Here is a 72,089-nt window from a genome sequence, read left to right as displayed (position 1 = left end):
TACTAAAGAAATGTCGCTCACCTCTCTCACAAAAATCGAGTGGGCGACTCATACTCTCACCCAAAATATACCAAGATAGAATATCAGAAAAAGCTCTCATACGAAGTCTCTCTAACACATGAACTCAATGAAGCAAACTAGCACATCCATACATGTGCTCAATGGAAAACCGTAGAATGAACAATGCATTTTTTTTTTGCGCATACTTTGATCAATAATGAATGAACTCCCATGAAAATACATGCCCAAATGATCAAACCCTCTCCACATATGGATGTAACATGAATCCTCACTAATAAGACAACCTCTCAAACTGAAATCTCTGAGCCACTGCCCATGGGGTGAATGGGGGGAAAGAATGTGACAATCCTCCATGCAGTGACGTGTGAAAAACCACCACTCAAGGTGAAACAAGGATAATGTCGAGTAAGCAATGATGAGAGAAAAGACAAAGAACGAATATCACAAATGGTGATATGTGATGCCGGAAAAAGTGATGAGATGATGTCAAAGAGGAAAATATCACAATGAAGAGTGAGGAATGAAGCCTAAATATGTATGTCAGGTCTAGAACTCATGACGTATCTAATCATAGCATGCAAACACTATAGGGTCCCCAACCCGGTGTAATAGGTAAATGAGGTGATGAAAGAAAATGTTATGTGCTCGTGTGAGGCTCAATGGGCTAGTAACAGGTAACTCTATACATAAGGGTGATAAGGTTAATGGGCTCATGAAATGATGGCCACCCATCCTTTAACCACAACCTCGAACATTGTGCTTTCAAGATCTCACATGGCCAATACTAAAGACTGGCATCCATCCAACATAGTCGTATCAATTCCTCTGAAATAGTGTGAAAACTCCTACTCCGGATGCTCTGTGATAATTATCAATGTCCTCTAACAATCGCCTCACTCTATCATCACATGCCACTCACCATCGTCTCATAAAATCACTATCTCTAGTCATCCTGACTCTCTGAATTCATTTGCAATGGCTCAGATCTGGATGCTCCACGATAACCCCTCTACCTCAGCAATATCGTCAAGCAGTCAAACCACTCTCTCATCATGATCCATCTATCATCATGCAAAGCTCACCTCAAGTCTAACCATCTTGGACTGTACTTGGTCAGATCAAGAAAATGATGGAAAAAATAGGCAATGGTACTGTAGTATACAAAGGCGAATAGGGATGGTAAGGTCGTATAATGGTACCAATGAGTGATGTCATGTCAGGCTCAAAATGGGTAGGTCATCAAGCCCACAAAGTCAAGATATATATATAGATATGGTACTGCTCTGATCAGAAGGTGAAATGGGTCACAATCTTGAACTTCCTAGGTCGAGCTCCTAATCCTAGGTCAATAGGCTCAATATCCTCCATGATAGGTTAGACCAGAGTGATCATGATGTGCAAATGAATAGATGTCCCAAGTCAAAAGTACAACACATCATTTGATATATGGTCCTGTGATGGCAATCTAAAATTGAAATATGACAGAAACTCTAAGGTCATAAAGGTGTCCACTGTGAGATGGCTACAAATGTGACTAAAGAATTTCTGTCAACGATCCAGAAAAATGAATGAGGTGTGAAAAACAACACTGTCATGAGATCGATACTCCATCTATAACAAAATATCTTTGATTCACCTTCAACCCAAGCTCAATAAAGATAAATGATTAGGTGATAAAGGCGAACATCTCAAAAATGGTGTGAATGTGAAAACCTACCTTTCACCTTTCTGTAATGAAAATATCTGATTGAAAATAGAATCAAGCGAGTCAACCAAAGAATGAAGTATCAAGCCCATGATAGGTGAAGAATATAAAAATGTGAGCATAATCAACGAGCATATCCTAAAACGTCAAGTAGAAAGTGACAACAAATTGAAAGAATGTGTCAACCTAAGAAAATAAGACTATCTAAAGTCCTAGGGAGAAAGTGTGCTAGACTCAATGAGCGACAAGAAGAAACCAAAACCATACAACAAAGGGTGGTCCAACTGATACTCAAACTTGTATTGATATCTAAGCACTCTCAACTGGAGACCAAAATAGGGAGTACTAGATCTGAACTGTAACTAAAGAGGCTCTAAAGGCCCTCAGATGCACCCACATGTGGGGAAGAAAATCCTGATCAAAGGATCTAAGGCTCAACCTACAAGGTCAAGGCGGCTCTAAAAGGAAAAAAAGTGGACTTTAAAGGATCCTTAGCAGAAGCAATCGTACCCTCTGACAGTACGCAACCTTCTACATGCCTCTAAAGAGACGGGGCGCTTCTATGCAAGGTGGTCATCACCTCCACACATGCACTACCTCCCATCCTAAGGGGTTTCCTATGGTTAAAGCTCTCATAACTCTCAGCACTCAGTGGTAATCTAAGGTACACAGTGAACGGTGTGGGTGCATCCGAAAATCCTATGAAACTAAAATAAAACACACTGGCCACACAAATATCCTGAAATCTAGCTCTAGGCTATACAAGTCTTCAAAGTTCGGACTCCAATTAGCATCAATATGTTGACCACCTCCAGAATGCTCTTAACTTTACTCCTAATCACTAGCTCGGTCAAAGAACAAACAAAGCAACAAGTCTCATATCAAATACGAGATCAAGGAAAACAAGGTCGACCGAGACTAGGGACTTGGAAATAAAGGGATAAGTGTGTGTCCCACATAGACAAGCAACTCATGTAATCACACGGAATGAGGGAAGTCATGCAACAGACAGACATGCAATACAGGTATATATCATCCAAATCTACACACAAGCTAATCGAGAAGAATATCTGGCAATGATAGCATGCTCCATGATAATCAAGATAATATACAACCAAAATCAAACATGTCAAGATGAACGAGATAAGCAACAAGAAGAATGTACATGTCAAGGTGAGCAAAGTGATCGTACAACTAGGAAAGTCGACATGTGAGGAAAAGCGAAATGATCAATCAATATAATCAACATGTCAATGCCTCAAACAAAATACAATAACCAAGCATGCATCAAGGGTAATGATATCAAGAGCTCTCAATGTGTAATCAATAGTCAAATAAACACACGCACAAAAAGAGGCGGGTACCCACTGATCGACCAATCAAATGCCACATTTGCCTCAATTTATGTTCAAGCTTGACCCTTTTATGTATCCCTAGTGGAGTCGCCATTTTGTGGACCCCGCATTTTGCTCGATGTGTTCCCACTCAATGGTGAAACTCACTATTTGTTTTATTTGGTGAAATTTTGATTTTTATAAAAAGACTTGGAGTTGCCACTTATTTTAGTTTTATTTTTGAAGGAAAAATCAAAATAAGAAAGAAAAACCCTAAGTGCGACTCCTTATTTGGAAAAGACAGGTCTGTGAAAAATCGAGTCTGTGTCCGGGGGTCAGGTTACCTATTGGGAAACTACGGTGGTGAGCCGTAGCACCCCTCTAAGCTCGTAAACATACGGTCTCTACTAAACAAATTGAAGGAATTGTGGCAATTAACTAATTAATCATGGATACCAAAATTAATGACATGAATTAATAAACACAAAAGTGATAACAAAATAAAACTACAAGAATGTACAAAATAAATAATAAGAGAATTATGTAACATGATTTATTGAACTAAATAATAATAAAAAAATATTAAAAAAAATAGTTTTCAAGAAATTTCAAAGGATTTTATCAAAAATGATTTTGAATTAATGATTTCAATTTATTTATTTACAAAAAAGAATCAATTTATTTTCTCAATTTCATTTGTATTCAATTTTCAAAAAAGTTATTTACATTTATTATATCAAAAGAATTTATTACAAAATTTCAATTTTGGTACAAAAATTATTTTTACTTGCTTTTACTAGAAAATAATGATTTTTTTACAATTTTATTTACAAAAGTATTTCAATTTGTTTTTATTTAAGAAAAGTAATTTGTACAAATTATTATTAAAAAAATAACTTTATTTGCAAAAGAATTTTTAATTAAAAAGAAAAAAAATCAATATCTTATTTCTAAAAATTACTTTTAATCATATTTTAATTAAGAAAAAAGAATTTATTTAAAAACACATTTTTTGGACAATTTTATTAAAAATTATTTTTTGGGACAACTTTATTTACAAAACAATTTTTGGACAATTTTATTAAAAACAAAATTTCAAATTCTATTAAAAACAAATCATTTGGATTTTTCTAAATGCATTTTTTTTGAATTTTTATAAATAAAAACAAATTCTTTTATTAAACATAATATTTTAAAATTTTTAGTTTATTGCAACATATTTACTGAATTCTTTTCCTCATTTAAACAAAATTTCTGATTTGCTCGATATTCAATTCTGTACATAACAACCAAATATACACAAATAAATATTTACAGAAATAAAAACTGAATAAGAGTGAGAAATAAAATATGTACCCAAATAGACTTACAACAAGCTCAATGTCCTTTTACAGCTTTTTCAATCTCACTTTCTTTTATAAAATTCTATGCTCTACGTGTCATAAATTTGTGCTCAGCCAACAGATTCGCATAATGAGCCCATGCAAAAACAAAAATAGTCCAAAGAATAACCAATAAGCAATAAACCCAAGTCTAAATAAGATAATTAAATAATATGCAATTGACATAATCTAAATATTCCAAATTAATCACCAAATGCAATATATCCACAAACCCAAATTTTATATTGATTAAAAAATATACACTACACATAAATAATAAATAAAGAAATGAAAAATTAACCAATTCTAAAGAAGAAAAGAGACTAGCAGTGGAGGTGTGGAAGAGGGTCACCGGAATTGCTTGTCGATGACGGTTGGATGGCGGCGTGGAGTTGAAGGGAGAAAGAAAGAAAAAAGAAAAAAAGGAAAAAAAAAAGGAAAAGAAAAAACAAAATAAAATAAAAATGAATAATTAAAAGGAAAATGGGTGAGGCAAGAAAGTGAGAGATAGGAAGGGGGTCACTGGCCGACAGTGGTCTGCCGGCGGTGACTGGTTGGTAGTCTCATCGACGGCGGTGAGGGGTTGAGTTTTTGAAAATAATAATAATAATGATAATAAAGAAAATATGAAAAAAAAAATGGAGAATGAAAGGAAGAAGATGGGAAGAAAATGAAGGGGTGTTCGGTCGGTAGTGTGTAAGGTGCCGTGGAGGAAGAAGAAGAGAAATGGTAATAGAAAAAATTGGCCGGTCCTCTGTGAGTCTCTAGAGAGTAGCAGAAAAAAAAGAAAACGAAGAGGGGAATGGGGGTGGCCGGCCATTCTTGCCTTGGGAATGGGGGGGATGCTAATAAAAAATGGAAAAAAATGATGAAGTGTAGAAATTGGGGGGCTTGGACGTGGGGTGATGGGGGGTAGGTGAGGGTAGGTAGGGGAGAGAGATGAGAGAGGAGAGAGAAATGAGGGAAATAAAAGGAAAAAGAAAAATAAATAAAAATAAAATATATTATAATAATAAAAAATAATAATAATAGTAAAAATAATAATAAAAATAAAATAAAATAAAAAATGATAATAGCTAATAATTAAATAGTGAGTGGGTAAAAAACATCACATGTAATTGAGATTTAAAATCTAAGGGCAAAATTGAACTCAAAATTAATGTAAAAATAAAATTGAGACAAATTTTAGGGTCTACAAAGAGCTTTTCCTTAAAAGAAAGATTTTATTCTTAGAGATCTCAAAGATTTGAGAAGATTTTAAATGAAATTAAAATCTCTAAGCATTAATTTTAAAAAAGGTAGGAAAACTCTTAATCATTTTTGCAACTTATCTTTTCTTTAAAATAAAATTTTCTAACCATGCACATTTGAATTTAAATAAGTTTTCCAATTTTGAAAGAAATATGAAAATTTATTTTCAATTAAGAATACCAAAATATCTTGAGGCCACGTATGCAATTAATCCAGAGCATATAATAAATAGAAACTTTTCCCATGGCCTTTAGGGATCGTGTTTCATATTTAGTAATTAAAACTTGGATAAAATCCAAATTATCGAAAATAACCCTGCAACCAAAAATTGGGTTAGTTAAAATAGAAAACCCAAAAGACCCAATTTCCACCAAAATGAGACCAAAAGGAGAGGCCCAAAATTCAGCCTAAACTACAAAAAAGAATTGTGTCTGGATGCAATCTCGTAACAACATGCTTATTGCACAACATTGCTTCAATTGGTCATATATCCCTTGTTTCAACTCCAAATTGCAATCCATTTGAAGCATTGGATTCTTGACTTCCGAAGCTTCAAAACTATATATGATTTTGTCCAAGAAACCTACTGGAAGTGGCTGTGATTTTGGCTCACAGTTGATGTCACTATGCTGCCATGCACTTTGCGCAACCCTTCTTCATTTGATCATATCTTCCTCATTTTAAATTTGAACTGTAATACGCTTGAATAATTGGATTCATAACTTGCTAAGCCCTGGAAACTAATGGTAGATAGTCCTGATTTTGAGTTTAATTTAACTTCACTGTGCTATCATGGATCTCAAACCAAGAACTTCCAAGATTGCTTTTTTTTTTTTTAGCCACCATAGAATTTCAAAAAGAACTTTCAAGATACTTTCTTTTCTCTTGGGTCACAATAGATGGATACAAAAAACTGAAATTTTTACAACAATAAAAATTCCTATACTCCTTTAATGGAGCTTACAACCCATCTATTGAAAAGTAAAGATTTTTACAATTAAATAAAAATCCTATACCCCTTATGGGGTGTACAACCCAATCTAGAGAACAATAATAAAAAATCATCAATAGATCCATACATAATAATAACCTAAAAATACTTATAATAATTAGAAAGAAAATTATAACCACTATAATGACATTCATTGATCTCTTTGGGCCATGGGATAAATAAAACAACCCTGCAAAACAAAGTTAGCATACCGTATAGCAGACCTAACATGCTAAAACCTAACCCAGGGCTTTGATACTAGTTGTTGGGAATCTCGAATTGCTCCGTTCCCATGCCCTAGATTGCATAGGGTCTATGCAAATCTATCATAGGGCTCTCTAAATCTATTACAATAGATAAATAGGTATTAAAAAACAATAAGAATACCATAAAAAGCATAGATCTAGAGAATGTTCTCGAATCGATTCCAGTTGATGTAGATAACTCCAAAGTCGCAGTAGATGTTGTAAACACTATGATCTTCCGTCTGATGACTCTTCCTTGTGTCTATGCACTGAGATGGTGGAGATCTCAAGGGTGGAGGGTAGGGTTCTCTTTTTAGATTGAAGGGGAGAATTGAAAGACTTGGAAACCTTAACCCCTAAAGAAATATTTATAAGCTTCCTACTAGGCTTAAGTGACTTAAGCCCAACATGGGCTTAGGTCACTTAATCTAGCCCAATAACATTGCTAATTGATTAATTAACTATACAAGGCCTTAATTAATCAATTAGCCTAATCCAAGGATGCTACTCACGTATCCCTGTGTAACCTTGCGTAATTACCAAAATGCCTTTATGCACAAAAGTGAACTAAAAAATCATCCAATCCTCATAAACCGTGTCATCAAGGAATATGAGCTTAAAGTGGGGACCACTAAGACCCATAGGAGTACTGGCTCCCTTAGAATCAAATTCTAAAATTGACTCAACATCCCACTACAGAGAGTTAACTACACTCCATTACCCTATGCAAATTACAACGAGACACCAAGTGCTCAAGTCCATGACCTACCATCCACTACATGCAAACTCCCTATGAACTGGTGTCCATAATCTAACAAGGTAGTGCTATCACCTATCAAGATTACCTTTCAAATACTTGAGTTACAAATCCCACTTATTATGTGATCAAATGACATACTCTAGCTCTAATGAGCATATGTCAAATTACACTAAAGGAATTACTATGGCCAAAAATTTCAAGATCACATGTCCTTTGGATTATCTAATGGGACACACTATCTCAATCCTATGAGATATCATGGTGCCTCTATTGAGACTACCTGTTGCCACTAGCCTTCATTAACAATAATACAATCCATAGGGATATATAACCACTTTAGGGTCTCACCGATAGGTTAAAGCCTCCTATTGATTTTGGCACAAACTCAATATCCTCTCAAGGTTGAGAGTCCATGCAATATAGTAGCTTGGTGAATCATGAAAATTGATAGCCTTGCATCATTATTCACCATAGGTCCTCCCTAGTGTGCATCACATACACTAGTGTACTCACCATGGGAAACCCATCCTGATGGTCAAGACAAGTCATCCCTCCAATTAGGAGGTGGTGTACTACAATCTCTATTGGATTGCCCAAATTCATGAACCAACTGTGAACAACTTATCTACTTACAAGGAACCCACAACTTGTATCTTTTGTGCAACTCCTAATGCGCCCAAGTCATGTACAATGTAAGAGACTAGAGTTGAATACTCAAATCAATGTCAATATATCGAAGGGATAGCAAGAGGATAGTTAAGTCTAACTTTGTTACATTATGTCTTGCCTTTTGGGGCTCAATCCTAACTCCATGTTCTTTCTTTTACCATTTTGATATTGAATACTGATTTTATCATTCCTATTTCGTGTACACCTTGCAATCTTTGATACTGGCACCTTTCCTTTCTCATAAGGGGAAAAAGATTACCATAGTCTCATATGATTAATTACTAGTGATGACTAAACATTCACATGTGTTTGCTATTGACTTGCAGGTCCAAAATCCAACCAACTCCAGATTATAGTTTCATTAATTAAATTCAGGAGGTTGACACATGGATCCAAAATCCTAATTATGTAGACAAAACTCTCATTAAGTTTAGTTTTCTTTCTTTTAAATAAATAAGTTTAGGGAATATAGAAAGCTTAAAATGTAAAAAAAAAAAAAAAAAAAACATTAAGAATTCACATATGAAACTAATGAAGATTGAAAATAACTAGCACTTTTGGAGCATGCAATTGTAAATCTAGGAACTCAGGTTTTTTCCTAACAAATATTTTTAAATCCAATTTAGATGTGTAGTTTGCAAGCTTATGTTTATGATAATCTTTCTTTAATAGCATTCTCTAGATAACTAACAATTGCTACACCGAAATGATCACCCCTTCTCCCTATGCTTAAGGTTTATTTATTAAATATTCAATAAGATCCTAAGGATGTTTACTGCAAGTTGAAAAATTAAGCATTTAGTGACCTTATGGTAAAAAGTTTCCTTTCATCAATTATTACTTAATACTTTAGGAGAATTAATGATGATTACTTCCACATAGCAACTATCAATTTTCCCAAAGAATTCTATCATTAGTCTTGAAAATCGTATAAAAGTCATTTGACAAACACCTAATTTAGGGGATTGCCAAGCCTTATTTCATCAAGATACATATCCAAAAATCTACTATGGTGAGTAATGTGTATTAGAAACTTGAGACAATTTGTTGAAGAAATTACTTGTTTTTCGGATTGAACATTAAATTAGACCCTGTTGATACAAACATATGTCCAATTATGTGTTTTAGAAATGACTAAATGCCTCATTTGTTCATGCATTCAAGATTTAGAAGATTGACTCAAATATTTAATATCATGACCAAAAATAAGATTTCTTAGAACGTTAACAATCTAGAACATCATAGGATTAGGCCCTAATGAAAATATGTAAAGATTCATCTTTAAATATGCACTAAAAGAATTACAACTAATTCTTCTCACAATGACACAAGAGCTCAAAGAAAGAATCATAGAAGGAAATTAAATAAGTAAAGCATAGATAAAGGGTATGCAGGAGACTGTCCCATTCATAAGGTCAAAATTGTACAACCAAGGTCTAGAGAAAGCACACCTAAATGTTGCATTATAAGCCTTACTTGCATTGCTTCTATGTGAATTTCACCCCTAATAGTAGGTGTGGACTTGGGTTTTTCACGTGGATCCCCACTCATCGGCAAGACTCGCTTTTATTTGGTGAAAGATTAGTTTTGGAAAAGTTAGAGTTGCCACTTATTTTATTTTATTTTAAAAAAGGGAACATAAAACAAGAAAGAAAACCTAAAAAAAGTGACTCCATAGTTTGGAAAAACATGTCTTCGAAAAGCCCGAGTCTTGGTCCGAGGATCAAATTATCTATTAGGAAGGTACCTCAAAAAGATAGCACCCTTCTAAGCCCTAAAGAGGTCTCTACTGGCTAAGTTAAGGGAAATGTGACAATTAATCGGTCGATTATAGATACCTAGATGAGCTAAGGTGATCTCAAAACTAGCATACCAAATAAGAAATCAAATCACAATCATAAAGAAGAGTTAGGGTGTGTACTTGGACAACTTATTAACCGCTATCATAAGACATCAAAGTTAGTTCGAATAGTGTATCACTCAACATGCGTTTTATCAAAGACAATCAATCAAATATCAAGGCAACATCAAACATGGATATAGCTTGTAATAGCATGCATATTCATAGAATTTTGGAAAGTAGGTAATAGAGAGCGTACCAAGGTAGCAAGCTAAGAGCTTTAATGGGAGATATGGTTAACTTAACAATAGGTGTAAAACAATCTCATATTTATCATAGAGAGGAATCAAAATCAAATATCAAACAATCATATCCCTAGAAACAATATAAAAGAAAAGGATCAAGGATGTTGGGCTCCCACCAAGGCCCAATTTACTTTTGCATGAATGGATGCCATGAATTCCATTATTTGGAACCATGAAGTTTATTCATGCTTATTAGAAATCGAGAAAATCAAGAAGAATGTTGAAAAATAGAAGTTTGGAAAGATGCATGCTAGAAGAAAATTGGCAGCAAGTTTATTAAATATGGATTTTATGCCTAGAAACTCCTAAGGATGGAATTTTTTAAAGAAAATTGGAATTATTTAATGAAAAATGTTTTTGAAATCCATATTTTAAAGGTGTAAGATCATAAGGAAAAGAAAAAGGATCAGGAGGAGGGTAATTTATACCAAGGTGCCTGTGTAGGAGTAGAGCCTAGGAGTACGTGCACTTGAGATTGTATTGCTGAAACAGATTGCATGAGGAGACCTCTACAGATCTCTGGTAGTTTGGAAAGAAACTGGCCATATTCATTTTAGAGCTCATGTTCACTATGTTGTTACTCATTCTCTAGCTTTTGACCCTCAACACTGTAACCAATTCGTCCATTTTCTCATAAATCCTCTTTGGATTTATGCATCCTAGCTTCTGTGCTCCCTCATCTATTGTGAGTTCCATACTAAACTCCTTTTCTGTTATTTTATGATCATGAGAATCAACTTCTCATTTTTTGGAGCTTGTGGGAATTCCCCTCCTTCCAAAGCTACTGCTCAACTAGCATCTTCTTGGATAAAGACTAGTAACGATCTCAAGCCTGATGTCCATACATGCGTCAGTTGCAGAATGAGGAGAAGATCCTGATGCCTTTCATCAAATACTATCTTAAAGTCTGTGATAGATGAGACAAACTCAATCAAGATGACTTAGACCCATCTGGACTCTCCATGTTATTGTATCCTTGACTTACGATCATATGTTGTTGGTTGCCACAAGTCAATTAACTTAATAGAACTTCTCGACCTGTTGTATGCTAACAGATAATAGTGAATTAGATGGTACCTTGCTGCTACTATCACTTTAGTAAGATCCTCCATGTTTAACTTTTGGTCTTCTCATAACCGTCCAAATCTTCTTTCTTCAACTTTATTAATAAAGAAACTACATGACAAAGTACCTAGTTCACCATCAAATCTCGAAACAAAGTTGTGATAGTCTTTAGGCATCGATCTTCTATCAAATTTGGGTAGAGGAGTGAAATAACCAACACGACGAAATATAGTAATACTATTGTCGCGAATAACCTCAGCCTTAACTCACTCTTATCATCGTGTCTTTGTGGAAATAATTCATCATTCACAAACTGCTTAATAATGTAAAACACCTTCTAGTGTGCTTCATGAATCTTTGTTGCCTTCTCGTGTATCTCGGTATTGTCATGGCTCTGAAGATTTTCAATCTGTTTCAACCCATCAGCTTTATCAATCATTTGACTAATCGGATTTATATCAATGCCTCCGGCTCTTATTAGCTTCCTCAACTCTTAGGATGTTCTCAAGTCTAGGTACTTGATTTATTCATGAATGCCATTAGAAGTAGCATTTGGTATTGCCTCAATTGTTATCACCATATTGTAATGCGTAAATGCATTGATACCTTGACTTAAATAACCAGCATTTGTAAACCATATTCCTGGATTGCATCTTTGATCTAAACATGTCGTCAATGAAGTTATTGATGAACTCTCTAGACAAGAATGCCAATCACTCGATCCTCAATGTGATGAAATGACAGATTGTCGATACGAAAAACTTCATGAGCTAGACTATCTGCATGCATCTTTGTGGATTTTGGTATTTAAATTTTCAGATTGGGTAGCACGGGAATGATAAGGTGAGTTTTGATTTCAGACATCATTAAAGTAACCTGATCTTCATCCGAGACAGATAATAAGAAGATTGACCAGATGGATTTCAGTCCCCCAATAAGGCAATTTCAGCTTTAGACAACGGTGCCGACAAGTTTTCCAATCCGTCGTCGTAGAAACTAGGAAAGAGCTCCCATTGCACTAGATGTATTCAACAGTCCTCTTCATGAAAGGAAAGATCAGAGCACCAACATGTGAGTACTCAATTTCACAGTCTTGATGGAATCTCTGTTCATTCTAAAAGGTCTTAGTAATGTCTGTTCCACTAGCAATTACCCATTAACGATAAAAAACTAGAAACAAACACCAACCTACCAACCTTGATAGAATAAGAACGATTTGCATGAGATAGAAGAACAATCTGGTCAACACCCTAACAATATCTGAGATGGGGGAGGGGCTCAACACTTTGGTGGTTCGTGTGCCTAACCTTGGAAACATTCTTCCGTAAGGAAGGCTTGCAAGTTTGCAAAAAAGCTTTCCCACATCAACCAATGACGTCTTCCTATCAACTAAAGCTGTAACAAGGCTAGGAAACTCAAATGCCAGGGAATGAATAGGACCAGAATGAGTAATCCATGTTGAATCCTCCGGCATAGTCCCATATGCGCATGGTCATGTCCCACAATGACCAACCTTTTATAGTTCAGACATAGTCGAGACCAAAATTTTGAAAGTGAGCCATGTTGTTGAGGCGCCATCTTCATGTATTACATTGTTGCTTCCTTAGCGATAGGTTCATTAGTAATATAGTTGTGTCTAGATTGAGTTCTGAGCATCTGTAGCTATTGCTAACAGGAATTCCTCCAAATATTTCACTATCATATACAAAAATACTACCGCATTCAAAAGGGTCATGTGCTCTTGGGTGGTGCATCGAAAGATAATCATGCATGTAGAAACTTCATGCACCTGGGGCCACTCTCTGGCTCATGGCACCAAGATCTTGGATGACTTCTCGACGACTGTCTCGTCTAGTAATTTTTCTCCCAAAATTGATTGATTAATGGAGTCAATTCAATAAGTTGAATTGGCGCCATCAGTAACAAGCGTCATGCCTGAAACTGGTAGAGTTGGGGTTTCTTGGATCCATTTTAATACAGGAGAAACTTCTTGGGGGTCCTTATAGATCACAGCTAAATGGACGTTTTCTATTTCATCAAACAGGATAACCGTGCCTGGCCTCTTGCAGACTGTCACCTTCAAGTACCCTCATTCTTCATTATCAATGTAACCAAGAAGTGAGCCAATCGGTTTGGAGATATCTCTCATTTATCAACTTCATGTGGCAACAAGCATGCAAGAGTCTAATGTAAATGACCCCATTGCGGCTTGATGCCGACTCGGGGTATATAGAGAAGAGCCTTAGAGTTCCCACGACTTTTCCATGCATTAACAAGCCTCTAATCATACATGACCACGACACAACAGTTTGCTTTTCCAAATTGGAATGCTGAATTTCTACATCTGGGTGCTCCACTTATAGGATGAGTCCTGGAAGTGCTCTCTAGCAAGATCTGCTAGACTTCTCGTCTTTGTCTTCCTTCATCTCCAAAAAAAAAAGGACCTTCAGTTGTGTCTTCTTCTCTTCGCTATTCTCATAATCAGCCCCCAAAATCCTTATTCCCACATGATCCTCTCTTCCTCAATGATGTAGTGGCCTCAGGTAAAGTTATTGGCTGCATCTTCTTTGCCACTCATAAGCTGTCCTGGATGGAAAAGTTGGTGGTAAATCCCCTGTCCTCACCTCATCAATACAGCGGACTCAAGGTCAACAAACACAACACAAGGGACATGCTTTCCAGAACCATTGTGATATTCTAAAGCTGCCCACCTATGGTCCAACCATTTTCTACATTTGTTTCTATTGAAACATCAACAAGACCATGCATTGATTCCCGTGGTTCCAGTTCAATAGTTACAAGACCCCTGAAACTTTCTTTGTCTTCTGAATTATTCTCGACATCTCAATGAACCCTTTTAGGCTGAAGGATGGCCACCCATGGGAGGTTCATCTAAAGACGCAGAATATGCTTGGCTTCTTGCTTTTCTTCCTTTCTATTCTAATTTTTCTTCTACTTTGCTCTCTCCTAAAAATAAAGCATACTTCCCGCATCCTCTAGTCTCCTGCCAGTTCTCATTTTTTCTATGTGCAGTAAAGATGCTTTTAAAAGGATGCAATGCGTGCCTTCTTTTTGTTGCATGATCTCAATATGGAATCCCCTTATTATTTGTGCCCCTAATTGGAGAATAATCAGATCTCTTTTTGGAGATCGCATTCCCCCAAATTTCCTCTCGAAATTTCAACTCATATGAAACATTTGTAAAGTAGTCACCATAAAACTTGGAGGAAGGAGCAAAAGCAAGTATAATGGAGAACAAAGAAAACACAAGGGCTTGTTTGGTTGCTATTTTCAAGAACTGTTTTTTGTTCTTGAAAACAAAAAACACTGAAAATGTGTTTGGGAAAGGGGGTGATTTTTGTTTTTGGTGTTTTCCGTGTTCACGAGAGGCCTCTTTTCAGAGAACAAAAAAAAGTTGTTTCGGTTGTTTTCTTTACTCTTCAAGGAAGAGTTGTTCTCCGTGTTTTCTTCTCCTGTTTTTTGTGTTTCCCTACATGTGGTTTCTCCTTCAACAACAAGAAATGAAGGTCATGGAGGATGAAGATGACATCCATGTTGGTTGACTATGGTGGTCTTAGCATGAGTGAATGGTTGTGGGTGTGAAAGGTGTCAATGACTGTGCGGTGCTTTGAAGGGCAAGGCCACAGGTGGAGATCCCGTGAGTGATGGTGTGTGGTAGTAGGGTGGAAAGCTGTGGTGGCAGGATTCAAAATATCAGTCAAGTCCTACCCGCCTCGACACTGACCGAGCCAAGTCCGATGCCAGGTACGACAAGTCCGATTATGAGATTCTCAAATCCCAATTTGAAACCATCAATTTTGTCCGCCATTAAGATTGAAGAAGAAGAAGAAGAACTATTTCCATTTAACCCAACCGTTACCTCATTCAAAGTCTATTAAGATGAGAGATCAGGGGATGAGGGCTCCCTTACCTCACTATAATTGACGAACCGCGGGAGCTTCAATGCTAGTAGATGGTGACTCATCGTTGTTGACGCCGGGACTAAACTTAAGATTCCTTCTCCAACTCCGACGACCATTGACAATGATTGGCATCAACTGTGATTGGGATTTGGGGGAGAGCTTTGGGTTTGGGGATTTGCTGGTGGTTGTTGGGATATGGAAAACCATATTTGCTAAACTTGTAATTTTATAATTTATAATACAACATAAAATTTAATAAATATCAAATTTAATATTTGGTAAAGTTATATTTGGTAATTTATATGTAGCATCAAATTTAATATTTGGTAAAGTAATATTTAGTAATTGATAATTTATACATTATAAAAAAACTTGTAAATTTTATAATTTATATGCAACATCAAATTTAATATTTGGTAATTTATATGCAGTATCATATTTAATAAATAATAACACGGTTTGTATAAGATACATTTACATGTTGATCAACTTCTGACATGTATTTTTATATGGTAAATAGATTATATTTACATTTGAATCATTTTTAATTTATTATATAATGTAATTTTTTTTATCTTATAATATTTTAAATTGCATTAGAAAATCAATAATTATTTTTAAATGGTATAAAAATTATATTTATATTTGAATTATTTTTTATTTTATTAATTTTTTACCTTATTTATCTATATCATATTCCATGTGCATATTTATCTACTAGAAGTTACCAAAAATTATAATTGGTGTAAATAAATTTAAGAATATTTTTTTTTAATTTTAATAAAATGTGAATTTAAAAATTATTTATACACTTATGATATCAAGTTAATTGAAAAAAAAAACATTTAAATGTGTTTTTTATTTTACTTGTTCTAAAAAAACTTTTTTTTATTAACTTAACCAAACATGTTTTTTTTTTTTTTTGAGAACAAAAACTGTTTTCGAGAACTAGTTTCCAAACACAATTTTGTTTCTGAAAACACCAAAAACTATTCTTAAAAACTGGTCTCAAAAGCTGTTTTCCATAATAGTTTTTTAAAAATAGCAACCAAACATGCCCTAAGAGAACAAACATGCAGAATAGAAATCAAATGAAGCCACATCTCATGATCTTTCAATGGGCTTAGACTAGTGGGAAAAAAAAAATCACAAACAAAGTCAAAGCAAAAGTGCAACCAATATCTCTAGATACCCCACAGTGAATGTGATAAAGAACCTCACCAATTTTCAAGCCAAACAAAGGAAACAAAGAAAGAAGAACTAGCAGCAAAGATGTATGAATGACTTAGAAATTAACAGAGACATTAAGTAGAATAGTATCCAAAATAAGGAAATGCACAATTCACAATGAACATACCTGGGGTGTCTCATCTCGAGCTAAGCTTGCTAGGCTTTAAGTGCTCTATTTATTCCCCAAGATCAACCAAACCAACAACTCCTTTCTTATTTGCTTCTCCCTTGGTTCTCCACCTTTCTTCTTACGAAAACCCCATCCAAAAATCTAGCTCTACGATCTTTCCTCTCTTTAAAAACCTCTTCTCTGGAATCCAAAATTTTCCCTAGCAGAAGAGAATCGAAATCTCCCTTCTTTCCTTTATTGCTACCTTTCTTCATATCTTCCCTCTCCAAACGTGGACTAAATCTCCAGTTCTCCTAAATTCACCATGTTAAATCCTTACCAAAACAACCTCCTTATTTTTCCATACCATAACTTCTCTTTCCTCTTTCGTTCCTTATTCACCTCGACATTCTACCATCTTCAAAATGGCAGCTTAGTGTCCTCCTCTTTAGAATGTGCATTCCTCCAAAAAATAACTAGAAAATAAAATCAAAGATAAAGTATTAAATCAAGATCAAAATTAAAATAAGAAAATAAATAAATTAAGATTGGGAGTCATACAAAAAAAAAAAAATGGAAAGAAAGGAGGATCAATCACATGCAAGTCTTATAAGCAATGCAATACGATAATCCATGCAAACCATGCAACTATGCAAGAAAGTGAGTCAATGAATGAACTAAATGGACTGGGGCCTAGTGGTGCCTAAAGTGCTTAATGGGCCTAGTGTGTCTAAGTGTCTTAAGGCGAACTAAGTAGACCTAGATGAACCTAGGTGGGCCTAGGTGAACCTAAGAGAAACTAGGTGAGCCTAAAGTGGGCCTAATAAAGTGCCTAAGTGACCTAGGATGAACTAAATAAAGCCTAATCTAAACTCAAAGTGCGGCCAATGTCATAATGAGGGGCTAGATAAATCCCCCAACCAAAGTCTCCAAGGTGGTCCAAAGAGGACAAGTTGCATGAGTAGTGATAGGCCACTAGGAAGCTGCTATGGAGTACTGATAGAACACCTATGGACAAGTTCTAAGGGGACAAAAATGAGGGTCTACAGTAGGATAAGTTGAAGCTCCCTCTTACTCCACATGTTATGCAATATGCTATAAGGTTGCAACAAATTAGAATAACACATAATCGGGTAATAGAATTAAAAGTAAAGAAATTCAAGATTTCGGATTTTTATTTCAAACATTAGGTTCTCTATCCTAATATGGATGTTTTATTTAAACACCAAATATATCTAGTTTCTCTTTCAAGAATGATCAAAACACCACTACTATATATGTCAAATCAGTTTAGACAAAAAATTATAGTCATAACAGAGGTTGCAAAGCATACCTATAAATCAGGTAGTATTTGAGCAAAGGAATATGTCAATTTTAGTTTCATTTTTTTGCTAGTAAAAACAAAGAATCATCATTAGAAGTCTTCAAATCACATGAATCCTACCATGTATCCTGCCATGTAGCAAGCATTTTCTCTACTAGGGCTTCTACCATTATTTTTTTCAACCTTAGAATACATTCTCTTTTTTGAAGGATGCTTGACTTAAAATCATTCTCGTGTCTTACAAAATAACCCAATGATTTAAAATCATCATCATGAGATGCTAATACATAAGAGTCCCGAGTTCATAAAAACATAGTCAATCTACTCAAGGCTTATTAGACAACAATCACCTCCTTGCTAATCCAAAAATATATATTACAACACTCTTAACATGCCTAAACTTCCAAATCTTATTACACAATCTATATATTGATGAGAAGGCAAGGGTATCAACCAAGATTCAAATAATAAGACCTTCTCCTAAATGGGATTTAGATAATTCATTGCCTTATAATTCAATTAAAATTGGGAGATTTGTATAAGCAATCATTAACATAAGATTTTAGCAATGCCATATCCAGTTAACCTTGGATGAATAATTTCAGTTGAAGTAGAATCTAATGAAAATTCTTATGTGTTAGTGGTCCTTGTACTAATATTCTACAAGCTATTCTTACAAGCCAATTGGTAGATAACTGTTAACGTTACCATTTTCTCTTTCCTAAATCCTAGTAGAGATATATGTAAAAAAAAAGTACAGGACATAATTAGAACAACTTCCAAAATTTTCACAAAAAAAGAAGCAAAATAATCTAGAATTTGTTATATATTTTGAGAATAGTTAATGAGAGAGGATTTATTGTATTAGACACACATTGATATGCATATAAAATCCTTTTAAGCATTTTTGCTACTGAACATGAAGACTCCAAAAAGACAACAAAGTGACAAACTAAAACAAAAATTAACCAAAAACGGTTATGCTGGCAAATTCCCAACCACAAAGTGAGGTAATGCATTTAAAGATTATTACCATTATGGTCTATCAAAAAAAAAAAAAAAAAGATTGTTACCATTATGCGACAACAATAATCCCATGCTATTCATGAACTCAGAAAGTGTGTGCAAAGAATAAAAAATTGGTTGAAACAAAGAGATTTTTTTTATTTTTTATTTTTATTTTTATAGAAAGACTAATCAAGAGTAATCTAAAAAAATTAACATTAATTTGAAATATTATTACAACTTGACTTAGATGACCAAGTCCTACACCTCTTGGTACAAGAGATTGCATAACTTGTGGCAGATATTGGAATGATTGAAAATGTTGTTTTTTACATTAATAAATCAAATAACACCAATACTCCTAAGGTCATATTTGATTAATTATAATAATCAGGTAGGGCAAAGTTGATTTATTTCAACAACAATCTTACATGTACTGTGGTTATTCATGGAAGAATACATATATAGTTTAGAACATCTCCAAGACTTTTTCTTACCCCATATATATAATTCATATGTCCCATTACACAATTGTGGTTAACATTTAGCAAATGCTTCATAAGTCCTAACCAAAATGGGGACATGGATGTGTATTGAAAAGTATCCCTAATATGCCAACTTTTTATCAATTTGGTGCCTAATAAAGCATTCTCATTCAACCAAACTTGATTTAGACCTTGCCTTGACAAGTTCTAGTTGGTAAAATAGCTTCTTAACAGATACTTTCACCAATAAAGCACCAAAAAATGATATAGTTAATAGCATCTGACATTAAACTAAATAGACATTTAAAACAATTCCCTACTATCCTACTAAACTTGTGTTAACCTTTCTTAGAGAATAAAAAATACCCTGGAAAATTATGAAGCAAAATAAACAACATATAGGAAAAAACAACCATTCAATATTTGAAAAAAATCAATATGAGTTTCATCAGTTACAAGAAAATTTCCCTTCTAGATCCCGAATCTTTGAATTTCAATAGACATAGAAAGGATCAGGGTTGAAATTGTTTATAGCCTGCAACATATGATTCTAAGAGTGCAATATATTCATGAATATATACAAAGTTGATTGACAATTCACACTAAAACTTAATGGAGCAGTTCAAATCATTGTCAAAGATTACATTAACCCACTATAATGTGCAAAAACACAACCATTATACCAAAGAAACTTTTGTCTCATCTTATTCCATGAAGAGGAAAAAGAAAACGCCTAATACCCTGCTTGGTTTCCAAGAAATCATATGAAAAGAAATTAAAAAAAATTGAAACACGATGATCATAAGAGAAAATTTTCCAGTCACATCAAATTCATATCAAAATGAAGATTTATCCTTACCTTATTCTAGCAGAAAAGGTAAAATCCCTTATTACTTGTGTGAAACCAAGGTTTGGTTAATCTCAGTTTTGATGATAACAAAACAAGGTTTAGAACTAATGATTATATTTCAAGTGTGATTAGGCAAGACGATTTCCAAAGTGGTAATAAAAAAGACAAATCAAGCCAAAGAGAAATCATTAAGAAGAAGAAGACCTCAAAGACAAGTGTTTTTCAAGACCCAAGCTTCATAAGATCTCTTTGTAAGGTTGTTGGTGCACTAGAATTTTCATGCATTATATTCTTTAATTATGCCCCAAAATTATCTAAGAGTTTTTTCCTTTTAAATTCTTTAAAATTGGATGATTTCATGTTTTCAACTAAAACCTTGTGTCAAATGTTTTCCAAATTTGTTTAAAAGGTTTTAAGTTGAAAAAGTTGGTTGTTGAGCCAAAAACGATTCAACCGGTTGAACCGAATGTGGAGCCGATTGACCCCAAGCTCAACCGATCGAGGAGTACAAAAAAACCTTCTCTCTCTTCTAGAATAGTTGTTCAACCAATCAAGGTTGAACCTCAACCGGTCGACCCCCACTTCAACCAGTCGAGGTCCAGTCAAAGGGCGGGTGAGATCCAACGGTCACCTGCCAAGCATTAAATGCTAACGACTAGTCAACTGGTCGAACCTTGACTCAACCGGTCAAACCCCAACCACTAGTTTGACCTTTTTCCTCTATAAAAAAAGGCTTCAATCTTCATTGTTTTATGAGCTTAATCTTTCTAAACATTTCTTGAATATATTTGAGCCTTGGGAGTGTGTTTTGAATGCACAATTGTTCTAAAACTTGCATATTATTAGTGCACCATTCAATCCTAGTTTACTTATATCATTTGAGCCTAAAGTTTTGTACTAGGATTTTTTGAAATTATTTGTATGTCTTTGAGAGGAAGAATCTAAGTGTGAGGTATTAATTAGGGACTCTCAAGTGTGGGGTATTACTTGAAAGGTTGTTCAAGAGTGGGGTATCTCTTGAGGCTTGTAAAGGGTGCTTGGAGCCAAAAGTCCAAAAGGGTCGATTGGAACCATAATCCAATTGTATTGCTTGAAGACTTGGTTTGGAAACTTTGAAATAGTGTAACCTCAAGCTTGGGATTGAAGCTAGAAGAGAGTGGACGTAGGCCGGGTTGCGCCGAACCACTATAAAAATCTTGTGTTTGCATTCTCTCTTCCCTATTCTCTTAATTTATATGCAATTGTTTTTATATTATTTTATTATATATTTGCATATAATTATCTTTTGCATTCACATAATTTAAATTTACAAAAAGAGACCATCACCCTATTCATCCCCCCTCTAGGGTGATTACCATAGGTTGGATTAGCCTAATTTTTCTAACAATTGGTATCAAAGTTAGGCCTCTTGTTTAAGACTTAACCATCTAAGAGGTAATGACTAATCCATCAAGCTTATCTCACATTGAAAGTTTTTCAACCACCTGCCTTCATTCTTTACGGGAACCGGCTATTCCTATTAGAAAGGAAAAATGTCTTGGTTTATAAAATCTATTAATCTTTGTGAAACCAAGGTTTGGTTAATCTAGATTTTGATGATAACAAAACAAGGTTTAGAAGTAATGATCATATTTTAAGTGTGATTAGGCAAGACGACTTCCAAAGTGGCAATCCAAAGACAAATCAAGCCAAGGAGAAATCATGAAGAAGAAGACCACCTCAAAGAGAAGAGTTTTTCAAGACCAAAGCTTCTTAAGATCTCTTTGTAAGGTTGTTGGTGCACTAGGACTTTCATGCATTTCATTCTTTATTTATGCACCAAAATCATCCAAGAGTAATATTGTTTTAAATATCTTAAGAATTGGATGATTTCATGTTTTCAACTAAAACCTTGTGTTAAATGATTTTCAAACTTGTGTTAAAAGGTTTTAAGTTGAAAAGGGTTGAGTGTTGAGCCAAAAAAAATGGCTCAATCGGTTCAACCGGTCGACCGGTTGTGCTCGTCCGGTCGAGGATCGGTTGAGGGAGGCCAAAACGTTTCTCTCTCTCCCAGTGGTCTTCCCTTCCCGGTCAAGGCTGAACCTCAACCGGTTGAGGTCTGGTCGAGGTCCAGTTGAGGTCTGGTTAAGGTTCGGTTGAGGTCCGATTGAGGCCCAACGGTCACTTTCCCTAACGGCTAGTCAACTGGTCGAACCCCCAACGGCTAGTATGACTTTTTTCTTCTATAAAAAGGCTCGAAACTTCATTGTTTTATAAGCAAAACCTTCCCAAATCTTTCTTGATTATATTTGAGCCTTGGAAGAGTATTTTTTAGTGCACCATTATTCCAAAACTTGCATATCTTTAGTGCACCATTCAATCCTAGTTTCTCTTGTATCATTTGAGCTTAAAGTTCTTGTGCTAGGATTTTTTGAGAGATCTTATTTGTAAACCTTTGAAAGGAAGTTTCTCAAGTGTGAGGTATCACTTGAGGGGTTGTTCAAGAGAGGGATATCTCTTGAGAAGTGTAAAGGGTGCTTGGAGCCAAAAGTCCAAGAGGGTGAATTGGAACCATAATCCAATTGTATTGCTTGAAGGCTTGGTTTGGAAGCCTTGGATTAATGGAACCTCAAGCTCAGGATTGAAGTTAGAGGAGAGTGGATGTAGGTCGGGTTGTGCCGAACCACTATAAACCCTTGTGTTTGCTTTCTCTCTTCCCTACTCTTTAATTTATATGCAATTGTCTTTATATTGCTTATTATATACTTGCATATAATTGTCTCTTCATTCACATAGTTTATATTTGCGAAAAGAGACCATTACCCTATTCACCCTCCCCCCCTCTCCCCGCCCCCACTCTAAGGTGATTACCATAGGTTGGATTAGCCTCAAATTCCTAACAATCTTGACCTATGGGATGTCATTAAAGATGGTCCTCACATTCCTTTAAAATTAGAAAATGGAGTGATGGTTCCAAAACCTAAGCAAGAATGGGATGAACTTAATAAAAAGAAAATTCAATTAAAGGCCAAAGCCATTTATATCTTACATTGTGCTATTGATAGAAATGAAGTTAATCGTATTTGGCAATGTAAGTTGGCTAAATAAATTTGGAGACTATTAGAAATCACTCATGAGGGAACCAACCAAGTTAAAGAGTCTAGAATCAACATCCTTATGCATGATTATGAATTATTTTCTATGAAGGATTTTGAATCTATTGTAGAGATGTTTTCTAGGTTCATGGTGATTGGGAATGAACTTAAAGCCTTGGGAAAGACCTACACCGAAGTAGAGAAAACCATGAAGATCTTAAGGTCACTACCAAAGAAATGGGAAAACAAAGTGACAGCTATTTAAGAAGCAAAGGATCTCACCAAACTCTCACTTGAACAACTCATTGGGTCACTCATGACTCATGAGATAAAATTGAACAATCATCAAAGAGTTGAAGAAAATAAGAAAAGTATAGCTTTTAAGGCTTCAACAAATGATGATGAAGAGGAAGAGAGTGAAAGTGAAAGTGATGAAGACTCCATGGAAGAAGAATGCACAAATGAGGATGCCGACATGTGCTTCATAGCTTTGGAGGAACATGAAGATGAGGTAAATTTCAACTCTAACTATAGTGAGTTTCAAGATATACTTCAAGAATTATATTTTGATCTTGAAAAACTTGGGTTCAAAAATGTGTCTTTCAAGAAAAAGATTTCTTGTCTTCAAAATGAGCTCAAGGAAAAATTTGAAAATATTGAGAAGGTAAAAATCTCTTTTGAAAAGGAAAATGAGGAGTTGAAAAAGAAAAATGAATGGTTAACATCCTCTCTACAAAAATTCTCAAATGGTAAAAAAACTTTTGATATGATTTTGGCAAGTCAAAAGTGCATTTTTGATAAAAATGGGCTAGGCTACAAGCCTTCCAAAAATAAAAAATATTTCAAGAATTATTTTGTAAAGGAAGCCACTAAGTTTTCACCTTCAACTATTTGCAATCTTTGTGGAAGAGGAGGTCACATTAGTGATAATTGTCCCTTAAGAAAATCTTGTCATGTTCTTCAAAACTCTAAATTATTTTGAATTCCAAAGGGAAGAAAGACTAACCCTCTAGGACATAAAAAGATATGGGTACCAAAGGTTACTTAATTTGTTTTGTAGGGATCCATGCAAGAAGGAGGATATGCTTACTTTGGAAAGATTGCATTGATAATATTGGTAATGGTATCCCTTCTAAAGCTTAATTTGCAATATCATTTTATCATTTTGCTAACACTTGATATAATTTTTGTTAATAATATAACTTTTGGTATCACATTGATAAAATTGGTATATTTGTTAAACCAAGGTTTGGATTAAAAAGAGGATTTTTTTTTTATATACCTAGGTAAAATTAAATGATCATATGCTTGTATGCTCTAGTAGTGTTATTCAATGCATGTTGTATATCTTTTTAAATGCATATGTTTTCCCATATATCTTTTCCAAATCATGCTTTAAATTGGGAATGCTCTAAGATTGAGTAATCTTTTATTTGGAAAATGTTCTTAAATGAATAAAGGGAAGATTCATTTTCATGAGAAATTATATTATGCTTATTGTTTATTTTTTTAACTTTTGATATTATGTGATTCCCCTTATATACTTTATTGAAGCTTTTTATTGATGAAAAAAAAGGGGATAAGTAATAATAGGTTGCTAACTTGGGAAAAAATGTCAATATTGTTTTAGCAATCCTATTCATATTGATGTTATGTGCTTTATTAGTTATAATTACAGGCATCATATTTAATAATAATATCTTGTCAATTGCTAAATTGCTCTTTATGCTATTTATGTTTGATTATATCATTTTGAGCACCCTTAATATACTCCTTGAAGTTTCTAAACTTGAATATTTTCTAAATTCAAAGGAGCATATATTGAGGGGGAGCTTTTTAGCAACCTTGGATTTGTCATCATCAAAAGGAGGAGATCATGAAACCAAGGTTTGGTTAATCTCGGTTTTGATGATAGCAAAACAAGGTTTAGAACTAATGATTATATTTCAAGTGTGATTAGGCAAGACGATTTCCAAAGTGGTAATCACAAAGACAAATCAAACCAAAAAGAAATCACTAAGAAGAAGAAGATCTAAAAAAGAAGTGTTTTTCAAGACCCAAGCTAATCATCCAAGAGTTTTTTCTTTTAAATCCTTTAAAATTGGATGATTTCATGTTTTCAACTAAAACCTTGTGTCAAATATTTTCCAAACTTGTTTAAAAGGTTTTAAGTTGAAAAAGCTGGTTGTTGAGCCAAAAACGGCTCAACCGGTTGAACCGGATGAGGAACCGGTCGACCTCAGCTAAATCGGTCAAGGGGTGCAAAAAAAAATTCTCTCTATTCCAGAAGGGTTGTTCAATTGATCAAGGTTAAACCTCAACCGGTCAAGGTCCGGTCAAGGGGTGGTCGAGGTCCAACGGTCACTTGCCAAGCATTAAATGCTAACAGCTAGTGAACTGGTCGACCCCCAGCTCAACCGGTCAAGGGGTGCAAAAAAAACTTCTCTTTCTTCTAGAATAGTTGTTCAACCGATCAAGGTTGAACCTCAACCGGTTGACCCCCACTTCAACTGGTTGAGGTCCGGTCAAAGGGAGGTTAAGATCTAATGGTCACCTGTCAAGCATTAAATGCTAACGACTAGTCAACTGGTCGACCCCTGACTCGATCGGTCGAACCCCCAATGACTAGTTTAACATTTTCCTCTATAAAAAGGCTCCAATCTTCATTGTTTTATGAGCTTAATCTTTCTAAACATTTCTTGAATATATTTGAGCCTTGGGAGTGTGTTTTGAATGCACAATTTTTCTAAAACTTGCATATTATTAGTGCACCATTCAATCCTAGTTTACTTATATCATTTAAGCCTAAAGTTTTGTACTAGGATTTTGTGAAATTATTTGTATATCTTTGAGAGGAAGAATCTAAGTGTGAGGTATCACTTAGGGATTCTTAAGTGTGGGGTATCATTTGAGAGGTTGTTCAAGAGTAAGGTATTTCTTGAGGATTGTAAAGGGTGCTTGGAGTCAAAAGTCTAAAAGGGTAGATTGGAACCATAATCCAATTGTATTGCTTGAAAGCTTGGTTTGGAAACCTTGAAATAAAGGAACCTCAAGCTTGGGATTGAAGCTAGAGGAGAGTGGATGTAGGCCGGGATGCGCCGAACCACTATAAAAATCTTGTGTTTGCATTCTCTCTTCTCTATTATCTTAATTTATATGCAATTGTTTTTATATTGTTTTATTATATATTTGCATATAATTATCTATTGCATTCACATAATTTAAATTTACAAAAAGAGACCATCACTCTATTCACCCCCCCTCTAGGGTGATTACCATAGGTTAGATTAGCCTAATTTTTTTAACAGCTTATTTGGTTTCTGTAAAACCATAGAAAAAGGAATGAAGAAAAAAACAAAGAGTATTAAGATTCAATTTTTTTTCTTATTTTTCTATGACTTTTCTCGGCAAGCAAATAGAGCGACATCAAATCAAAGAAGACAAAAAACTCTAAGAGTAATAAGATTTAATTTTTTCACTTTTTTTTGTTGACTTTTCTCAGCAACCAAACATAGCGACATCAAATCAAAGAAAACCTTGAATCGGAAGTGAAAAGAGAAAGTGGGGTTTGACTTTTAACTAGATCTTGAAATTTAGAATTAAAGAGACAAGGAGAGGAGATGGATATAAAAGAGTCATCAACGCCATTGGATGGGTGGATTCTAGAGAGAATGGTTGAACTCCTTGGAGCTATTTTTCATATTTTTTTCATTATATTTTTCCGTCTTTCTTCGGTTTTTCTAACTTCTACTCAAATGGATAAACCATCTATTAAATGTGGCTTTTTGTTATAAATACAAAATTCAATCATTTTTCAATATTTTTTCATGAATATAATCAAATTACTAAGTATTTTGGTAATAATCTTTTAGTAATAAACTATCTCTAATGAAAATTTTTAAAATATTTATTTTCCAAATTAGAAACTCTTATGTAATAAGAAAATTACCAATTTATGAGAAAATAACTAGTTTGACACAAATAAAATAATAAAATTTAAGGCTCTAGTTGATATTTTTTGGATTCAAAGAAAAGAAAGCGTGAAGTTGAAATAACTTGTTTCATTATAAAGTGAAAACATTCTCAACAATGTTAAATAGGTTTTTTTTCTTGGCATATTGAGCCTAGCAAAGCACAAAAAAAAAAAAAAAAAAAAAAAAAAAGTCTTCTCTTTCCATCAAATTTAAGCCAAAATTGGAACCACATCCATTAAGTTTCTTAGGGAAAATCATATATGGTTTTGAAACTTAGAAAGTCGGGAATCCAATGCTTTAAATGGATCGCAATTCGGAATTGAAACGAGGAAAATATAATTAATTGAAGCATAGTTGCGTACAAGACATGTTGTTACAAGATTACATACTGGTGCAATTTTTTTTTATTGTTTGGGCTGAATTTTGGGTCTTTGGTTAAATATAATATTTTTTCATGAATATAAATTTCATCTATTAAAAAGACCTTTTCACCATAAAAATAAAATTTATTTCAAGAGGCAAACACAACGTTAAATATTAATTTTCCGTTAGGAACTCCTTTTGAAGTGATTGAATTAATTTTCCCTTGAGGTGTTTTCAACTTGTGCACTTAAATTTGATTTATTCTCGCTTTAAACTTTGAACAACTCACCCTCCCACTAATCAAGTCCCTCTCTTACTAAGAACCTACCACCCACTTATTGCTTCCCCTTCAATTCAATTATTTGATATGTTGGTAGGCAGAGTGGATGTCTAGCATAAAGCATGTACATGATGCCTATCCATATGGTATAATTCTTGGTTATGTGGTTGAGCCGGTGGGTTTGCAGCATAATTATCACAATTAATTTACGAAGAGAGTTGAGCCGGTGGATCGAGCAGCAAGCCATAAGTGATGATGAATGAAAATTTTGAAGTGGATTAATATTTTTTATGAAAGAATAGTAGAATGATAGTTGATCCGGGTGAAGTGTGAAGTCTCTACATTGTAGTAGTAAATAGTACTTTCAAAATATAGTTCTTACAAAGTTATTTTGAAAGATGTTATTAAAAAATAGTTGCAAAATAATTGAAATAAAATATTAAATATAAAATTATTTTTAAATAATATTTAAAAACATTAAACTGAGAGTCAGACACCTAAAAGGGGAAAAAGTGGGAAATAAAAATGAAGACAAGGGAGATATGTTGAGTAATTACGAAGGACCAAGTAGAAGAGCGTTGGGAGGCCGAGAGTAGTGCATTCAATACAATTCCCAGGCTCACTTCACACTTCAACTTGCCTATAAAACCACCCCTTCTCAGCTTCAGCTCATATCTCCAATCTCTCTCTCTCTCTCAAGTACACCCGTCACCTGCACACTAAAAATGGCGAGTCTCTCCAATTCTGTGAAACTCAAGTATATTAAACTTGGCTACCAGTACCTTGTCAACCACATTCTTACAGTCTTTCTCATACCAATTCTCATGGGTTTTCTCATTAAAATCCTCAGTCTGGGTCCTGATCAAATCTATGAAATAGGGAGCGCTCTCCACTTTGATCTCCTTCAATTTCTCGGCTTCTCCTTGATGATCATATTCTTTGCCACCGTCTACTTCATGTCCAAGCCTCGTTCTGTCTACCTAGTCGACTATGCTTGCTTCAAACCCCCAGCCTCATATCGCGTTCCCCATGCTACCCTCGGGAACACTTGAGGCTCAGCAACAAGGATAATCCTGAGATTGTTGAGTTCCAAAGGCGAATTATTCAGAGGTCTGGTCTAGGAGATGAGACGTGTTTGGCTCCTGCAAATCTATATATTCCTCCAACACCCAGCTTGGAGGCTTCAAGGGCTGAAGCGGAGCTTATTCTCTTCTCTGTTATTGATGATTTGTTGAAGAAAACCGGGACTAAGACCAAGGACATCGATATTCTTATTGTGAATTGCAGTATAGTTTCACCTACTCCATCACTGTCTGCTATGGTGATTAACAAGTACAAATTGAGGAGTAACATAAAGAGCTTCAATCTTTCTGGTATGGGGTGCAGTGCTAACCTTATATCAATTGATTTAGCTAGGGAACTTCTTCAGGTTCATCCCAATTCATGTGCTATAGTGGTCAGCACTGAGATCACCACTCCCAATTATTATAGCGGCAACGAGAGATCAATGGTTCTTACAAACTGTTTGTTCCGAATGGGTGGTGCAGCCATCCTTTTGTCCAACAAAAAGGCAGACAGGAGTCGATCCAAGTACCAATTACTCCATCTTGTTAGAACTCACAAGGGAGCTGATGATGAGGCTTACCGGTGTATCCATGAAAAAGAAGACACACAAGGGATACAAGGGGTTTCACTCTCTAAAGACCTGATGTTGATTGCTGGGGAGGCCTTGAAGTCCAACATAACACAATTGGACCCCTTGTGTTGCCTGCTTCCGAGCAGCTCCTCTTCCTGTTCACACTCATCGGCCAAAAAATACTGAAACTTAAGTGGAAGCCATATATTCCTGACTTCAAGCAGGCATTTGAGCACTTCTGCATCCATGCGGGCGGGCGAGGGGTGATCGATGAGCTGCAGAAGAAGCTGCAGTTATCGGATAAGGACGTGGAGGCGTCCAGGATGACGCTGCACCGCTTTGGCAACACTTCATCTTCTTCCATTTGGTATGAGATGAACTATATCGAGAGTAAAGGGAGGATGAAAAAAGGTGACCGGATTTGCAGATTGCCTTCGGAAGTGGATTCAAGTGTAACAGTGCAGTTTGGAAGTGCAACCGCACAATCACGACGCCAACCGATGGGCCTTGGCTTGACTGCATTGATAGGTATCCGGTGTCCATCTCACAGGTCCTGGACCTCTGATTCTGATTATTCTTCAAATCAATCTCTAAAATGGTGGGACAGGCGCTGATTAGGTATTAATTAATGAAGAATATAATAATTAGTGACATGCCCATTAAGCAAACTGCAATTCTCTGATTCTAATAAATGTAATATAAGTGGATGCACCACGTTGGTACGGCCACCTTATATATTTACGATCATCTTTGATTATGTTATATATATTTGTGAGTGAAAATATTTTAATGGCTATAAATGAAAAAAGGAGACTAGATTCGCAGAAAGGTTTGAGAAATGTAGGACAAAAAAAAACAGGAGGAAGGACATGATATGACATGCTCATGCAAAGACCTTTTAGCAATATTTGGATCATGGGTTGATTAAAAAAGACTGCATGATGGAGATTGGGAATAGGGGTGAAAATAGGATAGTTTTTCCCAATACTCATCTCGTTTTATCTTTCATGGAATGAGTTTTAAAAAGAAATAATAGGTTCAAAAGGATGACAATACTCCTAACTTTATCATTTCCTATATTTTTATTTGAAAAATAATCCATTTTTGATATAATTATCTTTAACTATTTCAAGTATTTGCATTATTATTTAAAAGAATGGTTATTTTTGTATATATAAAAAAAGATATTTTTATTAAAATAACTCAAAAAAAGATGCAATGTTAGATTTCTAAAATTGAGTTTATTTATTATAAAGTATATTTATTTATAATATAATTTAAATTAAAAAAAAAAAAACAAATATACTAACACCATTTAATTTTTATTTTTTATTTTTAAATGAAAGGAGTGTCTATCTCAAAGTGAGAGAATGGGAAGATGTTAGATAATTAAGTGCAATTGTATATCTGTGGAAAGCGGAAAAGAGAGATGGGAAGTCGTATGAGAGAGAGATCATAAGAATAAGAAATTTCCATTGCAAAAGGCAACATTTTAGGAGGTCCTCTACAGTGATGAAAATGTCATGGGCTCGATACGTGGTGTGCAAATTTCATTGGTCCAATTTTTTGTTGATATTATGATCTTTCCAACATTTTGTGGATATTTCACTCCATCGCCATGACAAAATTTCTTTTCTATTTACCTTTAAAATTTTAAATGCTTAAGGTTATGGGCTTTATTGAGAAGGCAACACAACAACCTAAGTCCAAGCCTAGCCCATTGTTAAATCCACTAGTTTTTTCCTTCATTCTTTGAGTGTCATTATTTCTTTTTTATATCCTTATTCAATATATCTAAATTAAATATATTATAACTTTAATATCAAAAAAGGAATTATGATACGAAAAGAAAGATTGTCTATCACGTGCAACATGTTTTTAATATATATCAAAGATTAAAAAAAAAAAAAAAAGTTCAAAAGTATATAAAAAGAAATTGAATTATCAAAAACATACAAGACACAGAACAACGAGTCAAAATAGAGACATGCACAAAATAAATCTAAAATAAATAGTTAAAAATAATATTTATGAAAAAAAAGTATAGAATCTTAACTGAGTCTATAATAAAACCCAAAAGACCAAGAAGCCTAGTTATGCATTTGGTCACTCGTAAACAAGGTAGAATATCATTATATGTAAATATCGATTTTTTAAACCACCTTAGGAGTATAATAAAATCAAACAAAAAATTTTGTAACCTATTTGAAATGTCTTGATTATATGAAAAATATTTAGGAGACTAAAACACATGGAAAGATGAAATTATTTCTTACACAAGGAAAATTATTTTTTTTTGAATGAAACCAAAGCCTAAAACCTTATTTGAAAACTCTAAAATATGAGAAAAATGTTAAAATTAATTAAAAACTCCATAAGACAATTTAATTTTACAAAAACATTCAGGTATTGAAAATAGGGCTGAATCTGGACGTTTTGAAAAACCGATTTACTTTATTAGCTTGAAGGTGGTTTTTTTTTTTTTTTATTCAAAAAAGAATTTCTCTAACATATTTAGGAAGTTTATAATGTCATCCAAGCATGAAAAAGATTTTAGAAATTTTCTAAATTGTTTGAATTCAATTAAACATCTTGAAGGTCAGAAATGTAGCGGCAGGGATTATGATGAAGGTCATGAAAGCCAAGAATTACCCCCATTATTTTGGAGTTATGAATTTTATTCATGCGTAAGAAAACCGAAAATCAATGAAAATTAAAGAAAGTATGCATACCAAAAAATGTGTGGTAGCATGATTTTCAAAATGGAATTTTCATAACCTAAAGTGAATAAATTTGAATTTAAAAAGAAGTTAATAATAAATTCTTTTAGAATTGTGACACCTCAAAATTTAATCCAGAGGTAAAATAGTAATTTATATAATAATTAAGTAATTAATTAAATTCATTAAAGGTGAAAGAGTCCTTTTACAATTAAAAATCTTGGATATAAACCTTTTACAATTAAAAATCTTGGGTATAAATTAGTGGACTTTTCCTCTTGTATTCTTCATTAAGAAAACCCTATCAACCTGAAGTAGAAAATTGGAGATAATAGGGCTCAAGAGTTAGAGATTCAGAGTTGAAGTTCAGGTTTTTTCCGGGTAAGATACTAACCATAAATTAATATATTATATTCGTTAATTAGTTCTGAACACGCTAGTTATTCTTTGACTTTTTTTAAAATTTAGATTAGGGTTAGTTTTTTTTTTTTTTTTAATTCATTTTAATATCAAAATATTGGAAATTTAGGATTATTGGTGCTTTTACTGTTAGAAATTGGGAAATCTTAGGTTTTTGAAAAAAAAAAATGATTCTCTCGAAGATTTCAATTTAGGGTAGGGTTAACCTATTTAAAACTTTTAGGTCAAAATATTGAAATTAAGAATATAGATTGTTCTATTGATAAAAATAGGGAAATTCAAAAGTTCTTAGATGAATAGATCTAAGTAATGAATTTTTTTTTTAAAATAAAATAAATAAATGAGTAAATAAATATATTGTTATATGTGGCTTAAGGGATTAGAAAATATTAGGAAAAAAAAGAAAAAAAAAAAGAAAGAAAGAGAACGTGTGTGCATTGGAGGATTTTTTTTTTTAAAAAAAGAAATAAAATAGTAATATTAATAATAAAGGAAGACTTGTACAGATGGTGTTTGGTTGTTAATATATATATATATATATATATATTATGTTAGCAATAATAGAGAATTGTTAGGGATACAATTTATGTTTAGTGGGAAAAAAAAACTGAAAGTGAGAGAATAGAAGTTATCAATAGTATTATACTAATGATGAGTGTAAGTTAATAAGTAGTATAAAATTTAATTAGTAGAATAAATTGCAGTTTAATTAAATTATGTTGTGTCCTAAGAAATAAATTGAAAATAAAATTTAAGTTTTATATAAATTAGAAATTTATTAATTTTTCTAAAATAGGAATAAATTAAATTATCTTTCATAATTAAAAACATTAATTTGAATACCTAAAATTTTAGGATTGTCAAACCTATAATTTTAGATAAATAGTAATGATTATTTCTCTTATACTTTGTTAGGTGAAGAGTAGATTTTTCCAGAATTATTTTTTCTCCCAAGTTTTTTAGGACTTCTTTTGAGGTAAGGGAAATTAATGCAATTGTTTTTTTTTTTTTAGAAACAAATTTTTATATACATCATTTGGAAACGTTTTGAGTTATTATTCGTTTTATGCATGAATCAAATATGTTTTAGCATGAAAAGTATGTTAGAACTTTATATTTTGTCTACAACAGAGAAATGTGGAGATATTATGTTTTGCAAATTTGAATAATTGAAATAAGTGTTTGACTCTGGTTTGTTTGACCCTTGTCAATAGGATACAATAGTCGACCTTTACATTTCTTGGTAGAGAATATAATTGATTTGGATCCCAACTTCTAGGGGTTTGGTTAGAGGTTACTAGTATTAGTAGTATTTGGTTCCATCTACCTTAAAGGAACAATTTGAGGCTAGCCACCTATTTGAAAAGTCCCACCTAATTGAGCACCATTTGATGTTTGATGACCAGAGTAAATAAATGATTTGAATGTTTTGACTAAATTTGATATGAAAATGTTTGGATCAGAAATGAAAGTGTACAGTTAAAAGTTTTGAATGTATTGGCAAAACTGATTCAAAGGTTTATGAAAATAATTAGTTATAATATCTTATATTTTGCAAGTGAACTTGAAATATTTGATCCACGGACTGTATTAATATTTCTTATTGGGCTTTGAGCTCATTCCTATTTGTTGATTACTTTTCAGGTACCCTTAGTTTGGGCGAGGAGTAATGGCTAGGTCGGGGAATGGTCATCATTAGGATTTTGCTTATGATGTTATTTTTGGATATTGTTAGCTTATAAGTTTATGTTCATTTGGATTATTTGGTTTTTAGAAGCTATTTAGATATTGAACTTTTAATTTTTTTTATGATAGTTTGAAGTTGAGATTTGAAGATTATGAGAATTTTGTTAGCACTTGAATTGTTTGAATTTGTAATCTATTTGGATAATGGATTTTGGTTTATGGATACTTAGTTTTAAAGTTAGGTTTTGAAGATTTTAGAAATTTTGTTCTGCTACTTTGAATAGGTATTTGGTAATTGGTAACCTCCAGTTACAGGATAATTGTTAGGGTCAGATTACACTTTAAGCCTTCGGGTTTGAGGTGTGAAATGACCGTCATGCCCTCGAAGTGGGTCTTGGGGTGTGACAAAAACAACTGAAAAACATTTTTAAAAATCATAAAACAAAAATAAGGAAACAACTAAGGGAGAGATGTGTGTGCTGAATATGTTTGTGGCTATGAGTGTGTGATAATAGTGGAAACATGTTTGAAAATGAACAAGCTGACCATCATAAGAAGGAATTAACCGAACTAGGATCAAAGAAAAAGAAACTCAATAAAAATTAACTTATGTAAAGCTTAATTTTGTGTATCAAAGGGCTTGAATCAAGTGAAGGAAGATAAAAAGAAAAGATTTGGTGGAATTTGAGACTAGATACAATTCTAAGACATATCAAGCAAGCAATAACAATGATCATGTAATCAACATTTCACAAGCAATCAACAACAACCTGTGTGGCCTCCAATATCCACATCCAAACAAGGTATGATCCATATCCAAAAGAGGTAGAAGAAGAATAAGATGATGATGAAGATGATAAAATCAAAATGTAATGAAAATTAAGCAAACTTACTTGAAATTCCCTTTCAAAAATCTAGTGATGTTCTTTAATCTTTCAAAAATTTGATGTGTATGTGTATTCCTTAATCTTCAAAATCTGGTGGTGTTTCTTAATCCAAATCGTTCACAATTAGCTCAAAATTTTGATCCTCTCAATAGCTAAATTGTGCACTAATTCAATCTAAAAAATCAGGTGCTTCTCAATCTAAATCGTGCATAATCAATTAAAAAAATTTGGTGCTTCTTAGTCCAAACCATGCACAATTCATTCAGCTAAAAAATTTGGTACTTCTCAATCCAAACGATGCACAATCAACTCAAATCTGATGCACAATCAACACAAAGATTCTAGAAGAATCTTTTGTTCTCTCCAATCATAAACTGTGCACTTAATCAGCTTCCATTCTAGAATAATCTAGTGCTCTCTCAAAAACCAATCGTGCACTCTGTGATCCCCCCATTCTAGAGAATTCTCATCTCTTCTCCTCTTAACAACCTACATATGCTCTCCATGGGACTCCTTTCTAGAACATTCCCATGCTTCTCAACATCTCATATTTTAGAGGATTCTTATAAAACAATGCAATACGAACCTAGCATTTCCCTTTAAAACTTGATTCACTTCAAACCATGCCTAAAGCACCCCTTCTCTAAAAATCTCAAATGAACCTAAACTCCTAGAAAAATCTCATGTGTCTTCACCCAAAATGCAATATCAATTTATCCTTCTTTGCTCCAAAATGATGTATAAGTCCCTAAAAAAACTTTTAAACCAAGAAAAGACCAACCTAAAACCATAAAAAGGCTTACTAAAAAAAATAACAATCCTAAATCGAGTTTAAGGGCTACTAAAAATCACACGAAGGATCCATAAAATTCCTCCAAAAAGTCTCCAAAAGTGGCCTAAAAATTGTGACAAGGTGAGTAATAGTGGACCATGATGGGTACGATCAATGCCTGATTGAAAGGGATCCTAAGTGTACTAGAAGGGAGTCTTAGGTGAATCATAATTTTTGAAAACAAATAGGAAAATACATATGCTAAGAGGACAAAATGAAGGTTCTATGACCTTTTTATGCTGTTGTCTTTTCCTTACTACCACCTCCAACCTCCGACCACTCGAGCGCTATAAGTGGTCACTAGAGTGCTTGAGTTGTTTAAGTGCTAATCCTAGCACTCGAGTTGCTTGAGCGCTAATCCTAGTGCTCGAGTGCTGCATCTTCAACAAGTGCACCTGAGACTAAAAAATTGGCTGATTTTGGTTGTTTTTCTCCACCAAAAACTCACTTTAATCGATGTGGGAGTCGTGATAGTCGTGAAAGACATTATGACTACTTGCTTGCTTTCCAAGGGTTACAAGATTGATAAAAGCAAAATCTTTTACAAAAAAGTTCCTACACTCCATTAGTGGAGTTTACAACCAATCTAAAAAATAAAAATAGGATTTTTACATTAAAAAAAAAACCCTATAATTTTGTGATTGTAATATAATATTACCATTCCTATTTTACTAAAGACTATTTATTGTTTAATTACAAAACTAATTTTATTTTCAATAAGAATTTTATTAAATTTAATTAATATTATATAAATTTAATTTACAATGTTTTTACAAAATCAAAATAAAAAATAATAACTTACCAAATACCCCTATTTTTATGAAATACTAAAAAACTTATTTCAATATATATATATATATATATATATATATATATATATATATATATATATAAAATAAATAGTACAAATGTACAATTTTGAACCCATACTACCCTCCACTGAAATGGGTGCAAAGAGGGACAAAGTTTGCCATACGAATCCCTCTCTACCTAATAAGAATCAGGAATGGATTGAGCTTTGTATGGAATCATTGACAGCATCTAATATGATCTAAATCATTGTATAGTGATACAAAAGTATGATCAAAGTATATAAGGAATAAGACTAAAAACAAATGATAGAACCAAAATGCACACTCTCTCTCTTTCTCTATAATATACATATATTTGTGACCTTCAATCATAGATTGGGGTCTTTACAATTTTTTCTTACTTTTGTCTAATTTCCTTATGAATACATATGATAAACCAACAACCCCTCTTAGAGGGCATGCAAAAGTGAGATTGATTGTTTTTGTTTCAATGTATGCAGTCTTCTGTGTCTTTAGGAATGGCTTGCCATCATTAGGCTTCAACTGAAGCTGAATTTGGAATGCCTATGCTCAAAACAATTGCTATGATAATGCAAAAGAGACATTGAAACAACATTTTATGATAACATTTCATTTTTACACAACCAAATTTAAAAGATTCCAAGGAAAAACAAAGAACAAAATGTTTTGAAATAACATCAGTTATTCTATCCTCTTCACTGCACTACAGTACAAGAAAAAAATAAAAAAAATATCCAACATTAAACAAAAATAAAAAAATAAGAAAGATCATGATTGCTTCACATTGATGCACACCTTCGCAACTTCAGATGTATCAGTAGCACTATCAGTGCTCCTCAAGCACATTTTTAGATTATTCCGTTGCATGTAAGTAACAACTCCTATAGGCTTGACATCAACAATGAAGATACTCTAAGATGATGAAGCATTTTACTCCACCTAGCAATGACTTTAAAATGTAGACATCTCCATGAAAAGATCCTTAGTTTGGAATTCGGATTCCATAGTAAATGTAAAACTCTGTCTAGCAATGGGCTATGCGATTAAACAATCATAATTTTGAGCAAAGGGTGCTAGTCAAACAGCAGAAAAGGCAAGCATAGGAGCTACTTAATAGTAGAGATGCCAAAGGTCAATTAGACATTTAACTGATTGAGCCAACCTTTAAAAAGAGTTGACATACAAAAATTAATGAACTATTGATGTACATGTGAAAATTTGTTGAGATTATAATGTTGAAGTGCATGTATTTCACATCCAATACTTTTACCATATGATTGAAAAGTAGGAAACAAAGTTTACTTCTAGTAATTGAATTAAGTTCATGCTAAAATTAGATAAAGGAAAATGTGAGAAAAATTATTTCACCCCTTGCTCAAGCAGCCCCTATCAAAGCAAGGTTTTTTTTTTCTTGCTTTTTAAATATTGAAGAGCCTGAGCTTAAGGGTTGAACCCTACTGGAGAAGAAGTACATAAAGAGCCACCTGACATGGGCTGAAAAATAAAGAGACAGAACACAAAAAGAATATGCATGCAGAAAACAGTATCACCACTGGCACTTGACCCACAACACTTATCGGGAAATCCATGAAAGACACCCTTCCTTCCCCATGGGTATTTGAAGAGCAGAAATACCAAGCTTTAAGGAACATATCACTGAGTTTCAGCATAGGGAGCTCTGCATAAAAAAGGTTCTCATGTTCCTTCTTCCAAATACACCAAGAACACAAAGTGGAGCAGATATCTAAAGGCTCCCTCTTTATATGTTTGTGTACACACACACACAGACATAATAACATCACTTCTTTTCTTTCCCACAGAAATTCCTCTCCAAAACCATAGAGAGCTCTTTATTCGATCAAGGCAGAACACAAGAAACACAAGACAAGGAAAAAACTAGGACTGAAGAGGCTAGTCTACCATACAACATAGAATGATATAGTTCATGAAATCCTCATCCTCATCCTTTTGCATAAGCAACACCAATTAACAATAGTACAACCCCTATGCCCCTACACAAATGCCACTTAGTCAAATGGGAGTTGCCTACTAACCTCAACTCCACCCCACATATAACCCTTTCAAACTACAGGTAAATCTAAGTTATAGGCATGTAACACTTTCAGTAACCTTCCAAATCAATTAATTTTGTCTAATTCAAACAACAAGTACCTAACAGGTTCTCAGATCAACCTTTTTTTCTTTAATATATTTTCATTTATGCAAATCTGATTGTTATAAACAAAAAAAAATACAATGATAATCCTAAGCACAATCAAATTGGAAACTTATGCATCATAGTAATTTTGTTAATTGCATTTCCACATAGCTAATGAATCAAGAAAATAGAAGATGTTCCTTGTTAACAATCATAGTGGTAACTGGAAAAGTGCCACAAAAATGGAAATCACAATTCCCATCAAATTCACAACTGGAAAGAACATCATAAGCTAAAATAAGAAACAAATAAATATTATTTATCTTCAAAATCATTCATTTCTTCATAAGTTAGTATTCACTTTCTCACAGAAATCATATACACCCCCCCCCCCCCCCCCCCCCCCCCCCCTCCACTTCTTATCCAACAAATAAAAGGCTCAAAAGGACAAGTATATGATGAAATAGAATTGAATTTGAATCATCATCAAAATTTAAAAGAAACAAATAAAAACACAAAGACAAAAGTTAGAACCTAAGAAGATCTTTTGGATTTTGGGTTGATTCGAATCATGCAAACAAACAAAAGAAGCAAATAGAAAATAAAGTCATGACAAATAATTGCAGGCCTGTATTACCCAAATCAAACCCTGTTACCCCGACCCTTCTCTGTACATCAAAATCCTATTTCACGATTTGATTTCACACTAAACTCGTATGGATATGAACAGAAACAGAAGGAGAATCCATTTCAACATATTCCCCGAAACAGAAACAAAAAATTAAGCAAAAGAAATTGAAAAAATAAATCTAAAAAAACAAAAGGGAAAACTAGGTGGCTTTAAATTAAAAAAGAAACTGATTCAAAAAGAGATGGGTCCATCTGAAAATTTCTTTAACCAAAACAAATTTTCCCCCATCTTCATTCATGCGAACATTAATCAAAATACAACAAACTCCAAAATATAACACCTTCGGCCCCAATATTTTCTCAACAGCCAAACGAATCCTTAAATGGAAAACTCAGTTGTGATTGATTAATCTACAGCAAGAGGAAGCTCCACTTCGGTTTCCAGAAACCTTTAAAAAAAATTCAACATTTGATGAAGAAATATAAAGATATGCCTCAAAGATGGGTTTTCAGAAGATGAAGGTTTTCGAAAGATGCTTAGAGTTAGGCCAAAATCAGACGAAGACAGCTTTTGGAAGATGGGTATCCATCGCTTGCTTAGGACGTCAATAAATAGATCGGATGCCTACCTTCGTGTATTAAACGAGCTTTGAAAAATGGGAATTTTTTGAGATCAGGTTAGGGCAAAACGAGAGGAAGTGACAGAGAGAGTTTCCTAACTTTCAAATGTTTCTTAAGGCGGGTGTTTAGTGGGTTTCAGATTTTATAACTTCAAGTTTTAGATTTTGATGTTTATTAAATTGTGCACCTGCTTGCTGACATGGAGACTGGTGGCTGTTGATGGGGAAACATTAAAGGGCAATTTTGGAAATGCAAACCTAAACAGTATATAGTGCATGATAAATATAATATTTTTCCTATTAACAGGCACATCTCATATTTAAGATACGTGGATTTCCAAAACCATATATCTTCCATATAGCAGCCTGCAAACACAACCGAAAAAAAAAAAAAAAAATCCCATTTTCAAGTTGGATGCATCAATCAACCATGAATGATGAGGGATACATAATTGATGATGAATGAAAATTTTAAAGTGGATTAATATTTGATGAAACAAAAGTAGAATCATAGATAATATATCTATTACATCACTCATTCTGTGTGAAGTGTGAAGTCCTTACTTTGTAGTAGTAATTAGTAGTGATATTAAAAATATAAAATTGTTTTCCAAATTAAAAATTATGGTAGCTGATTTTTTTTTTTATTATTATTATAAAAAATAGTTCTTATAAAGTTATTTCGAAAGAAGTTGTTTTTAAAAAATAGTTATAAAATATTAAATATAAAATTATTTTTAAGTAATATATACTAAATTTTTAAATAAATCTACTTTGTAAAATATTATCAAACTATTTTTACAATGAGTTAGAGTGCGTTTAGGAGTGTCTGTACTTAAAATATTTTTAAAGTTCATTTAACAATGATTTTAGGAAACGTTTCTAATATTTTTAACATTTAAAAAATTTTATTATTCAAGTGTTAGAAAGATTAAAAACGTTTTTTAAAATAATTGTCAAACAGACTTTTAATAAAATTATTTTCTTAAGAAGGATTTTTAAGATAATTATCTGTCAATTGTCTTTCAAAAACCATTGTAAGTAATTTTTCAATACTATAAGTAATGTTTTAAATTTTTAAATGTTTTATAAATTTTATTAAAATACTTGATATTTAAAAAAAAAAACACTTTTTACATTAAAAATGCTTCATAAAATCACTTATATTTTAAAAACATTAAAGAGTCAAGAACCTAAATTGAAAACACGAAAAAGAAGTGAAAATGAAAAGGAGGGATATTTTTGGTAATTATGAGGGTCCAACTAGCAGAGCGTTGGGAGACTGAGAGTGGTGCCTTCAACACCCAATTCAGATGTTCACTTCACACTTCAACTTGCCTTTAAAACCCACCCCTGCTTCTCAGCTTCACCTCGCGTCTCCAATCTCTCTCTCTCTCTCTCTCAAGTACGCCCGTCACCCGCACACTAAAAATAACGACTCTCTCAAATTCTGTGAAACTCAAGTATATTAAACTTGGCTACCAGTGCCTTGTCAACCACATTCTCGCCTTCTTCCTCATACCAATTCTCATGGGTTTTCTCATTAAAATCCTCAATCTGGGTCCTGATCAAATCTATGAAATATGGAGCTCTCTCCACTTTGATCTCCTTCAATTTCTCGGCTCCTCCTTGATGATCATATTCTTTGGCACCGTCTACTTCATGTCCAAGCCTCGTTCTGTCTACCTAGTCGACCATGCTTGCTTCAAACCCCAGCCGCATATCGCGTTCCCCATGCTACCCTCCTGGAACACTTGAGGCTCAGCAACAAGGATACTCCTGAGATTGTTGAGTTCCAAAGGCGAATTCTCCAGAGGTCTGGTCTAGGAGATGAGACGTGTTTGGCTCCTGCAAATCTATATCTTCCTCCTACACCCAGCTTGGAGCCTTCAAGGGATGAAGCGGAGCTTGTTCTCTTCTCTGTTATTGATGATTAGTTGAAGAAAACCGGGACTAAGACCAAGGACATCGATATTCTTATTGTGCATTGCACTATAGTTTCACCTATTCCATCACTGTCTGCTATGGTGATTAACAAGTACAAATTGAGGAGTAACATAAGAGCTTCAATCTTTCTGGTATGGGGTGCAGTGCTAGCCTTATATCAATTGATTTAGCTAGGAACCTTCTTCAGGTTCGTCCCAATTCATGTGCTCTAGTGATCAGCACTGAGATCATCAGTCCCAATTGTTGAGGTTTTATCCAAGTTCCTCAATAAAATGAGATTGAACACCAATTAAAGAAAACAAAGAAGAACAATATCAGAAATCAGAAAAACAGAGCAAGACAAGCAGAATTTACATGGTTCGGATGCAAGATTGGAATCCTACATCCACGAATCAAGATCACCTCCAAAAATCCACTAAGAATGAACCATTTTACACCCTCTGGAATCTCTGAGAACTTTCAAGCTCTCTCTACAATACAATGAAGAAGATTCAAACTCTGAAATCCTCTTACACATGTTCTATAAATCAAAAAACTCACACACACCTCTGTTTTGTTTTTTTTTTTTCTTATTCCTTCACCCTTTTATACAAGTACATGGAAAAACTAAACGAAACAGGTATGCTTTCAGTTAGTTAATCAACTAACTTTGCTTACGTGGCCACTCAAGTTTTGGACCACCAAATTCCACATTCTCCACCTTGGTTCAAAAAATTGAATTTGGATTCTTCAAATAAAGATCTGACTTAAACATTAGTTGCACATTACCTGGACCAAATCCAGGCAATGCCTGAATTTGCTTACTGGTAGAACTTTAGTTGCCATGTCGGCTGGATTATCAGCTGTGGAAATCTTCTACAGCTTCATTGGTCCTCAGCTTACAGTTTCTTTAATGAAGTGATATCTAACATCGACATGTTTGGTCCTTTCATGAAACACGGAATTTTTACACAACTAAATTGCACTCTGACTGTCTGAAAATATTTCCACTACACTATTCAGCACTCCAAGCTCCTTAACAAGTCCTTGCAACCAGAGAGCTTCTTTCATGGCTTCAGTAGCTGCTATATATTCAGCTTCAATTATTGAAGTGCCACTATCGATTGTAGTTGTGACTTCCAACTAACAGGTCCTCCAAATAAGGTGAAAATATAACATGTAGTTGACCTTCTCTTATCAAGATCCCCTGCATAATCTAAATCCACATAACCTGTAATACCAGCACCCTCTTTAGAAGATCCAAACTTCAGTCCTACACCAAGAGATCCTCTTACATATCGTAGCAACCATTTAACTCCATTCCAATGTTCTCTACCCGGGTTAGCCATAAACTTGCTCAGAACATTTACTGAATGAGCAATATTTGGTCGTGAGCACACCATTGCATACATGAGTGACCCTATAGCATTAGCATATGGAATATAATTCATCTCCTTCCTTTCAACTTCAAATTGAGGACATTGTGTCATTGACAATATGAAATGTCCAGCTAATGGTATACTTACAGGTTTTTGAATTCTCCATGGAAAACCTTTTCTAAGTAGCCCTTTTGTGACTAGAATAAAGTACGATCCTCTTTGTTTCTTACAATTTCCATGCCGAGTATTCTTCTTGCATTCCCAAGATCCATCATATCAAATTCTGACTTTAGAATCCTCTTCACCTCTTGAATTTGTGACTTATCTTTGCAAGCTAATAACATATCATTGACATATATTAGAAGAAACATCATCAGACTTCCTTGTAACTTCTTGTAATAGAGACAACCATCATAATTACTCCTTTTGAAGCCAATCTTTAGTATGAAGGTGTCAAACCTTTTATACCACTGTCTTGGGGTTTGTTTCGATCCATATAAGGATTTTTTTAAGTAAACACACTAGATGTTCCTTTTTTGGCTCTTCAAAGCCTTCAAGCTGAGTCATTAGAATTTTTTCTTCTAAGTCTCCATGTAAAAAGGTAGTTTTAACATCTAGTTGCTCCAATTCCCAATCAAACTGAGCTACAATGGACACCAATACTCTAATTGAGGTATGTCTCACCACTAGAGAGAATACTTTGGTGTAGTCAATGCCTTCTCTCTGAGTATACCCTCGAGCCACTAATCTAGCTTTGAACCTTATGGGTTCATTCTCAATGGCACCCTGTTTCCACTTGAATATCCATTTACAACTTACCACTTTTTTATTTGGCTTTCTTTCTACATGCACTGATTCGTGCCCAATTGAGTATTTTAATAAAAAATATTTATAAATCCTATGACCTTATACTGGCGTAGCAAAGCTACTATAGTATAGCAGCTCTAGGGTCGAACTCAGGGATGGGTTTTCACTCTACCAGTGATAAACTAAAGATTAGAAATTGAGTCTGGTGATTTCCTTTGTCATAACTTAAAGTTTAAAAGAAAATAAGATTTGTTTTGAAAGTGGTGCTTGGAACTAAACTAATATAAAACTAGGTAGAAATGGAAGAAAGAAAGTCTCCTGGAGCTAGAGGTTGCTAGGATCAAGTTCAGGATGCAAAGTGAGAAATTCCGGATTTTTCTTCTCGCATTGGGGACAACAACATAAATGATGGTTGTTTCCCGAACCGGTATAGGTTTAACAATGAAGATTTAATCCATAAAAAGTCAATAGAAGTGGTAGTCAAGTTCCATTAATGGCTTTAGACACTATGGGTCTTCACCTTGAGCCACTTTCCAATGGCTCGTACATGATAACTAATGGACTGATGTGGATCTAGCAATAAGTATCCACAGAGACCTTAAGCTTACCATGTATTGGCCATTCAAAGTGATTCTAAGGGATTTAAAGCAAAACTTTAGATTTAAAAGCCATTTATGAACTCCAACTACCTGTATTTAATGCACGAGAGTTTTCCACTTTAGCATCTGGACTTTTCACCTAGCTTCCTTCACTCCAAGAAACCAAAAGTTTAGCCTCTCATACTCTGGGAAAACATCCTCAGAGGTTGTTTGGCTTCCAAGAAAAAGAAAATAGTAGAGAGAAAAATAAAGCAAAAGAGATCTCTGTATTTCACTAAGGTGTCGTTTGTTTTTTTGGCTTAATTCTAAATAGAACTTTTTTTTTAACTTAATACTAAATAATGCTTAATAGCATTAAGCATTAAGTTGTTTGTTTTTTTAAAATTTTATTTCTATTAAGTATTAAGCTGTTTGTTTTTTTATATGCTGAAAACCAATATCTTAATATTTTAATGTAATAAAAAAATATAATTTAACTTATTTCTAAAAAGTTCAAAATAATAAAATTGTTATAATAAATGATTTATCATTATCATTCTTACAAAAAATAATTAATATATTTATTTTTTATATAATTAAAATAAAATATTTAAACTTAATAATATGAAAAATAATGGATTGATAAAACCTAAATCAAATTAAAGAAAAAACATAACAATTCAAGTACATATTTTCAAATATCCGAAGACATCACATTTTATGCTAATATCTAAACATTGCATTTCTTACAATGGTAAAAAGCTAAAAATGACAAGTTAACTGACCACTTGAAAGAGTTCATTTGCGATTTGGTTTCGGAACTGTTGCATGAATTCTTGATCAGATGCTGCAAAAAAACTGCTTGTAGTTGAGTTTTGATTTTGATTGGCATTGTCACTTTCCAATTTCACTTCATTGTCATATTCAAAAAATAATCTATCCGCAACTGAGATTTGTCGAAGAAAATTGTGAATGGAAAAGCATGTCATGACAATTTTTGTTTGAGTAGTAAACGAATAAGGTGCCATTCTCTTCAAGATTGGAAAACGCGCCTTAACAACACCAAAAGCACGTTCAATGACATTTCTTAATCTTGCATGACATTGGTTGAATATCTCCTCTTTTCCTACAGCTTTACCACCACTACGAAAATCACTCAACCAATAGCGCACATTACGATATGGTGCCATAAAACCTCGAGTGTGTGTGTATGCTGCATCTACTAAATAATATTTTTCTGAAAAAAAAAAAAGGATTGAGTTGATTATTATAATGAATAAATACAAATTATATTAAATAAAATGAAAATAAAATATTTACCTGATGGGGGCATTGGAAAATTATGTTGCGGGTTACGGATAGTTTCTGTCAAGACTCTTGAATCATGAGCTGTTCCTTCCCATCCAACAACAACAAACCTAAATATCATGTCAAAATCACAAACTGCCATAACATTTTGAAAACACTCTCCTCTCCCACAACCTCGATAAGGTACTTGTTGATTAGTGGGCATACATGCATGGATAAGAGTTCCATCAATTGTACCAACAGCATCCTACATGGTAATAATTCTTTAAAATATAAATAATTATTTCTATATGAGAATAATAAAAATATGATATGAATAATTAGAAATAAAAAATAATGTACCTTAAAAATTTGCCTTAGCCGACGATTGGAGATACCATTTGAACTATCATTGAATGATGGAGGAGTAATCATCTCTTTTGAGAAATTCACCATGGCCACTAAAACCTCATGGAAGTATTTATGAATTGTTTGACTTGAGTGTTGGAATCTATTCTTAATCAATCGATTCCGAAGATTATGACTAATAGTCATAAGAAACATGGCCATTTTCTCTTCAACATTCAAATGTTTATTGTCAACAAGCCATCCTTTTTCTCGAAACATGTGACATAGAGAAATAAATCCATGTTTTTCCATCCGCATTAGTTCATAACATGTGCTAGATGAACCATTTAAAAGCTCTTGAATGAAAAGTGAACCTGTAAATGATGAAGTAGAGACTCGTTCCTTATTAATGGATGAGTCACTCAATAATTTGAGCAACAACACAACCAATCTTCTTTTTAAAACTCTTGTCACTTCTAACTATATATCTTCATCTTCACTTGATGATGATGAACTTGAACTATTTGAGTGATGTGAAGGATTCTCCATAAGAATATCTATTATAAAAAAAAAATAGTTATGAAATAAAAACATAACAATATAATCAAATAGTTATAACAATGTATGAGTAATAAATATCCAAAACAAATATCCATAAAATGTAGAGAGAAAGTCTTATAATTGGAAAAGTTTAAATGTATCAAATATCCAAAACAAACAAACCAAAAGTACCAAATTAAAATCATCATATAAGTCATATACCTAGGCATTCCACAAATCTAAAACAAATATTTAAAAAGTTATTTTCGCAAGCTTTGAATCCATCCCATTCGCTCTTCGTCACTTTCCATCTCCATCCACACCTCTCTGTACTTGTGGACCCCGCATTTCGCGCTCAATGCGTTTCCCACTCGATGGCGAGCTCGAATTTTAATTGAAAAATTAGTTTTTATTTATTATTTGAAAAATGACTTGGAGTCGCCACTTATTTTTGTTTTATTTTTAAAGGGTAAACAAAATAAGAAAGAAAACCCTAAGTGTGACTCCTTATTTTTGGAAAAGGTGGTCTGCGAAAAACCGGATCGGATTCGGGGGTCAGGTTACTTATCGGGAAGGTACGGTAAAGACCGTAGCACCCCTCTAAGTCCCTAAAGTCGGGTCTCTACTAATAAGATGAAGCTGACGTGGCAATCGATGCATAAATCAATGGATACCCCGAATAAATCATGCACATGTGAGAATCAGAATATATAAAATGAACTATCAGAACGAGTGAATGCGTACCTGGGCAGCAATCTCGAACGCGCTATCATGAAAGGGGTTAGTGAATAAACACAGAATGACTATATGTATATCAAGGAACAGAGGAAATCAATCATACATGGTAGATAAGTCAACCAACCAGTCAATCAGTCAATTATAATCACATATGTGGGGCCCCCACCAAAGCCCGTTTATTTTAGCATGAATTAATTCCATAAATTCCATTTATTCGGAATTACGGAATTAAATTCTTGCTTATTTTAAAACATTTTAAAAGATCATGAAGGATTTGAAAATCGCTTGCCGAATAGAAAGTGGAAGCAAATTTTATTAAAAAATGAAGTATTTAGAACCTAAAAAAATGTCTAAGGATGAAAAATTTAAGAAGTTAAAATCATTTGAAGAATTTTAAAAATTGGAAAACTATTTGAAAATTGGGATTTGAGGGATTATTTTAAAAACAACAAGGATAAAATAATAATAATAATAATAATAATAATTAAAGGTGAAATGAATGAAATAAAAATGAAAATATGAATAAGAATAAAAAAATAAAAAAATAAAAAAAATAAAGTAAAAGATGCATGATCAGTGGAAAATGATTGGAATTGATTTATTAAAACTAGATTTATTTAAAAACAAGAGAGAGAAAAATTAAGACTTAAAATCACCTGAAAGTGAGGTTTTCTTTTTGAAAATGGGTTTTTGAAAACATGCATGAAAATATAAGGTGAGTCACGTGTGTCCTAAAGATGGCCCAATCAAAGGTGGCCATGCTTAGCATGCTGGATAGTAGTGGCAGACCATGGTGCTGCTCCCTTCAGTATATCCCATGGCTCTTAGGTGGTCTGGTTTGAGTCCAAGGGCCTCTGATAATAACTCAAAAAAAGAACGTCCCCCAGCTTCATAACATGCTTTATGTACTCAGTTGTTGCCTCTCTGCAGATCGCTGGCAATTCTTGGGGGTCAAGGCCATCTGAAGTAAGGGAAATTGTCAAAGTGTCCCTCCAATTAGCAGCCCGCGAATGGTAGAGATCATATTTGCTGTTGAATTTTACTTTCCTCATCATATCACGAGAATAGTACTCTTTCTTGACCTCAGGATCTTGTTCATTAAACACTCGTATCCCATTGATCATTTCTTCCAGCACATTTTGAGGGGATTCCGTTATTCACAACTTGGAAAAAGCCCCACTCCTCTGATGCAATCCGGACTTCTTCAACAATCTCCTTGTGCCGATCACCTTTCTGGACGCCACTCATATCTACAACTGGAACTTTGATGTCGTTCTGATGGCAATCCTGTTTCTCTGCAAGCTCATCTGGTGGTCCGGCATGGATATCTCAGCACCTTTGAAGCCATAGTCCAAGCTCAGGTTGGTGGTGAACCTCCTGGTTGTTGCTCTCACGGAGCTGAGTTTCATGTCCGATGAACAAACTCGAAGCTCTTGAAAGAACCATATTCTGGTGGGATCGGTCTTTTGAAATAACTCCCAGCTAGATTGAGAACTTTTAGATATTCAAGCTGAGAGATTTCAGTGGGTAATGGACCTGGAAAACTGTTACTGAAGGCGTCAATCATAACAAGGCGCTCAAACCTGGAAACTCCACCAAGAAAGTGACCTAAAGAACTGTTTCCTTTGATATCCACACTTCTCAGATTGGTGAAATTGAAGATTTTCACAGGGAGCTGTTCAAAGGAAGAATTGTAGCTGAGGTCGAGATCAACCAGCTCAGTAAAGACACTAAATTACTCCCCAGAAATTATTCCGCCAAGGTTCCATCCAAGCTATCAGAATCGTCAACAAGCTTGGGCTTCAGGACAAAAACTCTTGAAAGTCTCCATTGGAACTTGGAGCAGAGAAGAAGGAGGAGACTGTTAGAGAAACCCCCAATAGCGGGTAAGGGTGGATGAAGCCATGATACACGTGGCACAAGCTGGCCATGGGTGCATGCAGCGTGGATTGGGGGTACAGAGTGAATGAATTCATGAGAAGAAATGGGTATGAACGTGAGCATGGTGGATGGAAATATAGCAATGAAAGAGAACGGGTATGGTGGGTACAGTCATTGGGCATGCTGAAGTATGTGGATGAGAGTGGTTATATGCATGCATCAAGGAAAGAATAGAAGGGAATGCACGATGAATGACTAGGGAAAAGTGGTGAAAAATAGCTGGGTGGGTAGAGAGAGAGAATATGGTGATAGGATAGAAAATGGGTTTATGTGCATGGTGAAATGGATGTGAGGATGTAATGAGAGAGAAACAGATGTGGGGATGGATATGGAGGGTAAAATGATAAAGGATGTGTTTAATGAGTATTTTGAAAACCAAAAGTGAGAGCGTGTAGGCAGGTGTGATGGAGCCATGGTATATATAAAGAGAAGAGATTGAGGGTGGGGGCCAAATACGAGAAGGAAAGTAGCTGCATGCTCCTGGGTAAGCATAGATACAAGCAGGCTGCAAGTGTTGTTTTTGAGAAATTTTGAACGAACTGATTCAAACTCTTCAAAACCCCGTTCTAACTCTCCAACCATCAGGGCCTTCAGATTGCACCGGATGCTCTAAGATGGTAGAGAACTAACCCACCCATGGTTTAAGCATTGACATCATCAAATCACGAGTTTCTGTCTTATATACACCAGTCATCATGCCCAACATGGAAGTACAAGCATAAACTGTTAAAGGTGCTTTTATGTGTGAAGATTTGTCATAAATCTGAGGAAGTGAAACAATTGCATGTAGGCATGGGAACAAAAACAGGCACTAATTTCGACACCATTATGTCATCCCAAATCCCCAGAAGGAATGCGCCAAACATATTAGAGCCCCATACATCCGGACGTTCTCCAATTGAATCTTCTTCCCAAGTTGTCTGTAATTCTTCATGTCTCGGGTTCTTCTTCCCTTTCTGACAAAACCTATTCTCCAAAACCTTTCTCAGCTCAAGCGAGTTTTCTCTCTGGATGTCTTCAGCTTGTTTACTTCTTCAGTCAAAACACACCTCGGTAAAATATCTCTTAAAACCCAATACGCTCCTTTCAACCCTACCAGATCTCTGTGAGAGTGTTCTGCCTGACTTGGATATACCTTCTCACAGCCGTTGTATTGAGCAAGATCCAGAAACGAATAGGAGCCATATCTCCTTTGCTGCTGCCGTGATGGAAACAATTCAAAATGCCATATATTACGTTGAGTAGTGAGTCCAGGCGAGAACTACAGGGATCACAATGACTTTCAGAGGTAACTTCTCTTCCAGTTTCAATGCGGAACTGCTCAGAACTGGCAGTGAATGAGGGCTCCAACTCAAAGAATGGGTAGTGAAGCACACGAATCCCAGATGCCTTGCTACTGAGCTTTTTCAAAGACATCCCAATGCAAGCAACAAACCCCAGACCATGATACTCACGCTAAACACATCAGAGACGAAGGATACAACGAAGGAAAATAGAGCATATGAAAGAAGAGATAACGCTATTAAATCTAGCTCTCTCCCATGAAAATCACTGAGAGCTAAGAACTGGTGGGAGGTTCTTGACTGATTTTAACACACAAACAAATAGCAGAACCATAATGCAACACATATAGGGGATAATAGAGACCAAGCAATCAAACGTTGAGAAACAATTTTAACACATTAGATAGTCAAAACAAGCATCTAAATATCAGAAAGAAGCATGGTGTGATTGGATATCAAATGAAATAAGATAAGAGTGGAGAACCTAAAGTGTGAAATGGTCGAATCCCAGCAATTCCTCCCTTGTTCCTCTCTTGCCACCTTTGAAATGTCGACTCTGCTCTTTTAAGCTAAACTTCTTTCTCTGCCCCAGATTTCTCACCCAAGAAAACCAGTAATGAAGACCCCCCTCTCTGGTTTGCTTTCTTCCCTCTCTCTCCCTGGTAGCACCTCCCCCTGCACCTCTCTGCAGCTCACCCTAAACGAATACTTCCTCCCTCTGCAGCTGCCCTAAAAATGTTCAAACAAAAGCCCCTCACCTGAAAGCTCTCTCTGCCCCCCCAGCTCAAAACGAATTCCTTCCCCCCCCCCTCTCCTTTCTTCCTCTCTGACCCTGGTTCAGAGTCTGTTAGAGGGGGAGCGTCTCCTGCAGGTGGTGGGGGGTGCTTTTGGTTGCTGGTTTTCTGGCAGAGAGAGGAGGAAGGAAAAGGGCGGAGAAAAACAGAGCAAGCTACTGGAGAGAGAGAGAGAGAGGTAGCTGGCAGCTGCAGGATCCGTGGTTGCTTTTGGAGGTGCTTTTGGAGGCTGCCGTGGGAGATTTTTAGGGAGGATGAGAGAGCTGCAAGAGAAGGTTCCAGAGGAGCCTTGTGGGGGGTGGACTTTGGAGAGAGATATTTTGAGAGAGGGAGAGAGTGAGGGGAGGCGAGAGGGTAATGTGTTTTCTGGTTGCTGAGAGGAGCTTTTTGGGAATACCTTGAGAAGCAAGACAGAGAGCAAGGGCTTAAAAAAAAGAGATAACAGAGGAAGAGAGGAGCTGCAGAGTAAGTTTTCCATTATGTTTTTTTTGCTTCTTTCTTTTTCTCTTCATATATTATTATCGAGATGCATTGCTGTTGATTTTTGGACCATTTATGCTCTGTTCTTCATGGTTGACTGCTCCTCTTTTGCTCCTGTTTATGACTGAAAATTGATTTAACTTTGTTTTACCTCCTCTGTGACATTTTAAAGAAAAAAAAGACCTTTTAATTCACTCATTTGCAAGCCCACTAACTAAGAGGTGAAGCATTGTTCTTAATGATTCATTTCATTCTTCCCCTCCATTGCTCTGTTTTTGCTACTTTTTGTCTTTGCTCTGCGTGTTTGGACTTTCTTGAATATGAAGCCGTAATGGGGAGTGGGCTATGGGATGACGAGACTGTGAGGGATTGGGACTCCTTGAATCTGCTTATCCTGAAGAGGTTACTAAGATCTTGGTAGATCAGTGTTTGAGCATATGAACAGAGAGCGGTCCGCACTGTGGATACCATTGTTGTCAGCGATCTGTATGGCAGAGGTGACTATTCTACCAATACTCCTATGGTTTTATGGGGATGTATTAGGCTTGCAGAATTGGTTCTTTGAAGGCTGGTGGTTTGCCTAGTATGCGGGAGAGTTTAAAGCTATAGAATACGCAATTGCCTCGGATACATGGTCGGCAGGCTGCCTTGTGGTTGGATAGCTACTGTTTCTGGTGAAAAATGGTGTTGATCAGTTGGTGGAAATCATTAATTTCTGGGTACACCCACCATGGAAGAAACTAAGTGCATGAATCCAGATGCGTTGCACTATCGCTTCAGGATACAAATGGGTGTGAAGGTGGAGCCCTTTAAGCAAAGTTTCTGCATGCAAGAAGTCAAGGACGAGAGTGAGAAGGATGCTAAATAGTTGATCCGCAAGCCCATGATTACAACACTGACGTTAAGGAATCAGCATTTGGATCAAGAACCAATGTGTCTGACTCTGTAGATTCTGTTGTTGAAGTTGAGAAATTGAAGTTGGAGATGAAGATGCTGGAAACTGCACTCCAGGGGGCTGCAAGGCAAGCTCAGGCAATAGTAAATGAAGGAATGAGCCAAAGAGCAGTCCACCAGGCTATGTTCGAATCTGTAGCATTAATGGGAGCTAATCTCCTCCAAATCTCCTCCACACGCACCAGAAAATTTATCACCTCCAGTGGGTAGTGTCTCATCTGGGAGAGTTTGACAAGGCCTAAACTGTTAGAAACAATGACTTGGGTCTGTTTTGGTGAATTTGTTGAAATTCAATTTGGCAGAGAAGGGCAGAGTGTGTGTGACAAGTGCAGGTGGGTATATTGCTTCATGGGTCGTTGAGTTTTCTTCTATCCAAGGGCTACATTGTCCGTGGAATTGTTAGAGATCCCAGTGATGGAAATGATGCTCATTTGAAGAAACTTGAGAAAGCATCTGAGAACCTGAAACTCTTTTAAGGCAGACTTGCTGTAGAACAGAACTCTTTATCCTGCCTTTGAAGGATCTGATGGAGTGTTCCATACTGCCAGTCCCGTCCCTCCTACAACTGTAGCGAATCCCAAGGTGGAATTAACGAAGCCTCTTGCAGCAATCCTGATGTGATACATCTGGTGGTGTTCTGGAAGCTTATAATGAGCAAATATGAGATTTGCTAGTTACATGAATTTAACTTGGGGTTATCAGAAGTGAACTTGAAATAAGGCAAGTGGGTGAAGAGACACGTCATGAGCTTGGTCAGGTTGAGGCATATGTGAACCATATGAGCGGGGTCAGAGAGGTTTTACAATCTGGCAGTAATGTAAGGGTTGTCATCTCACCGGATGTTAGTGGGCATGGCATCACATACCCAAATACACCTACCCGCATGCATGGATACCACGTATACAAGGTCCTTCTCCATATCTCTATGCAGTCACTCTTCTCTAATACCTGATTCACCCATTTTTCTTGCTACCCACGACTCCATTCATCACCTTTCGTCACCCAATCTGTCACCTCAACCTTTACACGCATCAAACTCATCCCTATGCTCTTCATTTTCATCCCATATACACCACCTCACCCGACATCATCATTATCTTCAAGTGTTGGACGAAGAATCTTGAGTTTGTTTCAATGGAACATCATTTTCGGGTTTGGCCATGGGAGGAGTACAAGAATAAACCTTAGCTTTTGGAGGATGAAACAGGTCAATATCAGTATCATGGTCAGCTTAAGGGTTTACAATCAGCAACTTACTACCTACTAATGATGCAAGGAAAGGAATTTGTTGCAATTCCAGCTGGATCTTGGTACGACTTTGACAAAGTTGCTCAATATAAATAAAAACCTCACCTTGGAGGAAGCAGAAAAGAAGGTGAAGAATAGGAGAAGGATTGCAGATAAATACCAAGGACGAGATGATGAAATTCGGCGTTGCATCCAGATATTATCTAGGAGAACAAAGAACAACCATGTCATTATTGGTGAGCCTGGTGTGGGAAAGACTGCAGTTGCTGAAGGCTTAGCTCAAAGGATTGTGCGCGGGGGCGTTTCTGAACCTTTGATGAACAGAAAGTGGGTGCAGGGGCTGTGAGTGGGGCAATGGAGTGCTGGGGCATTGACAACAACAAAGAACTGCTACGGTGAGACTGCACCAATGCGTGGAATGACTTATTCAGGAGCAATCATAATTTAACAAGAAGCAGTGTGTCACTTACATGAACACATGCCTCAAATTGTTGACATTTGAGCTCAGTGGAGAGGTTGGGGTCGACTAGCTGGCTGCAATCAACAAGGTTTTGGGCATTTCAACAAGAGAGGAGATGAAATGCATGGAACCCATCTATACAGGATTGTTCGGGTTTTCTGAAAGTGGCAGTGATGAACATGGAAGACCCGCATGAATGATTCCTGAATTCTTAGAAAGTGTGAACAGGCTTGGGTTATTCACATCGGACGATCTCCAGCGAGTATTTGGATGTATGAGGATGCAGATATGTCGCCATTCCCAGTTTGGTCAGTATGTTATGAGAAGGAAAGATCCATTACTGCCGTTACTTCAATTAATATCCAAGCGCCAAAAGCTGTGGCCTATGATGCTGCTATACAGGCCGCGATCTTGAGCGGTGGGGGCGATAATGCCTTCAACACCTTTTTCAGCGAAACTGGTGCTGGAAAGCATATCCTTCGTGCTGTGTTTGTTGACCTTGAGCCCATTGTCCCAGCTTTTCCATCCAGAAGCACTTGAAGCGGTTGAATAAGCCTGCTGTCAAAACCATTAAGAGCTCAGATGGGGATTTAATAGACTCTGTTCACATTTCTCATCAACCAGCCTTTGATCATCCATTCCTGAAAAATCACACAATTCAGATGAAGCCCAATTACCACCTGGAAGGGCTTTATAATGAAAGCAAAGTGTCTACAAAGCCTAAACAGAGGACAAATCCAATCACTTAGCTGTGGCATGTGAATGGTAAATGCCCTGAAGGCACCATACCCATCAGAAGAACAAAACAGGATGATATTCTTAGAGCAAGTTCAATGAAAAGATATGGAAGAAAGAAGCACAGAACCATTCCTCTGCCAAGGTCTGCAGATCCTGATCTCATCAATGAGAGTGGCCATCAGCATGCAATTGCTTATGTTGAAGGAGATAAATACTATGGAGTTAAAGCCACCATTAATGTCTGGGAACCCAGAATACAGCAGCCAAACGAGTTCAGTTTGTCTCAGCTTTGGATATTGGGAGGTTCCTTTGGTGAAGACCTTAACAGCGTTGAAGCTGGTTGGCAGGTCAGTCCAGATCTATATGGTGACAACAACACAAGACTGTTCACTTACTGGACTAGTGATGCATATCAGGCCACAGGATGCTACAATCTTCTCTGTTCAGGCTTTATCCAAATCAACAGTGAAATAGCAATGGGTGCAAGCATCTCTCCTGTTTCTGCATTTAGAAATTCACCATATGATATTAGTGTACTTGTCTGGAAGGATCCAAAGGAGGGAAACTGGTGGATGCAATTTGGAAATGACTATGTATTGGGTTATTGGCCAGCTTTCCTATTCTCATACTTGGGTGACAGTGCCTCTATGATTGAGTGGGGAGGTGAGGTGGTGAATTCAGAACCAGATGGTCAGCACACCTCAACTCAAATGGGCAGTGGGCGTTTCCCCGAAGAAGGGTTTAGCAAGTCAAGCTACTTCAGGAATATTCAGATAGTTGATTCCTTCAATAACCTCAAGGCCCCTAAGGGCATTGGCACCTTCACTGAGCAGTCAAATTGCTATGATGTTCAGACAGGCAGTAATGGGGACTGGGGCCATTACTTTTACTATGGAGGCCCTGGTGGAAATGCCGATTGCCCATGAAGATAAAAACCACCTTTTCTCTCCCCATATCACCAGTCCGTGCCATATGCATCCATGGCTGCCACCCCATTAAAATCTGCTAGTGTTAGATCAGATGCATAGGCGTGAAACTGGGATTCACCAAAGGCTGCACCTGAGCCATCCTTTGAGAGAGAGGAAATCGTTTTTATGGACTCATGATCAGCAAGGATCCCACATGAAACTGATGCCTATCATACATCAAGTGATGTTAGTTGGTTTTCAAGCTCGTTACCCGTTCTGCCACATGAAAAGTTGCACTTTAATGATTCAGAAGCATCCTAAGGACATCTAAAAAATAAGCATCAATCTGGAATAGAAGAGATTAGTGGCAGTGTGCTAGAAATCAAGCAAGAAAGAGGAGCTATGGGTGTGTCCCAGGGGGAGGATGCCAAGGTTTCGAAGAGGACACAAGCATCTTGGAATCATGGTCATGATGTAGAGGAAAATATAGATTCTTCTGTCAGAGTCTATGATGATATGACTGATAAATGTGGTGGCCTAGAATCTGGAAGAAAATTGGTTCAAATGCAGGCAGCTGACATTGTCATTGAATCCTCCAAAATGTGTCATGACAGGAATATTACAACTTTGAACAAATCATTAGGTCCCAAATTCAACAAGCTGGCTAATCCTCCGGAAAATGGATCCTGCTCATTGCAACACATGGGAGAATATAAAGGGCCTCTATGTGAAGATGAAGCATCATGCCGTTTAACTAATCCAAGTCTGGAAGATGAGCAGGGGATGTTTTGTCTGCGTGAAGGGTCCTTGGCTGATATGGATTTGGCACTGGGGCAACTGAAGAAGAATGGAGGAAAGTTATGCATGATCATGGAAACTTCTTGTGTCTTCGATCAGATATACAAAGAGCATCTCAATGGCATGCGCCCCGGTGGCGATAAAATTTACCATGTCTTTGATAACCAACTTCCTGCTGTTCTGAAAAGGTTGCAATTTGATGAAGCAATCATTCTTTCTGATACAATTCAATTGCTCTGGGACTTGACAGCTCAAGTTGAGAAACTGAAAGCTGAAAAGGCATCACTGAATGAAGAATCCCGTGAATTAACTCAGGAGAAGAATGATCTCAGATAAGAGAAGGACACGCCTTATAGCAATAAATATGATATGCCACTCAGCTTGATCCACGTTCCAGCTGATGAGCCTGGTGTTGGTAGTCTTGCATCAAAACAGACAATCTCTTCGCCCAATTCTGCCAGTGCTGGTTCTCAAGGATTCTTTGACTCGTGAACCAGGAATTAAGGTTCATCATACCAATATCCAAGCGTCAAAAGTTGTGGCCTATGGTGCTGCTGTGCAGGCTGCAATCTTGAGCGGTGAGGACAATGAAAAGGTCCAAGACCTATTGTTGTTGGATGTCACCCCTCTCTTCCTTGGTTCGGAGACTGCTGGTGGTGTTATGACTGTCTTGATTCCAAGGAATACAATATGTGCAGCTTGCTATGAGAATGCTAGAAGCATAGTTGCATTCATCAACAAGTTTGAAAATGATAAGGGATTCGATAAATCCAATAACTCCACGGTCTTTCCTGCAAATTCCTCCAAGGGATTTTCAAATGCTTTGAAATGGGTGCAGGAAATGAAAGAGATAGAAGAGGAACTTAACGAGAAATTGAGCTTTCTTGGAGGATTTGCTGCCGCTTCGAAGACCAAATTCACACTCATGTTGAAGTCAAGCCAGGCCACAATGGACCTTCTCTATGTGCACATAGAACATTATTGGCAACAAGGTCAGAGATCTTCAAGAACATGCTGGACTCAGATGGATGCAAAGCTGCACTCAGTAACACCATAACGCTCCCGGAATTGAACCATGAAGAGCTTGATTCTCTCCTTGAGTTCCTCTATAGTGGAGCCATGACTGCAGGGCAAGATTATGAAGCAGTGAACAATGCTGGGCACATGGATTCTGACATGATTGTTATCCTTAACGACCACAGGCGGGTTTCATTACTCACTGCTACTCTAGATGGGCCCATACCACCTGTAGGAGCTTTGAGCAGTGCTCTTAATAGGTTACAATCAAACAGACCTCTTAGAGAATTATGAGAGGTTACCAAGGGCGTTACGAACAGATTGGCGGATCGATGCATGAATTGGCTGCAAAAGTTGATGAATATGCTCGTGGGATGGTCAGTGGTTCTGGATCAACACTTTTTGAAGAGCTTGGACTCTACTATATGGGTCCTGTTGATGGCCATAACATAGATGACCTCGTCACCATTCTCAAGGAGGTTAAGAGTACCAAGACAACAGGTCCAGTTTTGATCCATGTTGTCATAGAGAAAGGCCGCGGATATCCATATGCTGAGAAAGCTGCAGATCAACAACTTCAAAGTAGGGTACCATTCGCACCTCAGGTCCACGTGCATGGCCATCTTTGGGCTATAATGCCATTTCCCATTTCACCATCTCTAATTTGGAAAAATATTCTTTTAAATCACTTTCTTTAAATAATTTTCTAGGTCTTAGTTTGTTTCAAAATAATTTCAAACTCATCCGTTTTTCATCCTTAGTTTTTTTCTTAGATTCCAAAAATCCATTTTTCCAAATAAAATTTTGCTGCCACTCTTCTTCTTGGCAAGCCATTTTCACATCTCTTTTGATTTTTTAAAATGTTTTTAAAATAAGCAAGAATCAAATTTTGTAATTCCTAATGATGGAATTTACGGATTTGGTTCATGCAAAATAAACGGGCTTTGGTGGGGGCCCTACATCAAATAAATTTTCTTCAAAATAAAACCGAAATTGAATGAAATGTCATGCATGATATTGGTGCTTCCTTATTTGGTTTAGTGGCATGTGCGACATATCTCGTGATTGTTATTATGCACTAATCCCATTTTGTGATAGCGCGTTGCCGTTTGCTGATCAGGTACGCATCCACTCTCACTTCAGTTATCCTTTGTTGCATATTCGGATATTCATATGTGCATGATCGATTCGAGTATTCATTGATGTTCTCATTGGTTGCCATGTTAGCTTCATTTTATTAGTAGAGACCCGACTTTAGGGACTTAGAGGGGTGCTACGGTCTTTACCGTACCTTCCCGATAAGTAACCTGACCCCCGAACCCGATCCGGTTTTTTCGTAGATCACCTTTTCCAAAACAAGGAGTCACACTTAGGGTTTTTCTTTCTTATTTTGTTTACCCTTTTAAAAATAAAACAAAAATAAGTGGCGACTCCAAGTCATTTTTCAAACAATAAATAAAATCAATTTTTCAAAATAAAAATCGAGCTCGCCATCGAGTGGGAAACGCATTGAGCCGAAATGCGGGGTCCACAGTACTCTTTCTTCTTGCAAAATGCATTAATTGCTACATAGTATAATGGATCCTCATAAGTCAAAAGCCTCTTCAAAATCTTCATGCATTCTTTGACTGTGGGTCCTTCAAAATTCTCCAACACATTCACTATTCCATTCATTTCTTCTTGAGTTTGCTCTTTCTTTCCTTTCTTCTGTTTTTTCTTAGAACCTTCTGCTTCATCATTAGTATTTCTTGGAAAATCCTCATCTTCTTCTAAACTAATAGAAGTTTCGCTAGGCATAGATGTAGAATGTGTTGATGATTCCTCAGCCCCAGAAGCTATCACTCCCCCAGAGCTCCAATTTTTAGACCCAGTAGCTAACACTCCTCCAAACAATGCCTCTAATTCTTCCACATTTGCTAATGGTTTAAAACGGAATTTTTTAGCTTCTGGATATTTCTATTTTACAAGATAAACAACAAATTAGTCATATATACATATATATATAAGACAATTATTTTTAAAATTCACTCAAATCCATAAAAAAAACTACCTGTAGATATTCTTCCCATTTTTCAGCTGGCCAATCAAAAGTTTTGGTTACAGAGTTGTAACCATGTCCTGTCATAGTCATCATTTTACTCCAAATGAGATATTGTCTTTTCATGTAATCCCACCCATTCTTAAGTTGTTTTGAAGTATAACGTTTTCCAAGTAACTTCTCCAACTCTTCAGCAATTCGAGGCCAAGCACTAGACTTTAAACCTCCACCTGATCTAAAGCCTTTGTTTGCCTCTTGAAGACAAAGATCAATAAAGTGCTTTCTTTGGATGGGGTCAATCCAATTTACCCTACTAATCTCAATATTTTGACTCATTACTGTACAAAAAACCAACCAACATTAATGATTAATTTTCAATTTTCAATTAAAGACAATAAAATAAAATAAAATAAACTTCAGTTGGTTTGGTATGTCTAAATAGAAAAGGAAAATATTTTTTTCTAACAAAAATATTAAAAGGATTATATGTAAAGTGGGAGAAAGTGAAGGGGTGCTTTTGAGGGAAGTAGCAGCTCATAAATGGTGGAAAGAGAGAGCAAATGGTGGGGGCTATGATTCTGTAGGAAAGGATAGCACAAATACAAAGAGGTAAGAAAAGGGTCTACTATGTATTCATAGTAGACTGTACCCAAAAGTAAGAAAACTTTGGATTTTGCTACTGCACATTAAATTCATCATATCCCTTTCAAGTTTCTGAGCATTTATATCATTTGATTGTGTAATAATTGCACAAGATCTGCACTCTCAAAATTTCAAAGCTTTATAGGGTCATAGCTAACAAGGTAGAGTTGTGTGTGTAGAGTGTAGAGAGGAGGCACAGGCAAAGGCAAAAACATGGAGGTGGTTCAAATGCAGAGAAGATTTGTGGAGTATGCAGCATCCTTGCATTTATATGTATTATTAGATACATGGTAAAGATTGTACAAACTTGAGCAAATGATTGAAAGGGACATAAGAAATACCATAATTTTTGCAAGTATATATCCAGCAAACAATTTCAATGCCCCTAATTATGATTTCTCATTTTCAATAGAAACCTCCAGTCACATAAGTTATACTCTGATAGGCCAATGTTTCTTGCCATCTGAACCATTTGATCTAATGTCCATTGTCTGTGTCATTGTTTCAACCTCTACATGACTTTTCTTTTTTTTCTTTTTCTTTTTTTTACTTTTTATATGATAAGTTAAAGCCCATACAAATTCTAAAAGATAAAGACCCAGCAACCTTGGGGTGATTTAATCATTTGCTCAAGTTTGTACAATTGCTTTCTTCAATCACCATAAGGAATTCTCTGTCGGGTTCTGCCATTGCTTTGTAATAGGACAAATTATCCTCCAAAGCTATTTTAATCTTGTGGGTTATAAAATATTGATATATTAGTTTTTTATAATCAGAACAAAAGAATATAATTTGGGATATGGAAAGGGAAGGGGCAGCTTATGACAGAAGATTACTTTGAAAGCCTGATAATCTATCTGATATTGATAATGACATTATGTTAAAAATTCCAAAATCAGCATTGGGGTTTAAGAAGAAAAGGATAGGAGGAGATGCTCTGTTTGAGCCTCATGCCTTTGATCCATCTTTAAGATTCTGGAACCTCATTGCTTCTTGGTAACAAATTGGGTTCTCAGCAGATTGAGTGGATATTGTATAAAAAATCACTGCTCATGTAAAACTAAACATTTTAGATGCCAAATCATTTTAGAATTAGGTTCCTCTGTAATTGGTTTCTGGGCTCACAGGAACTGTAAAGCCATCTTGATCTTTGTGGAAAAAGAAAGGAATGATTTGAATTACCAATTTCTTTGGCAATGGGGGGCATACCATTCTTAAAAATCCAGCTACTAATGACTTAAGGAAGGGTAAAACGGAGGACAGGATGATGCACAAGTCCAATGCAGTAGGCAAGTGTAGGAGCCATTTTTGGATGATCCAAACCCCTACAACCTTACAAAGAGGACTCAAAAAATCCTATAAACCCCCAACATTCAGGGAAACCTTTCATCTCTGCAACAACTTTCAATGGCGTTCAATCATTTGGAGGGGGTATTCCACGTTATTTAAGAACTCTCATGGGCATTCTAACAAACAGTTTGAGCACAAATGCTCTACCCAACAAACTATGATATGAAATCAATAAGATTAAACCCAAAATTTTTCTTCCTTAAAAAATAACCCAACAAACCACAAAAATCACAACAATCAAACAAACCCAAATTAACAATGAGACAACAACCATATCAAATAGGCTCTAAATAATAAGATATCACCAAACAAAGTTTTTCTTCCTTAAAAAATAAACGGACCTGCAACACGTGAACCAGAATGCTCTATTGAAAATGAGAGTTTTAGAAAGAGAAGTACTGGAAAATGAGACTCAAATGCTCTATTGAAATCCTAAAACCAAAATAAATTTGGGTCAGTTACCTTCGATCAAATCAACAATGCTGAATGAAAGAGGAGCTTCTTTCCAACTCTGTAGTCTCGGAAGGAGAGCGATGCTTTGGGGATGAGGTGAGGGTTGAGGATCGGGGTTGCAGAGAGCTACAAGGGATGGGTGGGTAGGTTTGGACGTCGGGTTCGGGTTCAATCGCATTCGGTAAAGGTTTAAAAAATTGGCTTTTTCTAAATAGAAAAAGCCAAATACTTTAGCTTTTTTTATTTAGTCAAAAATTTTAAAAATTCAGTAATAAATCATCAAAAATTAAAAAAAAAAAAAACAACCTAAATTCTGAAAGCAAATGGTTTTCAGCAAAAAGCCAAAAAAACAAACGCCACCTAAGTGTAAAATTTACATAAGTTGGTCTCCTCGAGAGTCCTCTTTTTAGTATTTACAAGAGAGTTTATATAGGAAGGTAATTTACCCTTCCTTGGATACTTCCTAGCTAAGGAATTACATGAGTGGCTGAATACAAGGAGAAAATGGAAATTTAGACACAAAAAATATCAAAAGAAAAAGAGTCGGCACAAATATCCCAATTTCGCACGTTGCATGGTGACTTGCGAAAATTTCGCAAGTTGATTTCGCAACTTAGAATCCACTTTCGCACATTGAGATCCAAGTTCACAAGTTGAAAAATCAACTTCGCATGCTGGGCTTCACCGCGACTACACAGCTGCCATCCACTTTAAATTTCGCACGTTGAAGTTCCAATTTCGCAAGGTGCGAAATTGTCCCTCGGCTTGATGCAGTTGTCTTCCGAAGGCCATATCTTCCTCAATTCAGCTCCAAATCGTACATGGTTTGAAGCGTTGGATTCTTGACTTCCTGAGCTTTGAAATGGTATATAGCATGTGAAAATGGACATCGGGAAGTGCTCCAAAAGTGCAAAGGAAGACTGCAGCTGCTGTCCTCTGTTTTCCTCTCTCCACTGCTTTTTCCTTGCATACTTTGAACGACTTTGGCAAAGGACTATGAGGCTCCAAAGCTTGGTTTCTTCATGAATTTGAGCTTCCAAAAGCTTTACCATGAACTATATACATCTCTCCCTCATTCTTAAATTGCTTTGGTGAGCAAAAAGCTATCAAAAACACCAAAACTTAACACAATTTGATTAGAAACGATTGCAAGGGTCCTTAACATGCCAATTGAGTTAAAAGGTAATAATTACTACTCAAGGGTGTTTAAAAGAGCTAATTACAAGCTACAAAATAACATGTTTTGAGTAGTAATCATGCACCCAAGTCTGATTTTTCTATAAGGATTCAAATTCTTCACTCATTACTCTGAGCCATTTCATTGATTCATTGTTGTTTATAGCTTCCTAGTAAGAGAGTGGCTCACTCTCTTCATACTCCATAGCAGTCAATAGAGCATAGGCAATCAGATCTGCAAAACTAAACATGTCTGGGGGTTTTATGTTCCTCTTAGCTCTATCCCTTGACAAGAGATAATTAAGACCAACTTTTTGTGAGTTGGTTCCTGCACCACCTTCAACATTTGAACCTATCACCTTAGTATCTTCTGTCTCTAGGCCACCAAGTGCTAAATCATTTTGTTTATCATGACCATCTTGAGATGATAACTCCACCTCAAACTCAAAATGGTCTTTATCAAGTGTCAAGCTCATATTTTCAAAATCTTCCTCTGTACCTGCAGTGTTAGTTCTCATAGAAAGCATTTCATTTTCATTAAACTCAACATCAGGACTTATTATTATTTTAACACCATGAGATTCCTTATTTAATAGCCTGTAACCTTTAACACCCTCTAGATAACCTAAGAAGATACATTTTATTGACCTTGGTTCTAATTTTCCTTCACTTTGGTGAACATAAGCTGTGCACCCACAGATTCTAAGTTGTTCATGGTTAGAAGGCTTTCCAGACCAAAGCTCTTCTGGAGTTTTAAAGTCTGTTGCACTAGATGGAGTTCTATTTACTAAATAGCAAGTTGTCATTATAGCTTCACCCCAAAAAAGTTTAGATAAGCCAGAACTATGTAACATACACCTTACTCTATCTAGCAATGTCCTATTCATCCTCTCTGCTAGGGCATTTTGTTGAGGTGTATTCCTTACTGTTTTGTGTCTTAAAATACCTTGATTTTTACAAAACATTTCAAATTCCTCATTGCAAAACTCTAGCCCATTATCTGTTCTTAATACCTTTACTCTTTTATTAGTTTGATTTTCAACTAAAGCCTTCCACTCATTAACCTTTGTTAAGACAGTATGTTCATCTTTAGTTTTTAACAAGTATAGCCAAACTTTTCTAGAGTAATCATCAATCAAGGATAGAAAGTACTTGTTTCCACCATGAGTAGAGACTCTTGCATGCCCCCATAAATCTGAATGCACATATTCCAATACATCCTTTGACTTGTGTATTGCAGCTTTGAATGCCAACCTGTGTTGCTTGCCAAGAATACAATACTGACAAAAATCAATCTTGCTGATGCTATCCCCACACAATAAGCCTTGTTTTTGCAATTCTTTTAGACCTCGATCACTTAAGTGACCAAGTCTTCTATGCCAAAGAATTTTTTTATCAGTTTCAGTTCTTAACACTGATCCCATTAAACCTTTCAATGTGTGACCTTCTAGGATATATAAGCCATTTCTCTTCTGACCCTTCATGACAACCATGGCACCTCTTGAAATTGTTAATTTCCCAATTTCTGCTTTGAAGTTATAACTCGATTCATCCAAAGTTCCAAGAGATATTAGATTTCTCTTCAGGTCTAGTACGTGCCTGACTTCTTTGAGAGTTCTTGTCATTCCGTCAAACATGTTAATAGCCACCGTGCCAATTCCAACCACACTATAGCTCATGCTGTTTCCCAACAACACCTTTCCACCATTAACTTCTTGATAGGATGAAAACCAATCTCTTCTTGGACACATATGATAGGTGCAACCTGAGTCCAAGACCCATTCTTCATGATTTTGATTCAATGTAACAATGAGAACCTCTGCGTTATCAGAACCATCATCTATAATGGCAACACTTCCTTGTGCTTGAGTCTTTTCTTCTTCTTGTCTATCTTGGCAGATTCTTCTTATATGTCCCATATTGTTGCAATGATAGCATTTGACATTCCTATAATCTTTCTTGCCTTTGGACTTTGATCTTGAATGTGATTTTCCTCATTTTCCATTGTTATTTTTATTTTGAGGTCTTCCTCTAGCAGTTAAACTTTCACCACTGTTAGTTTTGTCAGAGGACTTCATATCCAACACCTTAGCATTCAAGGCATTCTAAACATCATCAAATGTAATGGCATCTCTGCCATATTTCAAGGTTTCTTTAAAATGCTTCAAAGATTTAGGTAAAAAGTTTAAGAGAATGATTGCCTTATCTTCGATCATCCTCCACCTTGATATCTAAACTCTTTAAATCCAACACCAATTTATTAAACTCATCTAAGGCATCATCAATTGGATTTGATTCTTCAATCTTGAAACCATATAAATGTTCTTTCAGATAAATGCGATTTGGCAAAGCTCGGGTTTTGTACAATTCTTCCAGCTTTTTCCAAACCCCAACAATAGTTTTCTCATGAGATATTTTTCTCAGAACCTAATTAGAAAGACTTAATATGATCAAGTTGTAAGCCTTTCTTTGAAATTATTGCATTTCCTTTTTAGTCACGCTTTCTAGAAGATCTTTATCAAGTAGTAAAGCCTTTTCAATGCCCTGTTGAATCAAGATGGCCTTCATCTTCATCTTCCACAGCCCGAAGTCATTTCTGCCATTGAACTTCTCAATATCATACTTTGTAGTCGACATTCTTCTTTCTTTGTTCTTGATTCAGCTTTGTTACCAGATGTTGAGGTTTTATCCAAGTTCCTCAATAAAATGAGATTGAACACCAATTATAGAAAACAAAGAAAAACAATACCAGAAATTAGAAAAACAGAACAAGACAAGCAGAATTTACGTGGTTCGGATCCAAGATTGGAATCCTACATCCACGGATCAAGATCACCTCCAAAAATCCACTAAGAATGAACCATTTTATACCCTCTGGAATCTCTGAGAATTTTCAAGCTCTCTCTATAGTATAATGAAGAAGATTTAAACTCCGAAATCCTCTCACACTTGTTCTATAAATTAGAAAACTCACACACACCTCTATTCTATTTTTTTCTTCTTCTTCCTTCACCCTTTTATACAAGTACATGGAAAAACTAAATGAAACAGGTATGCTTTCAGTTAGTTAATCAACTAACTTTGCTTACGTGGCCACTCAATTTTTGGACCACCAAATTCCACACCAATTATTACAGCGGCAACGATAGATCAATGGTTCTTATAAACTGTTTGTTCTGAATGGGTGGTGCAGCCACCCTTTTGTCCAACAGAAAAGCAGACAGGAGCCGATCCAAGTACCAATTACTCCATCTCGTTAGAACTCACAAGGGCGTTGATGATGAGGCTTACCGGTGTATCCATGAACAAGAAAAGCAGAATTTTTTTTCGATATTTTAGCTATTTGTCAATAACTTTACCTTTTTAATATTTTAAAATGAAAAAAAAAGTTAAAAAAAAAAAATTAAAATGATAAATGTAAAATTAAAAGTGAAGAATTGATATATATTGACAACTTTTTGTAATTTAATTAATGTGTTACATTTTAGATGAAATAATGCATCAATTATTTACATATACATTTTAACAATTTCAATTGAATGACACATGAAATGAAATTTATATAAGCAGAAATAAATGAAGTGTAAGAGGAAAAATTCATAGTAGATCATAAGCATATACTAAAATTGCTTCCTTAACCGTGATCCATTCCCACATTTCTTCGTCCTGCCATAGACCCTCTCAGCAGCTATCCACACAAGTATTTAATGTGTAAGTGTGAATACAAACGAAGAACTAAAAAATCCGAGAGGTTGACCGTTTGTGAACGTTACAACCGATGACCTGTAACCTTGATTATATAAAGTACATGATAATTGAAATAGAACAAAGTATGGTTGGCTGTAAAAGTGAATTGTATAATGCATTCAAACACTCCATTTACAGCGCAAAATTCATAAGAGCATTTTTGTGAGTGAGCAAACTGTCATAAATTTCATATTTTTTATATTACAACCACATGAATCAATTTTTTTTTTTTTTACCTAATTAGTCACAATATTTTAACATTTTTTTTTCAAAAAAAAAAATTGTTTCCTTACTATAATAATTAAATAAATCCTGTATAAATACATTTTCCCACTATATTAGTGATAATGTTATGACTTGTATAATTTTTTTTTTTATAAAAAAAATCCTTAAAATAATTTTTTAATAATTTTCTTATAAATAATTTTTTATAAGGGAAAATTTTTTAAAAATTAAGATGATAAATCTATGAAAAATACAAAATAAAGGCTCATTTTTTTTAAAAAATTTAATTAATGTGATTAATAATATCAACAAATTAAAATGATAAATGTGTATTTTTATAATTTTTTTAAAATAAATTAATGGATAAATATGGAAAAAGTTAAATATATGAAAAAAAAGATAAATCATTAGTTTTCTGGCGATTTTTACTAAAGTATGTGATTTATTATTTTTATATTTAATTTTTTTCGTTATTGATCACATCAATTTTATTTTAAAGAATTACAAAAGATTATATATTTATAGAATTTTTCAATATGATTTTCTTGTTGATCTTACTAAAAAAATGATAATTTATCCTTTTTGTATTATACATAATTATATCTATATTTATTAATTAATTTTAATTTTAAAATTAAAAAATTGCCTAATTAGCACATTAATTTTACTATATTTATCACATTAATTAAATTGCAAAAATAAAAATAAAAAATTGTATGATCTTCACTTTAACAAATAAGAAACAATGTGCTTTTTTAATATTTAATATAATATAAGTTTTAAATAAAAATGATTCATTAAGATAAATTAGAAATATACTTTTCAATAAGTTTATTCATATAGTACAAAGTTATATGATAAATTAAAATATTAAAATTACTTTAACGGATAATCAAGTGGGACTTTGGGTACAAAGTGTTGATGCGTCGGTCATTTATTATGGAAAAGGAGTAGGGAGTAGAATTGAAACAACAAGGAGCCAAATCACTAAAATGGTGAGAAATTGAAAATTTCATGCATTTTACGATTCCTTAGGGACAATCCAAAATTATTTAAAACCATCAACATTGGATACAAAGCCAAAGGACCAAGGTACAAAGAGATGAGATCAAGGTACAATTAAATGGTACGTCTATAGAAAGCCTTGGACTATTTATAGTTTTGTCATTTGAAGTGGAATTGAGAGCATAATTGGGAAACTAGAAGTTGTGTATATGGGAGTGAAATCACAAATATTGTTCAAAATTCACACCTTTTATATATATATATATATATATATATATATAAATGATAAATTTTTCATATAAATACATTTCATTTTTTAAACACAATAAACCTAAGATACAAATGAATGGGACATTTTTTATTCATAGATGAGATGAGATGAGAAAAATTGGATGTATCATTTTTTATTATAAAATCAGCAATTTATCTTTCTTTTTTTATTTAATTATTCTCATATTCATTTTATTTTTAAAAAATTACAAAATTTGCATATTTATCAAAAGAGGTTTTAAATTTTGTCGGTTTTACTAAATTTTAGTAATTTATTCTTCTATTTAATTATGTCTTTATTTATCAATTAATTTTATTTTAAAAAGAATAATAAAAGTTACATATTTTTCACATTAAGTTTTCCTTATTTATCACATTAATCAAATTTTAAAAATGTCCTACCTTCACCTTTAATTTTTTTAAATACATTTATCACTTTAAATTTTTAAATATTAAAATATTAAAAATATAAAGTTATTTTATATTTTAACCATTTTGGAGAACTCCAACTTTACTTGCTATTGAAAATTTAGTATTGAAATATTAAAAAAATTACTAGGAAAATTAATATAAAATATTAAATATGACAAATATATTTATCACATTATTTTTTTCATATTTATCACATTAATCAAATTGCCTAACCTTTCTTTCAATTTTTTTTTATATTAATTATTTTAAATTTTCTAATTTTAAAATATTAAAAAGATAAAGTTATTGAAAATAATTAAAATATAAAAAAATTAATACAAATAATTTTTAATTCTTTCCATATTTATCACTTTAATTTTTTATTTTGAAAAATTAGCAAAGATTGCATATTTATCACAAAAAAATTCCAATTTGAAATTTTGTTAATTTTACTAAAGTATAGGCGATTTTTCTTTTCTATATTTATTTTTTCTATATTCACCAATTAATTTTATTTTAGAAATAATTAAATAGATTACATATTTATCACATTATTTTTTTTCTTGATCACATTAATCAAATTTTAAAAAAAATTTCACTTTTCAATTTTAATTTTTTTTTTTATATTTGTCATTTTAAATTTTAATAAAGTTATTGATAATTAACTAAAATATTAAAAATATAATGAAAAATAAGTTTTAAAATATTTTGTAAAATATAAGTTTAAAAAAATTTAATAAGATGAATAAAAAAATATAATTTTATTAATTTAAATAAATTATCAACAAAAAGTTGTCAAATAAATTTTTAATGAGAAATTTCAAATAAAATATTTTTTAAAAATAGTGAATAATGATTAGATATATTAAAATAACTTAAATATTTTTTATACAAAATAATATAAGGGTATTATACAAAGACACATGATTAAGATGCAAAAGTGATGAAATTAAGGTACAATGAAATGAGACCTTAGGTACATTACTAAAAATTTTGTACTTGGGAGCCAAATTAGATAATTAGGGAGCGAATTATGAAGGTATGATAGCAAAATCACTAAAATTATGAAAAATTAATAAATACAAATGTAAATTATCTATATATATAATTATGAAAAATTAATAAATACAAATGTCAATTATCTATATATATATATGTGTGTGTGTGTGTGTGGACCTCGCATTTTCGCTTGATGCATTCTCACTCAATGGCAAAACTCGTTTTTTTTATTCATTTGGTGAAAAATATAATTTTTTTTTTACAAAAGACTTTGAGTCGACACTTATTTTTGTTTTATTTTTAAAGGTAAAAACAAAATAAGAAAGAAAAACTCTAAGTATGACTCCTGAATGAAAAACAGGTTTGTGAAAAACCGAGTCTGAGTTCGGGGGTCAGGTTACTCATTGGAAAGGTATAGTGAAGACCGTAACACCCCTCTAAGCCCCTAAAAATGGGTCTCTACTAAATAAGGTGAAGCAAGCATAACAATTGATAGGGAAATAAATGGATACCAATAATAAAACAAATCGTGCATGAGAATGAATAAATAAATGAAGTAGAAGTGGGAGTGTACCGTAACAACAAGTAATAGTGCACTATTATGGAAACAAGGTTAGCTCAAGTATAAAATTATCACATATATATCAAAGATCAAGACAAAAATCAAGCAATATTCATTAAACATGGTAATTGACAATTAGAAGAGAAAACTCATATATGAGGCCCCCATCAAAGCGCAATTGATCTTGCATGAATAAGTCTCACAAATTCCATTATTTTGGAATTATGAAAAATTCATTCTTGCTTATTTAAAAGTCAAGAGAAACAGAAAAATTATTTTAAAATCAAAGAAAAATTTATGAAGGTGCTTGCTTGAAAGAAAAAAGGCAATAAGGTTATTAAAAACGAGATTTTTGGTGACCCTGAACCTTAAGGAAAAAT

The 72,089-nt window shown here is 34.6% G+C and overlaps 3 pseudogenes; all 3 read left to right on the top strand.

Moving 5' to 3' along the window:
• Positions 1-28,893: 28,893 nt before the first annotated feature.
• LOC117909537 lies at positions 28,894-30,525 on the top strand (annotated as a pseudogene).
• A 5,632-nt stretch (positions 30,526-36,157) lies between these two features.
• On the top strand, positions 36,158-67,829 carry LOC117908244 (annotated as a pseudogene).
• Positions 55,659-57,043, top strand: LOC117909010 (annotated as a pseudogene).
• Positions 67,830-72,089: the final 4,260 nt, after the last annotated feature.

This window comes from Vitis riparia, chromosome 19 (assembly GCF_004353265.1).
Source record: "Vitis riparia cultivar Riparia Gloire de Montpellier isolate 1030 chromosome 19, EGFV_Vit.rip_1.0, whole genome shotgun sequence".
Classification (NCBI taxonomy): Eukaryota; Viridiplantae; Streptophyta; class Magnoliopsida; order Vitales; family Vitaceae; genus Vitis; species Vitis riparia.
The sequence above is the reverse complement of the archived record's forward strand: the minus strand, read 5'-3'. Positions and strand labels throughout refer to the sequence as shown.